The sequence below is a fragment of the Nicotiana tomentosiformis genome, chromosome 3 (assembly GCF_000390325.3).
Source record: "Nicotiana tomentosiformis chromosome 3, ASM39032v3, whole genome shotgun sequence".
Lineage (NCBI taxonomy): Eukaryota > Viridiplantae > Streptophyta > Magnoliopsida > Solanales > Solanaceae > Nicotiana > Nicotiana tomentosiformis.
The window spans coordinates 39,480,253-39,552,341 of record NC_090814.1 but is presented as its reverse complement, the minus strand read 5'-3'; positions in this window follow the sequence as shown (position 1 = coordinate 39,552,341).

Genomic DNA, 72,089 nt, shown 5'->3' with positions numbered 1-72,089 from the left:
TTCCAATGATTTACTTCATTTCTCGGAAAAAAATCTACTGTGCTTAAATTGTTCATTTCTAATGAACTTAAAGTTGTGATTTCCAGAATATTATATGTATATTGATATTTATGATGACGATACATGAGAGGGAAGAAATGAAAGTGTGGAATATCAAATATGACCACTGTTCCCTGAATAAAGAGTCTTGTGAATGGCCAAAAAAGCCAAGGAAATATTGTCGTTGTGAATGACTAAAATACTAATGGAGATTTATACAATGTGAGAGATGATGAGGTAAATACACTTGCACCTATGTTATTTTTGTGAATTATTCACAATATTTGGGATGAGATTGATGTGATAAAATTATTCCTCTTAATTGAAATTGAGATTTTGGTTGATGTTTTCAAATGAGTCAGCCTAGCCGATTGGGTCGTGATCGGACTCCGTGCTAAAATTACGGTGGTATTGGTATTGATAGTAATTGTGGTTGATTCTCTAATGAGATAGCCTAGTCGATCGGGTCGTGATCGGACTTCGTGTTAAAATTACGGTGGTATTGGTTTTGATAGTAATTGTGTTTGATTCTCTAATGAGATAGCCTAGACAATCGGGTCGTGATCGGACTCCGTGCTAAAATTACGGTGGTATTGGTATTGATAGTAATTGTGGTTGACTCTCTAAGGAGATTGCCTAGCCGATCGGGTCGTGATCGGACTCTGTGGTAAAATTACGGTGGTATTGGTATTGATAGTAATTGTGGTTTATTCTCTAAGGAGATAGCCTAGCCGATCGGGTTGTGATCGGACTCCATGCTAATATTACTGTGGTATTAGTAATGATAGTAATTGTGGTTGATGTCTCTAATGAGATAGCCTAGCAGGTCGGGTCGTGATCAGACTCCGTTCTAAAGGTACGGTGGCATTGGTATTGTGAACATCGGTATTGTACACATTGGTATTGTGAACATTGTTATTGTGAACAGTGGTATATCGGTGCTAAAGATCTCCCAACCAAAAAATGTATATGAAGTTCGTATTTTGAAAATTATTATGTTTTTAACTAGGCATTTGAATATCATTGATTGCGACTTGTTGTTTCTATGGATTTCCATTTCTTACATTGACATTCTATTTTGAAAGAGGACAATTAGATTTACATACAAGTACTATTCCATATATACTAACGTCCCTTTTGACGTGGGCGCTACATCTTCAATGGATGCAGGTGATTCATCAGCGGTGCAGCTTTGGTCTTCGTTAGCAGTTACACCCTATTAAACAGGTTTTGGTGAGCCCTACTCTATTCAGGGGCCGATGTCACTAGATGTTACACTTTGTGTGTTGAGGTATAGCCGGAGCCTTGTTGCCGGCACTTCCATACTATTCTTCTGTCATATTTAGAGGCTCCTTATACAGGTTGTGGGTGGTGTGTGATATTGGGAATTGAACTAGAAATGTTGCTATTTGGCAAACATGTTTTTTATTATATCTATAAACATGTAATATTTTGGAAATTATGAATGAAGCTGCTAATGGGAATGAAATGGAAGTTATTAATGAAATCTTTTCAGTGTTTGAATAATGGAGTACATCTCCTCCTTAATCATGGATGAGTTTGGGTAGAAGGAAATCTAACAGGCTTGCTCGGCCGGGCGCGCTCCCCGAGTTTGGGGCGTGGCACATACACTATCCAAAAGCATGTTGGTACGAGTACATGCTTTACCTGCTTCCATGTCTACTTCTATGCTCTATTAGATAGCATGCCTATAGGAATCGAATGTCAATAATTGACTTCGGGGCCCATTTTTGGAAATTTTCATATCCGATCCAATTTTGATATAAGGCCTTAGGGGGGTCATTTTAGAAGGTAAAATGTGATTTTGTAGAGAGATGAGAGAGCTATCTTAGAGAGAGAAAGATAAGACCTAGCTATTTTGTTCATCAATTCTTGCTCAAGGCTTGAAGATTTTACAAGATCTTCATCTAATTGGTAAGATTCTACTCCCTAGCCCTAAATTTCAGGGTTTTGATTAAAAGTAGGTCATAAGAAGTATGATTCTTGGGTGTGAGAGTATTATGTATACATATATGTACCAATAAGGTTTGTGGGAAGATTGGTGAGCTTAAATAAGTAAAGATTGAGTTGTGGAATGAATGAAATATTGTAGAAGAACCTTGTAGTTAAAATTTGCACACCTAGTGTTTGATAAAATGCTCAAATGAGCTGAGATCATGAATATCTTCCTAATAATGGTTCAATTTTGTTATGTCTCAAAATAGATTGGGATTGCTAGAATTTTCGGAACATTGTAGTAATTTAAGGAAAGCTCAGAGCAAGGTATGTTGGCTAAACTACTTTCTTAGAATTGAATTCAATGATGTTCTCATAAGTTTTACGTATGGTTGTCTCAAGTTCCTTATTCTATGTTCCGAGTTGTTCCCAATAAATTTGATTGTACCGAATAAGCAAAGTGTCGAGAATTAAGTATTCAAAACATGTTCCGAATGTTCCTAACATATTATGTTATCCTTTGGGAATGTGTTCAAGAATGATATGTGTATTAAAATGCTATGTCTTTGAGTTGTGTTTCAAATGAAGGTTACAATTCCAAATTGTGTGACAAAACTCAATATGCTTAAGACTCTTAATTGCTCATATGCGTACCTAAAGCCTTGATTGTAAATGTATTACTTTAGATAACTTTTAAAGATGTGAAAGAAGTATGAAATGTGATGATTCATATAAGTGAAAGTTATACTTGCGGCCAATGGTGCCAATGGAATTAAAGGATGTAATAGAAGTATGAAATGCGATGATTGATATAAGTGAAAGTTATACTTGTGGACAATTGAGTCAATGAAATGAAATGATGCGAGAAAGGTTATGAAATAAGCCTTGATTAAACTATTCTGAATTGACTTCGAAAATAGAATTGCCTAAAATCTTATAAACTAGAGTCATGCTCATATGTGGATATTTTAATAGACGTTATGATCTGTGAGTATTTTCAATGTGTTTTGCGTTCTTACATATTCGTGAGTGGAAATTGTGTATTTCCCTTTGTGGGGAAAAATGTGTCAAGAATAAATGATGTGTTATATGCTGATCATTTTAACTTGCACATCAATTGCCAATCATTTTACTCCATTTCTCGGAAAGAAATCTATTGTGCTTAAATTGTTCATTTCTAAAGAACATAAAGTTGTGATTTCCGAAATATTTTATGTATGTTGATATTTATGATGATGATACACGAGAGGGAAGAAATGAAAGTGTGGAATATCAAATATGACCACTGTTCCTTGAATAAAGAGTCTTGTGAATGGTCAAAAAAGCCAAGGAAATATTGTCGTTGTGAATTACTGAAAATACTAGTGGAGATTTATACAATGTGAAAGATGATGAGGTAAATACATTTCCACCTATGTTATTTTTGTGAATTATTCCCCATATTTGGGATGAGATTGATATGATAAAAGTATTCCTCTTAATTGAAATTGAGATTTTGGTTGATGTCTTCAAATTAGACAGCCTAGCCGATCGGGTCGTGATCGGACTCCGTGCTAAATTTACTGTGGTATTGGTATTGATAGTAATTGTGGTTGATTCTCTAATGAGATAGCCTAGCCGATCGGGTTGTGATTGGACTCCGTGCTAAAATTACGGTGGTATTGGTATTGATAGTAATCGTGGTTGATTCTCTAATGAGATAGCCTAGCCGATCGGGTGGTGATCGGACTCCGTGCTAAACTTACGGTGGTATTGGTATTGATAGTAATTATGGTTAATTCTCTAAGGAGATAGCCTAGACGATCGCGTCATGATCGGACTCCGTGCTAAAATTACGGTGGTATTGGTAATGATATTAATTGTGGTTGATGTCTCTAATGAGATAGCCTAGCCGGTCGGGTCGTGCTCGGACTCCGTGCTAAAAGTACGGTGGCATTGGTATTGTGAATACTGGTATTGTGATCATTGGTATTGTGAACATTGGTATTGTGAACAGTGGTATATCGGTGCTAAAGATCTCCCAACCAAAAATTGTATATGAAGTTCGTATTTTGAAAATTATTATGTTTTTAACTGGGCATTTGAATATCATTGATTGCGAGTTTTTGTTTCTATGGATTTCCCTTTCTTACATTGGCATTCTATTTTGAAAGAGGACAATTAGCTTTACATACTAGTACTATTAAATATATACTAACGTCCCTTTTGCCGGGGGCGCTGCATCTTCAATGGATGCAGGTGATTCATCAGCGGTGCAGCTTTGGTCCTCGTTAGCAGTTACTCCCTATTAAGCAGGTTTTGGTGAGACCTACACTATTCCGGGCCCAATGTCACTTGATGTTACACTTTGTGTGTTGAGGTATAGCCGGCGCCTTGTTACCGGCACTTCCATACTATTCTATTGTCATATTTAGAGGCTCCTTATACAGGTTGTAGGTGCTGTGTGATGTTGGGAATTGAACTAGAAATGTTGCTATTTGGCAAACATGTTTTTCAATATATCTATAAACTTGTAATACTTTGGAAATTATGAATGAAGCTGCTAATGGGAATGAAATGGAAGTTATTAGTGAAATCTTTTCAGTGTTTGATTAATGGAGTACATCTCCTCTTTATTCATTGATGAGTTTGGGTAGAAGGAAATCTAATAGGCTTGCTCGGCCGGTCGCGCTCCCCGAGTTTGGGGCGTGACACGTACACTATCTAAAAGCATGTTGGTATGAGTACATGCTTTACCAGCTTCCATGTCTATTTCTATGCTCTATTAGATAGCATGCCTATAGGAATCGAATGTCAATAATTGACTTCGGGGGTCATTTTTAGAAATTTTCATATCCGATCCAATTTTGATATAAGGCCTTAGGGGGTCATTTTCGAAGGTAAAATGTGATTTTGTAGAGAGATGAGAGAGCTATCTTAGAGAGTGAAAGAGAATACCTAGCTATTTTGTTCATCAATTCTTGCTCAAGGCTTGAAGATTTCACAAGATCTTCATCTAATAGGTAAGATTCTACTCCCTAGCCCTAAATTTCAGGATTTTGATTAAAAGTAAGTCATGAGAACTATGATTCTTGGGTGTGAGAGTATTATGTATACATATATGTACCAATAAGGTTTATGGGCAGATTGTTTAGCTCAAATAAGTAAAGATTGAGTTGTGGAATGAAGGAAATCTTGTAGAAGAACCTTGTAGTTAAATTTGCACACCTAGTGTTTGATAAAATGCTCAAATGAGCTGAGATCATGAATATCTTCCTAATAATGGTTCAATTTTGTTATGTCTCAAAATAGATTGCGATTGCAAGAATTTCTGGAACGTTGTAGCAATTTAAGGTAAGCTCAAAGCAAGGTATGTTGGTATTGTTAACATTGGTATTGTGAACACTGGTATTATGAACATTGGTATTGTGAACATCGGTATTGTGAACAGTGGTATATCGGTGCTAAAGATCTCCTAAACCAAAAATTGTATATGAAGTTCGTATTTTGAATATTATTATATTTTTAATTTGAATATCATTGATTGCAACTTTTTGTTTTTATGGAGTTCCATTTCTTACATTGGAATTCTATTTTGAAAGAGGACAGTTAGCTTTACATACTAGTACTATTCCATATATACTAACGTCCTTTTTGCCGGGGGCGCTGCATCTTCAATGGATGCAGGTGATTCATCAGCGGTGTAGCTTTGGTCCTCGTTAGAAGTTACTCCCTATTAAGCAGGTTTTGGTGATCCCTACTCTATTCCGAGCCCAATGTCACTTGATGTTACACTTTGTGTATTGAGGTATAGCCGGGGCCTTGTTGCTGGCACTTCCATACTATTCTTCTGTCATATTTAGAGGCTCCTTATACAGGTTGTGGGTGGTGTGTGATGTTGGGAATTGAACTAAAAATGTTGCTATTTGGCAAACATGTTTTTCTTTATATCTATAAACTTGTAATATTTTGGAAATTATGAATGAAGCTGCTAATGGGAATGAAATGGAAGTTATTAATGAAATATTTTCAGTGTTTGATTAATGGAGTACATCTCCTCTTTATTTATGGATGAGTTTGGGTATAAGGAAATCTAATAGGCTTGCTCGGCCGGTCACGCTCCGCGAGTTTGGGGCGTGACACGCACACTATCCAAAAGCATGTTGGTACGAGTACATGCTTTACCGGCTTCCATGGACCAGACCCAACCCAGAATTTGAAATCATTTTGTGGCCATTCTGATGGTCGCATGTCTATTCGGCTGGCCACATATCTATTATGTTGGACACATATCCATTTTGCTACCACAGAATTGCATCACATAATTGACGTCGAGGGTCATTTTTGGAATTTTTCTTACCTGACCCCAATTTGATTAAAAGCCATTGGGGCTCATTTTGGATCAAAAGTCTGACAATTTTAGAGAGAATTGTGAGTATTTTAGAGAGAGAGAGAGTGAAAAGGCCTAGCCATTCTAATCATCCATTATTTCTCCAATCTTCAAGAATTATGGAAGCCACTCACTAGACCATCATCTATCCGGGTAAGTCCTTCTCCTAAGCTTTCATGCAAGAGGTTATGGGTTTAAGTATGTTATGGGGTTATAGATACGCCATGCATGTGCTAATAGGTGGTAGTATGTGGGTTTATTGAACTCTTTCGAGTAGTTTCTTGTTGAAATTGGTTGACGGAGGAAGGGATTACCATTGTAGAGCTTTGTAGTCGATTTTGCATAATAGGTGTTTGACAAAATTCCCAAGAGAGTTATATCATGAGAATCCTTCTAATTATTATCCGATTTTTGCTATCTTTCTATAGATTGATATTGCTAGAAGTGTTGGGACATTATAGTAACCTAAGGAAACCTCAAGAAAGGTATGTTGGCTAAACTTCTCTTAGAATCGAATTCCATGATATTCCCATAAGTTTCTAGTATGGTTGGCCCAGGTTCCTAATTTCCATGTTCCGAGTTATTCCTAATAATTTCGATTATCCCAAGTAAGCGTTATGTTGAAAGATGTACCTAATCAAAACGTGTCCCAATTATCCCTATCTTATTAGGATCTCTTTCGAGAATGTGTTCAAGTATGGTTTAGGTGTTAAAATGTTATATCTTCAATTCATGTTTCAAATGAAAGTTCACTTTGCGCAATTTGGAAAGAAAACTCAACGTGCTTAAGACTCAAATAGCTCATATACATATTTGAGGTCTTGTTTCCAAATGCCCTTAATTGTTGATAACCTATGATGATGTTTAGGAAGTGAAAGAAGTGAGAATGAGATGTGAAACGTGGCCATGGTTGCTGTAACTAGTGCATTTGATTTGTATTCTTGTTTCAATCGTAAATCACCATGCTCCCCTTTATGAGTATTTCCAATGTGATTTGACTTGTTACATACTCATGAGTTGAAATTATGTATTGCCCTTTTGGGAAAAAGATATTTCAAGAATAAGTGGAGTATCACTCGTTTATGGTTTTTACCCGTGCTTCAATTGCTAGTAATTTGGCTCCATTCTTTGAAACGAAATCTATTGTGTTTAAAAGCCTTCATTACTAATGAACCTAAAGTTGTGATTTCCGGAATATTCTATATGTTGATGTTTATGATGATGATTCTTGGAAAGGAAAGAAATAAAAATGTGGAATATGAGATACGACCATCGTGCCATGAAATAAGAACCATATGTATGGCCGAGGGAGCCATTCCGATAATGATGATGAGAGTAGTTGAAAGTACTAACCAAGCTATACATGGTGTGAAAGGTTATGAGGTTAATGTATTTGTACTTCTGTTTCCCTTGTGTGCAAAATAAAAAAATATTTTTGGGAGTATCATTAGCCAACCGAGGAAGAGTAGGCAGAAACGGTCCACACCCGAAACTACACGTGCCGTGTAGGAGTGGATTGTGATTATTCCCCTTATTTAGGATGAGATTGAATATTGATATGATGAGATTATTCCCTTTAATTAGGATGAGATTGATGATAGTTGTGAATTGAAAATGATGAAGTCGACCCACACGGTATATGTGGGAAGGCGGCCTAGTTGATCGGCTGGAGATCGGACGCCATGTCGCGCGCATGGTGGTTCCTACTCTTGGTAACACCTTTCTTTTGTATCACATGTAAATAAACATTGTTCATAGAGAGATGGCCTAGCCGATCGGGGGTGATCGGACTCCGTGCTAAAAAGATGGTGGTATATCGGTGCTAATGATCTCCTAACCAAAAATAATATTATTTTTGTATTTTGAAAATTATTATGTTTTAACTTGGCATTTGGATATTATTGATTGTTACTTGTTGCTTCCATGGTTTTCCCTTTCTTATATTATCATTCTATTTCTAAAGAGGACATTTAGCTTCACATACTAGTACTATTCCACATGTACTAACGTCCCTTTGGCCGGGGGCGCTGCATCTTCAATGGATGCAGGTGGTTCATCAGTGGGAAACTTTGATCATCTTTAGAAGTTACTCTCTACTTTGTAGGTTATGGTGAGCCCTACTCTATTCCGGGACTTATGAATATCCTTTGAGTAAGGGAAAAAGAATGTGGAACATTTTACCCTTCTGATGCTTATCTCTTGTTAATGGTTCTTTTATTGTTATTGGGTAAGGTTGGGTAGAAGGCATCAAGTTGGCTTTCTTGACCGGGGTATCTCGGTTGAGCGCCGGTCGCGCTCCCCGAGGTTGGGGCGTGACAAACTTGGTATCAAAACCATAAGGTTTTAAAGTGTCCTAGGATGTCTCGCAGCCATGTCTAGTATAGTCCTTCTTATCGGTGTGTTGTCGGCTACATCTATAATTAGGAGGCTACTTGGACATTTAGGAATGTCACCCTTCTTTGGTACTCCAGATCGTGCAATAGAACTCAAGGTAGAAAGCTAATTTCCTCGTCACGTCTCCTTTTCCATATGAGTAACCCACGAGTTCGAGGAAGCAGGGATGGATTGAAAGAACCAGTTGCTAGGGGAAGTGTCCTTGTTACTATTAATGCTGCCATGCCACCGGATCATGTGGCAAGAGCACCTAAGAAATGAAAGAGGGTTGTTGGTACCAATAACCTGGAATGTTTGATTTGTAAGAAGCTCCAATTAGGTTTATGTTGGATGACTTTTGAAATATGTTATGGTTGTGGAAAGAGGGGGCACAAGAAGAACAAATGTCCTAGGTTGGGTACTCCTAGCCCGGTTGCCCGATATGGGGGCGGGAACATTTGACGACATGTTGTGAGTATGCTTAGGAGTGTGTTAGGGGTGGTAGGCTTGGAAAGTTCCAAAGGCCCATACCGAAAACCGGTAAAGAGATTGTTACTCCCGCCATAAACGCCTGGAGGAAGGATAGAGGGAATTCTTATGATGTATGCAAAAAGGTAAAAATCAGGTCGGTGGAACGAGTCAGTTTAGTGGAAATCATTCTCTTTGCGAGAAGTGTAGGAGATATCATTCGGTGGTATGTCACCATGGTACCAATGTATGTTATGGATGTGGAGTCGAGGGGCATTAGTTAAGGTACTGCCCTGCCAACATAAAATCACCAAGTAAGTCACTCCTTAGTACCTCATTATGAACACCGCATAATTTTCCTTGTTGTATATGTACATCAATATTGAAGGGCCTACATAAACATGGTCTTAACAAGAAACTGAATCACAAAATATTGCATGTATCTACTCTTTGTACGAGGCGTATTATTCGTGAAGCCTCTTTATCACAATTCACTCACTTAAAACCTCTTGAAGAGTTGAGTTATGTAATGATTTCCTTGAAATGAGTTATAACCCTATGTTAACACTTACCACTTGCTTCCACATATTCTCAACAAGGGACTATACCTGATGAATTCCTTATAGAACCTTCTGATTCAAATGGATAACATTTTCTCACTTATGCACGCACCATCATAACATTTACCTACATGGCATCAAATCTAATGTAAAGTGGCCTAGCGTGAGATCTTTGTTATGCCACACTCTCTCTCCCTCTTCTGTGTATGCGGATCATAGGATTTAAGAAATCACTTTACTCCATTTGGGAACGTTATCATGAAACCTTTATACTGTCTAGTAACATAAAAGCATGTATCAACACCTATCATATGTGTACATGGCAATTGAAATGGTCAGTTGTCTGCATAAAGTCTTTCTGAAGCTTGGGATCCTCACAAATTTGTCGTAGGAATATCTATTGTTCGCCCATCTTAGTATAACTTTCATGTGCACCTAGATCATTCCGCAGTAAGTAACTCACCTTGTTCCTAATATTGTAGTTGCCCATGACGTGGCCTGGTATTGCAGTTTGAGAGTTATTATGGCAAAAACATGTCCAGCCCACAACAAGTGCCCACTCTCTTTTTACACCTCTACCACATGTTCTGATTGTGATCCCTAGTTAGTGAACTTATTATGCTAGTCTCCCGACACTTGTTGGATAGCCATATGAGATCTCGTCCTTCCAAGAGTCTCTTTAACACTTCCTTTCTCATAGGATCCTTAATAGGCTCTCCGTCAAGACCGAATGCACCTCTGGGGTTATCATAGCATCATGTCTGCTTCTCATGTTTTTCTCATCCTTCGGTAGCATATGGGTACTTTTCAAGTCATAAAATCCATGTAGAACTCATTATAAACATTCACAAACCTTCCATGATTATTTTATAGTGTCTCCCTGGGTTCCGTTACCTTTAACACTCTGCTGCTAGACTCATTTATTATGCCATTATCATGTGCAGAGAGTTTACTATCCTTAATATTCCACATCCCTGTGTGGATAGGAGTTTTATTTGCCTCTCTCCACGGAGCATCATATTAACCATTAGAACGTCTCTAACCAATGCATGATTTAATCCCAATATTAAGATGTCCTAGCTACATGGTTTCACTTATGTGTGGTTGAAGTTAAGTAGACTTACCATGACCTTTCCCTCCACACTTCAGGTGGATGTTTCAGATTTTGGCACATATCACGAGCATATCAATTTGAAAGTCAAGTTTATTGCATATCTAGTCCTCTCGTATAGGATCAACTATTGGGAAAGGGTTAAGCTGCCAGAATAAGAGCCTCACAAGTGCTAAGCCTTCGTTTCAACCTGGTAGGCTTGGGGCGTAGTTTCCTTGAGTCAAATACTTTTAAGAGCGTAATGCAACTTCATGTATTTTTTGAACATCTATCACATTCATAGTTCAAGACTCTTCTTATTTCGAGTTAAACTGATTTTACCTACACTTAGGAAGGCAACTAGTGTTACTGTCCCTTTCATAACTCATCGTCCTCCAAGGGTAACTGATGCTAACGTCTTTATCCTCCCGATCATTCCTCCCATATATCACATGTCTAAAACGACTCACTTCGTTTACATCTTAGGATCGTGTAGGTGGTTCCCACATTATACATGTGTACTAGTTAACTCTATGCGTCATTTGTCGAATCAAGGATGTCATCATAATGATTAACCATGTCAGCGCTATGGTTAGTAACCTTCATGTCTCTTAGGATATAACCTCCCGAAATGCCATTCTCAGCACATTGATGGATTCTTGAATAATTCTAGCCTAATCTCGAACCTCGTTGTTCCCATTTGTAGTAAATCTATTGAGAGTTGTAGGTTCAAACATGTCAAAAAAATAAGAAGCATCGTTCTATGATCAAACATGGTGGATAGGAAACTTTATAGTCATATTCATTCTAGTACATCGTAGAATAATTGTTGAAGGTTTCCAAACGTTTAATTTAAGTGTTTAACGTAGAGATTTAGAGTAGAAGAAAGTGTGTCACGACCCAAACCGATGGGCCGCGACGGGCACCCCATACCTTACTCAACCGAGTACCAACATAACGTATCTTTTCGTATCATATTATCATAGATAACTGAGCCAGAGGGGCTGCAGTGACATAAGTAGAATACAACATGAAGTACCAACTTATACTTAAGAAATACGGGCCTATAAGACAAAAATAACCACCCGTACACTGAATATAGACCGACAAGGCCATATAATCTTTTACGTACATGACATCTGTCTACAAGCCTCTAAGAATATATAATTTTCATAAACGTCGGGATAGAGTCCCGCCATACCAAACAATACACGTCTAAATCATACTGACCAAACAAGCAACTCCGGAGCAAATGGAGCACCCCAGCATCTTCCGCTGAGCTGATAGCCTACTTGGAGGGCTCTCGACCTGTCTATCGGGACCTTCAGGCATGAAACGCAGCATCCCCGGGCAAAAGGGACGTCCGTACAAATAATGTACCGAGTATGTAAGGAATAAAAATCAGTAAATAATAAACATAGGAAAACATGGAGTAAAAGACTTGACATGTATGTCTGAATAACTTTGTGAATCATTTCATTTTTATAATGCCATGCATATACGTATAAATTTCATACCATGCATAGGTATATGCGTTCATAACATCATCAAGCCTCTGAGGGCATCCCATCGTATCATTTCGGCCATTGTGGAAAAATCATCAATATATACCAACTGATCAGGTGGTGGTGTGTATATAACGCCGTAACCTTTTCCCCTATCCCATATACATATAATATACACGTATATAACGCCTTTTGGTCATGGGTCAATGTACATGTATAAATGCATGAAGTGCATAAGAAATACGTTAATAAGATTTCTCAAATATCATAAAATCAATATGCCTTTCGGGCAACTTTATCAAATACTTATTTTTCTGAGACCCATGAACAGAGGATATAATAATAATTCACATGGGGAATCAAGAATATAGACACTCCTAGTATTTCTATGAATAGAGTTGCGTATTTTGCTCGTTTTGTTTGTATCATTTGGATCATGCCAAAAAGAAAGAAGGGATAACCTTAACATACCTAAACCGATTCTCTTAGAATTTGGTATGGAATTGTTTTGCTTTCTTACTTACTCAGGATCGGCCCACTCTACTTACACAAGAGATTCCATTTGTTGTCTCAAGATTTAGTCCCTTTTTGATATGCTACGTAGTGTTTTGCTGAAATTTCTATGAACGTGAAGTTGGAATTTTCTTTGCTATAGGGGTTGGATAAGTGATGAATGTGAAATGGTAAAAGAGACATGAAAATGGCACAATCCACGTGCTGTTAAAAATAGTAGCCTTTGCAAGATTATATATCTTACTTGAATTGTCTTTATCAAAATGAATATGGGCCCCACTTAGGTATGACTTGGCCTACTATTATCTCCTAAGGATGCCACCTTTCACATGTATTAGGAGTCATTATATGGGCTTTAACTCAAAGACCCCTTGGGCTGCCACATTAAGTGGCTAATCAAATTTATCCAAATAATCTAATTAATTAGTTAAACCCCCACTAAAATCACTAGTTATCCAATTATCCATATAATTAAGAATTATCTCAAATGACATAAAATACCACTCACTTTTAATACACTTTATACACCTTACTATCATGGCCATGTGATACCTACTACGGTAGTAGTCCATAAATACCGGGTATTTTAGCTCGGGCCCTATTTTATTCTTAAATGTCAAACTAACACAAACAATCCATTCACCATTTTGAGCTACTCTTACCCCAGCCGGTACCTGATATCCGTCCTTCTCTTATACTATTTTTGTTAGCCCCCATAAGGCATAAATGAGATGGGTGTGGCCAATTGTACATACCTCTGTTACTGTTGAAGGTAACTAAAAATGCTTATATCTCTCTTCCTGAATTGTAGATAATGTTCATCTTTACTTACTGGGTACCTCGTACCCTTCTTCACCTAGCTTTTTTTACTTGTTGAAACTTGTATCTACCTTCTGATTCTCTCGTTGCTTTTTTTTACCATAGGGGTAGATAGATATTCATGCCTTAGGGCTCCTTATCAAGAGGCTCACATGTCGTAGTACACACATATCTACTGAAGACCTTACATTTACTCATCATAAGCATGACGCAAAATCATGTTTTTCTAACTCAACTCTTCCACAGCTACATTCAATCTCTTATCAACTGTCTTTTTGGATGTAGATGTCGAAGGCCCAAACGTCATCCTTTATCTATCACATATACACCTTTATTCTACTATCAGGGCAGCATTCCATCTCTTCGAAATGTTACTAGCCTTAGACTCCTTTGAGTTCATTCGGGCTATACTGAGCTTTCGATAACTTAGAGAAACCATTAGCTCTCTTGTTTTCATAGGCTTCATCCTAAGGACTTATTCATTCTTGTCACCTTCTCACTCTCCCTTTCTTATCCTTACTCCTGTCTTTCTAAAACCTTGTCGCATTACCATACTTTAGCTTGCGACCTACACATATATATTTATTAATACTACTCGCAACCTTCCTTCAACTTGCTTGCCCCATAGATTTCCTTATGTTATTCTAGAACACCAAGTGAGGCATCACATCTCTAACTCTTCTTTACTTTCTTAATTAGACTTCTCGATACCTAAAAACCATAAGCTGGAAGACATGCCACTAACGATGCCGCTATCATTCCTGGATACAGAATCCTCGTGCTTCTAGCTCTTTATCCGAAGTATGGACTATTCACAACCTTCTACACTGGAGTATCTCGTACGTTGTTCACCTTTACCTTACTTATCTTAAAATCTCTCATCACATCTTCTATTCCTTTCCTAACCTCCTTTCCACATAGATATAATTCACCTCCACAACTTGAAGCTATATTATAATACTTGCACCTCTGGTGTATACACAATCTGGTGGGTGCTTCATACTGACTTCTTATGAGGCTGGTACTCTTCTAACTAGCTTTCTCGTAGAGCCGTTATAGAATATGGTCGTTGTACTATCTCTCATGTACCTCTCATATTAAGAGTGATTTTGTAATGTTCGAAATCACGATTTCTGTAATTTTCTTGGTCCAATAATCAGACTCATAATTTACTTAGTTGCTGTAACTCTTTAGTTTCCTCTTCCTTCTGATCAGCCTTTATGTAGGCTTAAGCTATCTTCCGATCTGCGGCTCATGGTGTTAGTCATTACTTTATCCTTTCATGGATGCTATGGAATATCCATGATACAAGCTTCTAACAATTCAATCCTTTATCTATGACCAAGGCTCAATTCTTTCTTTTAACTTATACCGGAGTCTTCTACGGCTATATGATTGTCAACATATATGCTGCATGGATAATACTCCGAAATCTTAAGTGCATTTATAACGTAACTAACTCTAGATCATTGATCGAATAATTCCTTTCGTTTCTTCTCAACTTTCTTTAAATGTAAGAAATCACTTTTCATGGTAGTTCTGCCGCTTGTTGCATGAATACTTGGCTTATCTTAGTGCCCACACATATTGGAATTCCATACAACCCATATGATATTGAATATCACCTTTTGATTTTTTTTCTTCTTCCCGTTCATTAGCCACGATAGGTGACACTTTCTTATGGGGTGCATACAATGTTGTTGTGAGACTGTTGTTACAAGACTATTTCCTTTTTAGGTCACTGTGCTTAGGTTGAAGCCTTCTTCCTTATTTCCTCAGCTAGTCTTTTATTGTAGTACTTTGGGAGGATACTTTGACTCTTGTAAAGCAGTGAGCTTATTACATTGTATATTCGACGGACCTTTTGATGTCCTTCCTTGCGTATAATTGTCTGTAGTTACTTACTTCCACGCCTTTGTGCTTGTAGGGTTGCTTCTAAAGTTGATATTTTGACAGTCTTCCCGGTTGCATTTTATTTTATATCCGTAATACTCATACGGTACCTTTAACTACCTCAACTCTTATATAAATATTTCTCAAGGATTCACAATGTCACATCTGCGAGACTGAATTCCCCATGTTGGGGTTCACTATTGTTTATCTTGCACGATCTATTAATTTGTCTGTATCCTCTTATCTAGCCATAACTAGGCTCTTCATGAATTAACTACTAACTAATTGTTTGCCTATTCTCATATCAATCTTCTGTATAATCTTTCTTGGGTTATTTCCTTTGTCTTAACTTACGTCTCTCATTGGCTCCTTATTTATCAAATATATCCCGGAATGGAACCCTTACTTCCTTTCCTTGACGTCGTGCTTGCATAATGTTCTGAAATCGTAGCATATCTGCAGGATTTGGATAAGTGCAATCCCATTCCTATCCAAATCCTACAGATATGCTACGATTCTAGAACATTATGCAAGCACGACATCAACAAAAGGAAGTAAGGGTTCCGACCCGGGATATTTTTGATAAATAAGGAGCCAATGCGAGACGTAAGTTAAGACAAAGGAATTAACCCAAGAAAGATTATACGGAATATTGATATGGGAATAGGTCAACGATTAGTTAGTAGTTGATTAAGAAAGAGCCTAGTTATGGCTAGATAAGAGGACACAGACAAATCGATAGATCGTGCAAGATAAACAAGAGTGAACCCCAACATGGGGAATTTAGTCTGGCAGATATGACATCATGAATCCTTGAGAAATATTCAGAAAGGAGTTGGGGTAGTTAAAGGTACCGTATGGGTATTACGGAAATAAAATAAAATGCCACCGGGAAGACTGTCAAAATATCAACTTTAGAAGCAACCCTACAAGCACAAAGGCATGGAAGTAAGTAACTATAGACAATTATAGGAAAGGAAGGACATCAAAAGGTCCGTCGAATATACAATGTAATAAGCTCACAGCTTTACAAGAGTCAGAGTATCCTCCCTAAGTACTACGATGAAAGACTAGCTGAGGAAATAAGAAAGAAGGCTTCAACCTAAGCACAGTGACCTAAATAGGAAATGGTCTTATAACAACAGTCTCACAACAACATTGTATGCACCCCATAAGAAAGTGGCACCTATCGTGGCTAATGAATTGGAAGAAGAAAAAAAAAATCAAAAGGTGATATTCGAAATCATATGGGTTGTATGGAATTCCAATATGTGCGGGCACTAAGATAAGCCAAGTATTCATGCAACAATTGGCAGAACGACCATGTAAAGTAATTTCTTACATTTAAAGAATGTTGAGAAGGAAAGAAAGGAATTATTCGATCAATGATCTAGAGTTAGTTACGCTATGAATGCACTTAAGATTTCGGAGTATTATCCATGCAGCATATATGTTGACAATCATATAGCCGTAGAAGACTCCGGTATAAGTTAAAAGAAAGAATAGAGCCTAGGTCATAGATAAAGGATTGAATTGTTAGAAGATTGTATCATGGATATTCCATAGCTTCCATGAAAGGCTGAAGTAATGACTAATACCATGAGCCGCAGATCGGAAGATAGCTTAAGCCTACATAAAGGCTGATTAGAAGGAAGAGGAAACTAAAGAGTTACATCAACTAAGTAAATTAAGAGTCTAATTATTGGACCCAGAAAATTACAGAAATTGTGATTTAGAACATTACAGAATCACTCTTAATATCAGAGGTACAAGAGAGATAGTACAACAACCATATTCTATAACGGCTCTACAAGAAAGCCAGTTAGAAGAGTACCAGCCTTATAAGAAGTCAGTACGAAGCTCCCACCGGATTGTGTATGCACCATAGGTGCAAGTATTATAATAGAGCTTCAAGTTGTGGAGATGAATTACACCTATGTGGAAGGGAGGTTAGGAAAGGAATAGAAGATGTGATGCGAGATTTTAAGATAAGTAAGGTAAAGGTGAACAACGTACGAGATACTCAAGTGCAGAAGGTTGTGAATAGTCCATACTTCGGATAAAAAGCTAGAAGCAAGGGGATTCAGTATCCAGGAATGATAGCGGAGTCATCACTGGCATGTCTTCCATCTTATGGTTTCTAGGTATCGAGAAGTCTAATTAAGAGAGTAAAGAAGAGTAAGAGACGATGTGATGCCTCACTTGGTATTCTAGAATAACATAAGCAAATATATGGTGCAAGCAAGTTGAAGGAAGGTTGCGAGTAGTATTAATAAATATATATGTGTAGGTCGCAAGCTAAAGTATGGTAACGCAACAAGGTTTTAGAAAGACGAGAGTAAGGATAAGAAAGGGCGAGTGAGAAGGTGACGAGAATGAATAAGTCCTTAGGATGAAGCCCATGAAAACAAGAGAGTTAATGGTTTCTCTAAGTTATCGAAAGCTCAGTACAGCCTGAATGAACTCAAAGGAGTCTAAGGCTAGTAACATTTAGAAGAGATGGAATGCTGCCCTGATAGTAGGTGTAATTATGATAGATGAAGGATGACGTTTGGGCCTTCGACATTTACATCCCAAAAGACACTTGGTAAGAGATTGAATGTGGCTGTGGAAGAGTTGAGTCAGAGAAACTCGATTTTGCGTCATGCTTATGATGAGTAAATATAAGGTCTTCAGTAGATATGTGTGTACTATGACATGTGAGCCTCTTGATAAGGAGTCCTAAGGCATGAATATTTATCTACCCATATGGTAAAAAAATGCAAAGAGAGAATCAGAAGGTAGATACAAGTTTCAACAAGTAAAAAATGCTAGGTGAAGAAGGGTACGGGGTACCCAGTTAGTAAAGATGAACATTATCTACAATTCAGGAAGAGAGATATAAGAATTTTGAGTTACCTTCAACAGTAATAGAGGTATGTACAATTGGCCACACCCATCTCATTTATGCCTTATGGGGGCTAACAAAAGTAGTGTAAGAGAAGGACGGATATCAGGATCCGACTAGGGTTAGAATAGCCCAATGGTGAATGGATTGTTTGTGTTAGTTGACATTTCTGAATGATATAGAAAATTTTCTAATAGATCTCCTTGTGATATACCCAGATGGTGCACTCTAGAATAGTACAGCTAGATATGAATACTAGAATATTCAAAGACATGCACTGGAATCCTGGAAGGAATAAATATTACTTTCGTATGGCTCCCGTCCCTAGTAGAGTGAGAATCTGAAGAGCCAATGGTTGAAGCAAGGGGAGCTAAAAGCAAAAGAATGTCTTGTTGAAGTTTTCAAAAGAAAGTGATAAGTAGAAATATTAGCGGCGAAATAATGAGAGAGGTAAGGAAGCATTATGAGTAAGGTGTGATACATGGATGACAATGGTAGATAAAAAAATATGACAGTATTACAGAGTCTATAGTCAGGTGAAGGAAGAAACGAGAGGTGATAGGCCTTGAGACAACAAAAGAGTATAGTCCATAAAGTCATATCTTTATTTCGAGAAATAAGTTCGTGACTCTAACGTGATTACCAGAGGGTAAAGATATACCTTTAGAGTAATATAAATTAGTATGGGTTGGAGAACAAGATAAACTAAACATGGATTAGGGACTGAGTGGTTTGATAATGGTCGACATCATGAGAATTTTAGATTTCGTTCTTGCGATAATAGAATAGACAACAGAATAAGATTCATGAAAAATTCAGAGAATGGTCATTCAGGAAGACACTTCCCTAAAGCAAGCAATGTGAGCAAAGTTAAGTTTAAGGGACTGTATGTGCCAGTTACACTAAGTGTCACCCTCACGAGTAAGGAAATTACATTATCCTTGATACGAAAAGATACGTTATGCTGGTACTCGGTTGAGTAAGGTATCGGGTGCCCGTCACGGCCCATCAGTTTGGGTCGTGACAAAGTGAACGGGTTATTCTCCAGATTTTCTCCATAAAGATATTATGTGAATGGTTAATAAAGGTAAAGTTAATGGATAATTGGCTTATGAGAGGCACCTAATTGTCATCCTTGTTAGATAAGCCCGGAAGTTGAGATTGCCTCCGTCAAAGTAAAGAAAATATTCTCAATTATTTGTATATCTAAATGGGTGTGATTCGAAAGGTACTTTCTATGTATTAGGACTTTAATATGTACAGTTCATGTCAAGGTACCACTTTTGTTAATGTAGTTCCTGTAACGTTGAGGTTGGTATTGTTGGTATATATATTTTGATGCTTTATTGAGTTATGGAGGTGTTGTTAGGGTGGTTTTGGTGTTACGCTGGCAGGTAGATAGGCCCAATTATAGGGCAGACTCTACCGTAATTTCTGAACAATTTGGGAGTTAGTCAAATTTTGGGGCTTGAGATGTTTAAAAGAAGAGTTGAATTATGTTATGTGTTTGGGGAGGACTCTACTCCTCATTCGAGAACGAATGATCCTAAGCGTGGGAGGATGTAAGGCTCCAAAAAATTTTACCAAGGAATTTAAGGTTTTGTGGTGCCGAGTTAGGCTAATGTGTTTGAAGATTGTAGAAAACGAGTTGCGGTACAAAACCTTTGGGTTGTACAATGCATTGGGGAGTTGGAGGAATATTGTTGCACAGCATGGCATTTCTATGGTCCATTATGCGACCGCAGAGTTACTCCGCGGACCGTAGATCCGCCGCGGAGTGGAACAGAAAAGGGGCAAATTTTAAAAACTATTTTTGCTGGCCACATAATGATTCTGCTGGCCGCATAATTGCATTGCGGAATGGACCAGACCCAACCCAAAATTTAAAAATTATTTTGTGGCTATTCTGCTGACCGCATAACAATTATGCTGGCCACACATCTATTCAGCTGGCCATATATCTATTCTGCTAGGCACATATCTTTTATGCTGGACACATATCCGTTCTGCTAGCCACATATACGTTCTGTTGGCCCCATATACGTTCTGCTACCACAGAATTGCACCACATAATTGACTTCGAGGGTCATTTTTGAAAATTATCTTACCCGAGCCATATTTGATTAAAAGCCCTTGGGGCTCATTTTAGAGCAGAAATCTGACAATTTTAGAGAGAAGTGTGAGTATTTTATAGAGAGAGAGAGAGAGAGAAGGCCTAGCCATTCTAATCATCTATTCTTTCCCCAATCTTCAAGAATTATTGAAGCCACTCACTAGACCATCATCTATCCGGGTAAGTCCTTCTCCTAAGCTTTTATGCAAGAGGTTATGGGTTTAAGTATGTTGTCGGGTTAGAGATACGCCATGCATGTGCTAATAGGTGGTAGTATGTGGGTTTATTGAACTACTCCGGGTAGTTTCTTGTTGAAATTGTTTGACGGAGAAAGGGATTACCATTGTAGAGCTTTGTAGTCGATTTTGCGTAATAGGTATTTGACAAAATTCCCAAGAGAGATATATTATGAGAATCCTTCTAATTATTATCCGATTTTTGCTATCTTTCTATAGATTAATATTGCTAGAAATGTTGGGACTTTGTAGTAACCTAAAGAAAGCTCAAGAAAGGTATGTTGGCTAAACTTCTCTCTTACAATCGAATTCCATGATATTCCCGTAAGTTTCTATTATGGTTGGCCCAGGTTCCTAATTCCCATGTTCCGAGTTGTTCCAAAAAATTTCGATTATCCAAAGTAAGCGTTATTTTGAAAGATATACATACTCAAAACTTATCCCAATTATCCCTATCTCATAGTGATCTCCTTCGGGAATGTGCTCGAGTATAGTTTAGGTGTTAAAATGTTATAACTTCAATTCATATTTCAAATGAAAGTTCACTATGCTCCATTTGGAAAGAAAACTCAACATGCTTAAGACTCATATCGCTTATATACATATTGGAGGTCTTGATTCCAAATGCCCTTAATTGTTGATAACCTATGATGATGTTTGGGAAGTGAAAGAAGTGAGAATGAGATATAAAATGTGTCCATGCTTGTTGTAACTAGTGCATTTGATTTGTATTCGTGTTTCAATCGTAAATCACCATGCTCCCCTTTATGAGTATTTCCAATGTGATTTGAATTCTTACATACTCATGAGTTGAAATTGGGTATTGACATTTTGGGAAAAGGTATTTCAAGAATAAGTGGAGTATCACTCGTTTATGATTTTAACTTGTGCTTCAATTGCTAGTTATTTGGCTCCATTCTTTGGAAAGAAATCTATTGTGTCTAAAAGCCCTCATTACTAATGAACCTAAAGTTGTGATTTCTAGAATATTCTATATGTTGATATTTATGATGATCATTCTTGGAAAGTAGAGAAATGAAAATGTGGAATATGAGATACAACCATCGTGCCATGAAAGAAGAATCGCATGTATGGCCGAGGGAGCCAATAAGATAATGATGTTGTGAGTAGTTGAAAGTACTAACAAAGCTATACATGGTATGAAAGGTTATGAGGTGAATGTATTTGTACTTCTGTTTCCCTTGAGTGCAAAACAAATAAAACAAATTTGGGAGTATCATTAGTGAACGAATGAAGGGTGAGTCGAAACGACCCACACCTGAAACTACACGTGCCGATGTAGGAGTGGATTGTGATTTTTCTCCATATTTGGGGTAATATTCAAATATCAATATGATGAGATTATTCCACTTAATTGGGATGAGATTGATGATAGCTCTAAATTGGAAATGATGAAGTCGACCCACACGACATATGTGGGAAGGCGTCCAAGCCGATCGGGTGGAGATCGGACGCCATGTCGCGCGCATGGTGGTTCCTACTCTTGGTAACACCTTTCTTTCGCATCACATGTCATTCCACATCATTCGTGAATAGATTTCCTAGTCGATCGGGCGTGATCGGACTCCATGCTAAAAGGACGGTGGTATGTCGGTGCTAATGATCTCCCAACAAAACATAATATTATTTTTTTATTTTGAAAATTATTGTGTTTTACCTTGGCATTTGGATATCATTGATTGTTAATTGTCGCTACCATGGTTTTCCCTTTCTTATATTGGCATTCTATTTCTAAAGAGGACATTTAGCTTCACATACTAGTACTATTCCACAAGTACTAACGTCCCTTTTTGCCTGGGGCACAGCATCTTCAATGGATGCAGGTGGTTCATTAGCGGGCAACTTTGATCCTCATTAGCAGTTACTATCTACTCAGCAGATTATGGTGAGCCGTACTCTATTCCGAGCCTTATGTTACTTCACGTAGTATTTGTGCTTTGAGGTATAGCTAGGGACTTGTCACCGGCACTTCCATACTACTCTTCTGTTATACTTAGAGGTTGCGTAGACATGTCGTGGGTGGTGTACGATGTTGGTTAATGAGTTAGAAGTATTGGTATTTGGCAAATATGTTTTTCCCTCGTAATTATGAACTTGTAATATTTTTGAAATTGTGAAATGAATTTCCTTTGAGTAATGAAAAAAGAATGTGGAACATTTTACCCTTCTCATGCTTATCTTTTGTTAATGGTTCTTTTATTGTTATTAGGTAAGGTTGGGTAGAAGGCATCAAATAGGCTTGCTTGATCAGGGTATCTTAGTTGAGCATCGGTCGCGTTCCCCGAGGTCGGGGAGTGACACTCGCTTAAAAAGCATGCCTATAAAATCAAAGGCTGGTAATTCAGAATTTTCAAATGGTTTTACTACCCCATTGAGAAAACAATTTACAGATCATACCTATTGGTTTTATAATACCTCTAATCTGCAAATTCGGTAGTCAGAAACAAAGGCCTTGCCTGTAGGACGCTTGAAATTAGAATCACATAGAAGCCATGTATATAGAACTTAACAACTCTATTATATCTTAATTCTGAAACTGTACACAGTCCAATGCAAAAATTTGCCCGCGTGCTTTTGATGCTTATGTGTGGAGGCTAACTGAGCCATTTATTGATCTTATGTATAGCCCTACATGTTTTGAATAAGCGCCTAGTTTTATCTTTTCAGCACCCTAAGTAATGCCTAGAACCACCTAAATAGTAGGTCCAAAGCCTCCTGGCTCATAGGCATGGGATGCGTAGTGCATACATAGGACACAATTTAGAATTGAATTAGAGCACTTTAGGAAAACAACTCTAACATGGTAATTGGGTAGCAGAAGATGATAGTCTGCGCCTGCTGAATAATACGAGAAACCCCTACACTAAGGGACTTGCGAAGTATTATTTATGTTGCACAGGGCGATTCTTTAGGTTATAAAAGATAGGACACCCCCTCCTTTATATGTTTATTGTTTTCGCTTTGTTTCTTTGAACATAGAATGATTAGGTTGTGTCATGTAACCTCTAAAGATTTGTATTGATCATTTATAAACATATTTTAATTACTTCACATGTGTAATTTGCTTTACGCTTGTTAACATTGTAGTTGAACTTTTAAATTCCCTGTCTTCCTTCACTTACATGATTACATAAGACAATCCAATAACCCAACATAGTGTGAATTTTGGCCGGGAACCACAGTTGTCGACCTCGAAGAATGCCTAACACCTTCTCTTCAAGGTAATCTGAGCCCTTACCCGATCTATGGTGACATAGACTAGTTAAACGGAGGTATTTGCAATAGGTTCCCTAAAGTATCTCAAAATCGTTAGGTGGAAACTCTTCTCTTTTAATACCTCCTTTAAAAGAGTTGTCACACATCTAAATCCGTTTTTGCGAGAAAACTGGGTGCGACACCGAACACCCATTCCAATACGAGTCTAAATATATAAGTTTCACCCAAAACTGACTCCAAATCGGGGTTCAAATCTCCATTTTCACTATAGAAATTTTTTGCCAAAAGGCCTAATTTACCTCTTAGATTCACCAATCAAATGCGAGAATCATGACAAGACAAAATATGCTCTCTAGGGATAACCCGCTGCTACAGTAATGCAGTGGTGGTATTATGGCCACTGTTGCTCCGTCCGCTGGTGGAAAACCGCCAGACCTATCCCAAAAGATGCGCCTCAATAAGGCGAACACACCCCAACAAGTTTCACTCCAAAATTCCAACCCAGCTGTTACAGATCTTAAAAATACCGAAGCAATTACTGTAGCAACAAATCGCCTGGGATACTCTAACATGTCCCAGATTGTTTCTGGTTGAAATCTTCCAATTCCAAGCATTAATAAACCTACTCAAAATCCTAACAATATCATCTCATATGCAGCAAGTTTGAATTACAATCAATATGCCGCACCTCTCACAAAAACGAGTTTGATACCTTTCGAACTTGTTCATGGAATTCCTACTCTTCAATTCTCCATGGATGAACGTGAAGAATTTTCAAAGCAAGAAGGTTTACACCAAGCCGTGACAATTAAACTGTCCAGCGGCGCACCAAATTTACAAATTTTAAGGAGTATTCTGTCGAAAATCATTGGCATCAAAGGTAACTGCTTGGTAGGTTTATTGCCCCAACGATAATTTTTAATTCGTTGTGATCAATATGAAGATTATGTGGTTTGCTTGGCAAGAGCTGGAAACTACTTTCAACGCAATGGAAGAGAGAACCAATACAGAGTTGTCCCCTGGAGTGTTGGATTCAATCCAAATGAGGAAACTTCAAAAGCAGCTGTTTGGATTTCTCTGCCGAATTTGTCGCCTGAACTGTTCACGCACAAGCCTTTATTGTCCAATGTGGTTGTGGTTGGAAAACCAATTGCAATTGATAAGGCGACGCAAGTTAGATCTCGTCCAAGCACGGCAAGAGTCAAGGTTGTCATTGATTTACTCGACAAACTTCCTCAGAAGGTTAGGCTTCAATATCTTGACGCTACAATTGGTAAACTTATAGAGGATTACCAGGAAATTATCTATGATAATTTGCCTTCGTACTGTTTCCATTGTAAGCATCAAGGACATGAAGAAAATCAATGCCGACGCTTAAAAGGAAAGGCAGTTCAAGCTACTCGTGTTGATGAAACAGTTGAGAATGAGCATCTATTTGTTGAAAAATTACAGGGTGATGCAAGAGATTTTTTGAATGCTAATAGGGCTGGGCAGCAACTTATAAAAGTATCAGAAAGTGATAAGAACACTAGGCAACATGTGAACGATATAGTTGATGATCAGGCAACTGCTGGTGTGCAAGCAACTCATTTGAGAGTTGAACCAACTGTAATCTAACATATGATATTCCTGCTATCAATGCTTTGGCGTGTTCAGCTTTACAACCTAATACTACATTGATGGTGGGTGATGATCGAACTAAACCAGGGATTCAAATTGTTATTGATCAAGGCGTAGTGGATGTACATGATAGAAGAAATGTTGTGATTGAGGAAGAAATACCAGCAGGGTCTAAACATACAACTGAGAAGAATTTTCCTCAGGTCTTGGAGGGGGAAAACAGGTTGTTAAGGGGCCTGGTTTTGATCGAGTTCAAGCTAGGATTCCTTCTGTTGCTGGGCACATTTATGCTTAGGATCAGCAACTATCATGTGAGAAGGAGAAGGAAAATGGGACACCAGAATCTGCTAAGTAGGAGCACAAGACTTCAGTGAAATATGGGCAATCTCCTAGTCCTAATGCTGCTGCTTTAACAACTAGTGCTAATCTCTCTGTCACATCAAACAGGCATGTTGTGATTCAACAAGTCGCTGGGACATCTGGTTTTCAAATTGGTAATGAACGAGGAATGTTTCATGAGCAACCAACTGCTGAAAATGCATGTTCTAAATCTACAGCATAGAAACAGAGTTCTTTGCTTTATGAGGGGGAAAGAACTGGACCTAGAGCTGCTCGTTTTACAGCAGATACATCAGGTGCTCATGTAGATACTATGGAATTGGAGTATGCAGCTTCTTGAGGCATGTCTATTGCAACTAACACTGATGCATCATATATAATAGCATCAAAGTCCCAACCTGTGCAACGGGTTTCTAGTAGTACTAAGGCTGCTGGTGCATTGAATACAACTGGGAAATCTGATGAGCAGAGAATAGTCACTACTGCTGCTCTAGATATGGACACTGCAAGGGTTAATGCAATGGAAAAACATGGGCATCTTCAGCAGAAGAAGGATGATAGTGCATCAGCTGCAGCTGATCAAGCAATCAAAAATAATACAGCAGTAGCAGGTGCACAATTTGATACATCTGCCAATATTGAGTCAGCTGTGCAAGCAACTCATTTAGATATTGCTGTTGTTATTGCATCAGGTGTTGATGGTATTGGGCAAACTCATAACAACCAAGGAAAAGCCAAGGATCAACAGGTTACTAAAATAACTTCTAAACCTACTGCTGTTAACAGCAAAAGACAGGAACTTGGCAAGGGGATGGTGTTACTGGAAATCTTGGCAAGGGAGATGCTAGTGCAATTGGTGGAACATCTGCTAACAAGAAGGCTGTTGATACGTTAGAAGTAGGTTTTCAACATGGGCAACAATCACATGCTAAGGGTTGGTCAGTAGTGCATCGATCACCTAGCAAGAAAATGTCTTCAGATCATATAAATCTGGAGTCAGCACCAGAAACTTTTAGGTGTTCTAACTCGTTTGATGGCTTGGTCTGTGCACATGAACATGGTGAGAAAGATTTGCAACATAAGGAGATAAGTGCAAATTTATAAAATATGCAAGAGAGGTCTCCAAGCAGCACAAAAACCCAACAGAATTCTGGTGTTCCAGTAAATGCATCAAAAGACATTGTTCCAGTTATGGAGGAGCTAACGGGCAATCAGGCACATAGCTCCAATACTCCGACCTTGCAATTTTCTGGTCCTCACGTGGAACAAATCATCAAAGATGCCAAGAACACAATGATGTTGCATACTACTATGGTTAAACAACCATTGGTAACGTTGAACACCTCTGTGCTTGAAGTGCCATCACGGTCTTTGGAACCTTTTGGTGAATATGGAGGCGAGCCAAGGCAATTGACGTTGTCCACTGGAAATAACAACGAAGTTATACAAGCAAATATGAGGGCGATGATTATTAAATCCAAACTTTGGGCTGACCAATGTGAGGAGGATGAAGAAGCGGACTGGGCTAATGAAATTGCTGTGGATTCGACTAATGAAGCTGATCAAAATAGTGAAGATGAAGGGGTGCTATGAGTTGGCTCTCCATCATTGACAAACATTGGCAGCTCTTCAATGTTAATTTCAAGCAGCAAACTTAATGCTAAGGCCCCGGTTTTTGTCCCTAAAACTGGGCAAAAACATGTTGGAACAAGCACATCTGGTGCTATTTTGATGAAAAATGCAGTAACAAAGAGGGCTGTGCAGCAGCAGATTATCGCGACCACTCCAACTGCTGCTTGTGTGGATGATCAATATGCAGCAACATTGTCAATTGTTGGACAACAGCAGCAAAGTGCAAGCACCCCAGATACAGTAATAAAAGCTCCAGATGATGGACAGCAGCGACAGAATTTAAATGTACTAGTTATTACGTTGGATGACAGAAATCTACTGACACCGACCGATATCCTCCATGCACTTGTTTCTCACGATTTAGACAAATTGACAGCGTTTAATAATCCAAGAAATGATCAAGGTGCACTAGTCAACGGCTACAATCATATTGACGATTTTTTGTTGCATATGGGCCAAGACTTTTATGAAGAAGGAGAAGAGGATGAACTACTGGATGCCACCTTTAACATAATAGCTAGGGAGGGAGATCTTTCACCTAGAAATGTACAAAGTGGATCAAACAAAAATAAAAAGAAGGCACATGGAAGGCAACATAGTTGGGACGGCAATGTAAAACAAGAGTTTGTCATTAGGAAACCTCCAATGAGAAGTGCAAAACAAAAGGCGGTTGTCCCAACCACCTCCACAAGGTCCAATAGATCAAAAAATAAATAATAAAGTTTGAAAAATATTTGAAGATAGTGGAAGAAGAAACCAATGAAATACAAATTGAAGAGTGCACAAGGTTGAAGAAAGAGGTGCAAGACACAATTTTTTACCTTGTTTTATTTTATCATTTTGTAAGCATCATCATTTGTAATATCATCACAGAGTATGTTATAAACTCTGTGATGATCATAGAGTACTTAGTTATTTCCAGCTCATATTTTCTTCATGCTTGCTAGTAGATGAGGTTTATTATGCCTCAATAAGATTTGTAAGGTAAGTTCTAGTACAATATATGTGTGCTATATTCCTATGCCTTTGGGAAGATCCAAGCGGCTATGAGATTATATGCCCTCGTGAGATATCTGCCGGCAGCTACACCATGATCCTCTACATGAGGCTGCCATATTAAGGCAATGGAGGTGCAAAGGAGTGAGTATATAGCAAGGCATAGAGGCAACACTATTGTAGCTAGCACCCATACTTGTACTTTTTCATTGTGGTTACTTGTTTTCTCTTTTATTATTAATAATATAATTATTAGGAATGCCTAGTGGGTGAAAATCACCTAAATAATTACCTCAATCCGAGCTCCCAATCTCAAATATGATAAAATAAGCTCAAATTCCCAAAAATAACATCTTATAACACTATCCAGTTATACCTTTCGTGAACACGGGATGTGCCTCACGTTCGCGAAGCATAAAAGTCACTGCCCCGAAAAAACCTACTGCGTGAACGCGACAGGGGTCTCACGAACGTGAAGACCAAAGGCTCCCTCTCTTTCGCGAAAGTGCCCAAGAGCCTCGGGAACGCGAAGGCCTACTGCCCATCACCACTTCCTTCTTCACGAACGCGACTACCCCTCCTCAAACGCGAAGAGCAAAACTCACAGACGAACACGATGCTCTCATGCAAACGTGAAGGACATCAGATACCAACAAAAGTCTGATGTCCAAAACTCATGGAAATGGTCTAAAGAACATAAAAGGCCCCCTGGACCTCATCCAATCACAATAATAAGTCCCAACACTTTATCAAAACTTTTCCAAATACTCAAAACACAACAAATAACATCTAAACCAAGAATCAACGGCCAACTCAAGCATAATGAACTAATCAACTTTTAACTTTCAAAATTCAAGCCAACCCACGTCTAACTACTATTGCAACCAAACACACTCACGCAAGTATACGTGGTCGTCAAGTAATAGAGTAGTGAGTAGATTTCTTGTTGTGTTCTTGCGTTAAAATGACTAATTGATTTATCTGGATCGTTGATTGACAAGGTTGATATTGCTCATAAGAATCTGTCGAGTTCTTACTAGCCTATTCAAGCTAACTTAATGCCTATATGTCTATGGAATTAAGATTAACAATAATGCATTTACACTTTCTGTATTTCAACCAATCAAGGCAATTAGGTATATTTCTATCCTAATTGCGAATCCGTTCCCCGATACCCGAGTTCAAGAACTTGCTCCATTTAATTCTATATGCAATCTAGAATTTCCACTTTCGAGTTCAACTCTTTATTCGTAGATAGTATTTCACTGTTAGCTACTTAGTAAAATAATTAAGAATAGAATTAAATAAACAGTCCAATATGATAAAATCAAACTCGTCAATTTAAACTTCAAACGTCAACATTCATGTAGCACCCATGACCCTAGAATAATAGAGTTCCTAGCCACTCATGTTCATACAATCATCAAAAATAATGTTTTCAAACATAAAATCAATGAATACTAGAAGAAGAATGGAAGAATTGATCAATCTCGTGCTCCCGGGTGTTTCGTACTATTGTTTCTCACAAAGATAACGTCCCCCCCCCCCCCCCAAAGTGAGTTTAAAGACTATTTATATGGGATAGGGTTAGCATGGGGAGAAATAATACAAGCCCACTTCGAAACAACCTTTTTAGGTTAGCTCGTTCACCCTCTCGTACGCACGCGGAAGTGAACGAGCAAAGTTCTTCTCTTTTTCTTTTTCTTCTAGGTCTCTCGTGCACTTCCATGCCTTTTGCTATACTTCGCTGTTTGTTTTCCAAGTTTTTCCTCAATAACTCGTTCACTCTCTCATGTGCACGCAAGAGTGAACGAGCAAAGTACTTCTTGTGTCTTTTGGTCACAAATCAACTTCTTTTGCTCACATTTCGTCCAACTTGCTCATACACATAATAATGCACGGAATGAGCGTAATTCACTATAAAAACTCATGTAACCTACCGTAACCATACAAGTTATGAGATGAAAGTACACCGAAAAATATGCATTTTTAGCCGTTTATCAACACCCCACACTTAAACTCTTGCTCATCCTCGAGCAACTTTCAAAATTAAGCACGATGGCAAGAGACACATTTTCAAAATATACTCAAGCATCATACCAATGACAATGGCTTATACCAACACTTAGAACTTAACATAAAAACTATTGACATCTTTCTTCAAAAGTAGAGCCATGCCAAGACTATTTAAAATATTTGTGTGACTTCTTCTAACATCCTAACCTCAAGAGATGACTCCAATACATTCCTTGCTATGACTCATTTCTTGTGTCAACTAAAAATGCTTGGACTTTACCAATCCTTTGTAAATCATGTGCTCTCACCACAATTAAAGAGAAAAATTAGCCCACACACTCAAATATGTATTCAAGTATAATTTAAGAACTTACACATGGAAAAAAAATTCTCTCACTCTCACAAAGAAATTCATGTGCATCCCGAGATCGTATCATAGGCTTGCCCGTAGTGTATATCTCTACTAATCTAAGCTTGCGATGTCCAGGATCAATTAGGTCTTTCTAGATTGTAATGTAGGCTAAGGGATGGGTAGGATATTTTTGGTTATAGTGATTAACCTTCCTAAGCACTTTAATACACTACACTTAACTTTCAAATACATACTCTTCATGACCAATTCAAGCAATGCCACAAAATCTTATACAATTTGGCCCTTCTTCTTTAAAAAGAACTATGCATTTACTAGCTCTGATTAAGAGGAGTAGGAGGTGTATTTTCTATTTTTTTTTCAACACTTTCCATACTTGGGTTGCCCGGCTAATGATCTTTCAAAACATACGTGCACCTTTTGGCCTTTTTGTGGTTCCACACAAAAGCTACCTCAACTCTCACCTTATTCTTCTAGCGACTTAAGTGCTTTCGGAGGCAAAGGTTCAAAATATCTGATTAAGAATAAAAAGGGAATCGGCTTGTAATGTGGGTGCCAAAGAAAAGGTTTATAGGCTCAAATGGGCTATCTAAGGATCAATTTTATTTATGGTGGCATACTAGCTCAATGGACAATCAAAGAAACGCCTACATTATCTCCAAGGCTCACAAAGTTTACTTATTTCACTTTGATTAACACACAGGGCAAGTTCTAGACTAACACAGGATAGCACACAATGTAACCAAGTCTTACATCACACAATACACATGATTCACTCCGGACGGTTCAGACCCGACACTCAAGTTAAACAACTTAGCATAGTCATCATATTAATTTAACACATGAAAGTAATCACATGATTCCACAGATGAACTTAAGTGTCAAAAGAAAGTCACATATATTCTCAAGGCATGTGGGCACCTAGAACACGAAAACGATAATCAGCTCAAATGTTACAGCTGTAACGACCCGGCCGGTCGTTTTGAGAGTAATAGTCCCAATCCCCTATTTACTGCTTCTCACATATCTATTTCTTCTATTTTGACTTGCATGGAGGTTTCGTTTTGGTTTTTGGAGTGATCTGGGACACTTAGTCCCTAAACGAAAGCTTAAGTCTTAGGATTTTGACCGTAGTCAAAATTGTATGAAGACGACTTCGGAATGGGGTTTTGTCAGTTCTGTTATCTCCGTTGGGTGATTTTGGTCTTAGGAGCGTGTCCGGATTTTGTTTTGGAGGTCCGTAGAACATTTAGGCTTGAAATGGCGAAAGTCGAATTTTTGGAGTTTTGGGCCGGTAGTGGAATTTTTGATATCGGGGTCGGTTTCCGATTTCGGAAGTTGGAGTAGGTCCGTAATGTTGAATATGACTTGTGTGCAAAAATTTGGGGTCAATCGGACGTGGTTTTGTTGGTTTTGGCATCGGTTGTCGAATTCTGAAGTTTCAAGTTCTTTAAGTTTGAATCAGAGGATGATTTGTGATTTTAGCTTTAGTTGATGTGATTTGAGGGATCAACTAAGTGTGTATGGTGTTTTAGGATTGGTTGGTATGTTTGGTTGAGGTCCCGGGGGCCTCGGGTGAGTTGCGAGTGCTTAACAGATCAAAAGTTGGATTTGTGTTGCTGCTGAAGTCTTCAAGCTTCTGGTATTTTTGCACCTGCGGTGGAGAGACTGCAGGTGCGGGATCGCACGTGTGGAGAGGAAAGCGCAGAAGTGGAAAAGTGGAGGAGTTCTAGGGGTCGCAGGTGCGAGTTGAATTCCGCATCTGCGATGCCCGCAGATGCGTTAGGGTCATCGTAGGTGCGCAAGGTCCGCAGAAGCGGAAGGGGTTTCTGCAGGCGCGCACGCACAGGTGCGACCCTTTCATCTCACGTGCGGAGGAAGAGGTAAGTAATTTGCGTAGATGTGCACATTTTGCCGCACAAGCTCACCCGCAGGTGCGAACCCAGGCTCTGCAGGTGCGGAAATACCTGGGTAGTGGTTAAAACCGAAGGGCTTCACAGGTTTTGTCATTTTGGACGTGGCAAACTCGGTTTAGGGCTATTTTTTAGAGCATGTTCGATAGATTTTTTGAGGTAAGTCCCTTGTGCTTATTTTTGATCAATAACTTGCTTCCCCATTTATTTTCCCACCTAGTTAGTGTGTATTTAAGGTGAAAATTGGGAGTTGGAGGCTATGGATTTGGAAACTTTGAATTATGGATTTAAAGGACCATTTGGTGTCGGATTTTAATAAATATTATATGGTTAAACTCGTGAGTGAATGGGCTTTCGGATTTTTTGACCTTTACCTGATTTTGAGACGTGGGCCCGGGTCGACCTTTTAGGGCGAATTTTGGAATTTTTGTTAAAGTATTGATATAATCAATAAAATGAGTCTATTATGGTTGTATTTATGATATGTAATTTCTTTTGGTTAGATTTGGGCCATTCGGAGCCGGATATTCGTGGGAAAGGCATTCTTACTGATTGATTGAGCTTGGTTCGAGATAAGTGGCTTGACTAACTTTGTGTGGGGGAAATCACCTTAAGATTTGGAAATATTGTGACATGTGAGTGCCGTGTACGTGAGGTGACGAGTACGTACACGTGCTAGTTGTGGAAAAAACCCGATTTTCTTACTGAGCAACAACCTGTTTTCCTTTTATTTTGAGTTATACTATTTTAATGAGTATTAATCTATTTTTCATTCTTAATTGAGTTATTCCAATGTGTGTAGCTATCCTGTTTAGTCTAATATAACATGTCTACGTGTCTTAATTGCTTATGTGAACTCTGTGCAACATGCTTAATGAATTTCTTACTTCTTCCTTTACTGGTACTTAGTCTAAATCGTAAGATTTCGTGATGTAGTTGCATTTCTATTGTTCGCGCTGCATATTTACTTTGGGACTACGGAACGGTATTCCGGGAGATCCCCCTGTACCGCATATTTACTTTGGGACTACGGAACGGTATTCCGGGAGATCCCCCTGTACTGCATATTTACTTTGGGACTACGAAACGGTATTCCAGGAGATCCCCCTGCACATTTACATTTGGGACTACGAGACAGTATCTCGGGAGATCCCCTGTTGTGTTTCTGTGTACTGAGCTGTTACCTTCTACGATTTCATTGTTGTTAAATTTCAGCCTTTATTTTATTGCGGTATTACACTCTATATTGTTTTATTATATATTTACCAGTAGGGCCCTGACCTGGCCTCGTCACTACTCGACCGAGGTTAGGTTTGGCACTTATTGGGTACCGATTGTGGTGTACTCATGCTACTCTCTGTACATGTTTTTCATGTGCAGATCTAGGTACTCCTTATCAGCCGCACTATCAGTGAGCCAGAACAGCTTTGGAGACTTCAAGGTATATCTACCGCATCCGCAGACCTCGGAGTCCCCTTCTACTCTTTCTCATGTCCATTATCTTATGTATTTTTCCTTTGTTAGATTCTGATGTATAGAGACACTAGATTTTACTTCTGTAGTTTGTGATTCACGATGTTCGGGGTTTTAGGATTTGTTGTGTATTTTTGAATAGTTGGTTAAATTTATATTTTTATTTTATTATTCCGCAAAATGTTAGGCTTACCTAGTTGTAGAGACTAGGTGTCGTCACGACGTCACACGGAGGGGAAATTGGGTCATGACAGCAACTTTAAGTACCGGCATAAAACATGTCAAAAAGCATAGATACTCAAGTTCTTCTCATTCCATTATCGGTTCTAAAAATAAAAGGAAAATCTTTTTATATCTTTTTTCGTTAGACTTTACTCCCTCAAGAAAACTGTCTAAGAAATCCATTGTCGGGAAAAGTCCATTTTTTTTAAATTCTACTTACAAGAAAAAACTACTACCCGCTTTAAATGTCATCCCTTGGAAAAGAACTGTGGCCATAAGAATTACCAAGAAAAATTATTTCTACCTAATTTATTTTTTTAACATACATAACTTAGCACAAGAAATCACTCAAATAGTATTCTCCCACCCCACAATTAAAATTGTGCATTGTCCCTAATGCACAAATAAAGTAAAAATAACAAGGGTGAACAGGAAACCCCCTGAAAAGCCAAAGGCCGAAGCAATAGCAGCTCACGAGATACTCAGACTTCTCCCAAGCATAGTCCTTTGTGCGGGTACCCTACACTTAGTTCCAACCATATTGCTTTCTTTTGCTTCCTTCCAATGAATTTTCTTCTCATGCTCTGAGAAAATCAAAAGCTATACAAAAAAATAACACAATAAAAATAATTTTTAAAAAAATAAAAAATCAACAAAAGCATTAAAAATTGGGTTGCCTCCCAACAAGCGCCTGATTTAATGTCGCAGCACGACTCAACATATTTTTTCAAGCTTCGGCCAAGTCCACCGAGGTCTTGTGACGTGCAATGTCACCACCCCAATAATGTTTCACTCGCTGCTCATTTACCAAGAAAGTACTACTTGAGTTCATATCATGCAATTCCACCGCTCCATGAGGCCTCACTTACCACCACGAAAGGACCTCCACATCGAGACTTAAGCTTTCCAAGGAAAAGCTTCAACCTTGAGTTGAACAAGAGAACTTCTTGACCTGACTCAAACTCGCGATGTTGGATGTGCTTATCATGCCACCTCTTAGTCTTTTCTTTATACAATTTGGCATTTTCGTACGCGTGCAACCGAAACTCATCAAGCTCGTTAAGTTGTAGCAACCTCTTCTGGTCGGCTAAGTCCATATCAATATTTAGATTTTTAATCGCCCAATAGGCTTTGTGCTCATGTTCGATTGGCAAGTGGCATGCCTTCCCATAAACCAACTTATACGGAGAAGTACCTATGGGGTTCTTGTATGCAGTTCGATATGCCCATAATGCGTTGTCCAACTTTCCAGCCCAGTCCTTCCTACTTCCACTTACCGTTTTATCCAGAATCTGCTTCACCTCTTTGTTTGACACTTCCACATGACCACTCGCTTGGGGGTGTTAGGCGGTGGCAACCTTGTGCTTAACTCCATACTTTGCTAGAATATTATTCAACAATTCGTTACAAAAGTGAGTTCCTCCGTCACTTATCAGCACCTTTGGAGTCCCATAGCGTGTGAAGATCTGCTTCTTTACAAATTTTACCACTACCTTTGCATCATTAGTAGGAAATGCAATGGCCTCCACCCACTTAGACACATAGTCGACCGCCACCAAGATGTACCTGTGACCATTAGAGTATGGGAATGGTCCCATGAAATCAATCCCCCAAATATCAAAGAGCTCTACTGCCAGAATATTTTGCAAAGGCATCTCGTGCTTCTTCGTGATTGTTCTGGTTCTTTGGCACCTGTCACACGTTTTTACAAAGGTGTGTGCATCCTTAAATAATTTTGGCCAATAAAAACCCGATTGCAGCACTTTTTAGGCAGTTATGTCCCCACCATGATGACCTCCATATGGAGAAGCATGACAGTCATGCAATATTGCATTCATCTCCTCCTTAGGAACACACCTTCGTACCAACTGATCTGCGCACTACTTATATAGGAATGGCTCATCCCACATGTAGAGCCTCACATCATGTAGAAACCTTCTTCTATTAACGGGTGTCAATTCTGGTGGTGTCACCCCACTTGCAATAAAATTCACATAATCTGCATACCACGGGGCTTCACTCGAGGTGATTGCTAATAGCTGCTCATCAGGAAATATTTCTTTGATCGACCCCCCCTTCATCTACATGGCTCCGATTTTCTAATCTGGACAAGTGATCAGCCACTTGATTCTCTGTCCCTTTTCGATCTTGGACCTCTAAGTCAAATTCTTGCAAGAGAAGGACCCATCGAATTAGCCTTGGCTTGGCGTCTCTCTTTTCAAACAAGTACCTTATAGCTGGATGATCTATCTAGACGATGACATTGGTTCCCACTAGATAGGATCTGAACTTGTCAAACGCTCTCACCACTGCAAACAACTCTTTTTCGGTGACACTGTATTTCATCTAGGCTGGATTCAGAGTTTTACTCACGTAATAAATGGAGTGAAAAGTTTTATCCCTCCTTTTGCCCCAAAACAGCTCCGATTGCTATGACACTCGCATCGCACATCAACTCAAATGGCTTCGCCCAATCCGGGGCAATGATAATTGGTGTAGCATCAAATGCTTTCAGACAAGCATCATCAAACTTGAAGGGGATATCTTTCTCAAGAAGCCTGCACAAAGGACAAGAAATTTTTGAAAAATCTTTAATGAAACGACGATAAAAACCTGCATGGCCCAAGAAACTACAAATGCTTTTGACGGATATCAGTGGGTGCAGTTTTTCAATCGCTTCCACCTTTGCTTTGTCCACCTACAAACCAGTTTTGTATACCTTGTGCCCCAAGACTATACCTTCACGTACCATGAAATGGCACTTTTCCCAGTTTAGCACCAAGTTTTTCTCTTCACACCTAGCAAGCACTTTATCAAGGTTCATTAAACAATTATCAAAAGAACACCCAAACATAGAAAAATCATCCATGAACACATCTACAAATCTTTCAACCATGTCAGTAAAAATAGCCATCATACACCTTTGAAAAGTCGCAGGTGCATTATAGAGACCAAAGGGTATTCTCTTAAGCGCATACGTGCCGGAGGGACACATAAATGTAGTTTTCTCTTGGTCCTATGGGGCTATAGCAATCTGATTATATCGGGAATAGCCATCTATTAAATAGTAGTATTCCTGTCCAACTAATCTATCAAGCATTTGATCAATAAAGGGGAGGGGAAAGTGGTCCTTTCTGGTGGCATTGTTTAATTTTCTATAATCTATGCAAAATCTCCACCCAGTCACTGTTCTTATGAGAATCAGGTCATTATTTTCATTAACCACTACAGTCATCCCCCCTTTCTTAGGCATACATTGCATGGGGCTTGCCCATTTGCTATTAGAGATTGGAAATACAATACTTGCATCAAGCCACTTAATCACTTCTTTTCTTACCACCTCTTTCATGATTGGTTTTAGGCTGCATTGTTGCTCTACACTTGGCTTGTGCCCTTACACCATGAGGATTTTATGCATGTAGAAGGCTGGACTAATGTCTCTAATGTCAAACATCGTCCACCTAATTGCTCGCTTGTGCTCACGTAGCACTCTCAACAGCTTTTCTTCCTGCAATTTAGACAAGTCAGAGGAAACCATAACAAGTAAAGTGTTAGAACTACCCAAATAAGAATATTGAAGGTGAGGGGGCAGGTGTTTAAGTTCCAATTTTGGAGCTTCTTCAATCGACGGCTTTGGAGGAGGCCCACTTGGCCTATTTAGCGGCTCAAAGGGGTTTAATCCCTGCATGTTAGCACAAGATGCATCTAGGATATGCAGCATCTCCTCAACCTCATAATCAATCTCCAAGCTATCGAACAACATGAGTGCTTTCTTTTGAGAATCGTCTAGATATACACTTGTGTCAATAAGTTGCTCATCCACCTCCACAACAGATATCATAGAGAGATCCTCATAATGGCGTCGAAGTGGATCGCCTTGTAGACATTAAAGACTGTTTTCTCGTTATCCACCCTCATAATCATTTTTCCGTCTCTCACTTTAATAATCGCATCACCTGTAGCCAAGAGAGGTCGTCCCAATATGATTGGAACTTGTTCATCTGCCTCATAATCTAGGATAATGAAGTCCGCTGGGAAGATGAATTTTTCAATTTACAGCAACACATCTTCAATCACTCCTTCTGGGTAGGCTATGGACCTATTAGCTAGTTGCAACATCACAGCGGTTGGTCTTGGGACTCCCAGACCCAATTGCTTGAACAATTACAAGGACATCAGATTTATGCTCGCCCCTAAATCACAATAAGCTCGACCCGCATCAATATTACCAATTCGCACATGGATGGTAAAGCTGCTAGGATCCTTAAGCTTTTGAGGAAGCTTGTTTTGGACCCTTGAAGTGCACTCTTTAGTAAGTGCGACTATCTCGAATTCAGTCAGTCTCCTCTTTTGAGCCACTATATCTTTTATGTACTTAGCATACTTTGGAATCTCGAGCAGTATGTCCACTAATGGAATATTCAATTGAACCTGGCTCAACATAGAGAAAAATTTGTTGAACATGCGATCATCATTCTTCTTCTGCAATCTCTGGGGGAAGGGTGGTGATGGCCTTGTAGCATTCACTGGCTATGAACTTGCGTCATCTTTCATTGACTCATGTGTTGCCTTAGGAATCAACTCCCCCCTGAGGTACAATCTTGTCCTCTCTTTTCTTTGGCACTTCTTCTAATTCCCTCCCGTTTCTTAGTGTAACTGCGTTAACTTGAGTGTTCTTCTCTGTATCACTAGGAAGAGCGCCTGCAAGCCTACTATTTTGATTTTATGCTAGCTGCCCCATTTGTTTCTCAAGATTTCTGAAATCGGTCCGGATTTGTTGATTGTCAAGCAACAACTTCTTCAACAAGTCATTCGTACTCTTTTCTATTTGCTGGGGTGGCTTCTGAGGTTGGTTAAAATTTCCTTCGGGACTATAATGATTCTGAGTCGGCTGATTTCTGCCCCAAGAGAAGTTAGGATGACTCTTCCAATTTGGATTGTAAGTGTTCCAATATTGTGGATGTTGAATCATCAGACCTCTGCTCTGTTGCCCCACATAGTAGATAGATTCAAGATTAGCGGGGCACATGTCACTCGTGTGACTGTCACCATATAATTCACAGCAAGCAGACATCTGTTGTACATGTTGCATCTGTTGTGTCTGGTGCATTGCCATTCTATTCGTCTGATTTGCCAATTTTGCTATATCTGCTCTCATGGCTGATAAGTCATCAAGCTTAATTACACCGACTACTTTCTATTTAATTGCTCTTCGTGGTTCCCCATCTCCTTGACAATTATGATCATTAGCAGTGAAGTTGTTTAGCAGGAGATGGATTTCACTATAGGACCTTGCCATGCATCTACCTCCACAAGCTGAGTCAAGATTCATCTTTGATGTCTCATCTAGCCCATCAACGAAAGTATGACCTATTACCTCATCAATGTGACAATGATACAGGCAGTCTCTGAGTTGCTTCTTGTATCTTTCCAAATCTTGACGAAGAGTCTCGATATCCCGTTGTTGGAACCCAAGAATCTGGAAAGCTGCATGATGCGATAATTCAGTGAATCTTGCCTCCTACTCAGTCACTGACATACGACCTTCTTTTAGATGCTTGAATTGGCCCCTCAACTCTTCCCTCGTCATGAGTGGAATGTACCTCTCAAAGAATAGATGTGTAAATTGAGCCCGTGTAAGAGGAGTTGAACCAGCTGGCCTGTCCAGCTTATATGTCTACCAACATATCCTAGCCGCTCCTTTGAACTGGAAAGTAGTGATGTCCACACCGTTAGACTCTACCAAGACCAAATTACATAACATATGATGGCAGCTGTCTAGAAAGTCCTGGTCACCCTCTGAAGCGCTACCCTCAAAGTGTGGAGGAAACAATTTCTGGAACCCTAAACTTTTTTGCTCCTCTACAAGCATGTACAATCTCAAATCTAGCTACTATCATAGGCTTTTCTAGAGTACAAGCCACAAGGGTCTGAGCTACCCCTCCGACCTGAGATGTGGATGGAGCCACTAGGACCACCCGGCTAGGGTAAAAGCCTTGATGAAACTGACCATTTTGGCCATAGCCTCCTGGAACAGGGGTGCAACAATGAAACCCTCCCATTGCTGAGTGTGCACTGGAGCATCAATATGCTCGTCTATGATATGCTCATCCACTTGCTCCACAAGTAGGTCCACTGTAACTGCCTTGGTCTGGCTCTGAGCCCCGGTGGATGCCCCACCCTTAGCTGTAGTAGTACAGCCTCTGGTAGGGGCTCTGGCCCTACCCTGACCTATGCCTCTCCCAGTCACAACCAATGGTACTAATCCTGCATCCCCTATTGCTCCAGACGTGCGATTCCTTACCATCTATGAGAGAATAGAATAGAAGGATTTAGATTCAAGTCAATAATTAACCACAATAAGGAATCAAGAAAATGATGTTTCCTATAGCCTATAGCTTCTCGAGGATGAGTACAGATGACTTTGTACTGATCCGCAAAATTCCTTACCATCTACTAGGCATGCTTGCGATTTGTGATACCCTTAGGCCGTAGTGCACTGATACCAACTTATCCTGACCCGAAATCCCACCAAAGGTCATGATGGCACCTAACCCGCCTGCTAGGTGAGCCAACACAATAACAATCAAAACCTAAAGCAAATTAGTCAACTCTTAACCAAATGCTCAATAAGATAAGAAGAACAAGATAATATCAAGGCTAATGATATAGCTAACTATCCAGGTAGGGTCTAAACACGACCACAATGGCCAATATCGCCTCAAAACCAAATGTCACAATAATCACAAGCATCTAATGAGTGTATGAGAAATCATCTAAATACACAATCTACCTGAATAAAAATAGATAGACATAAGAGGAAAGTAGGGAGAGGGACTCCATGTGCTTCGAATCGATCAAGTAGAGCAGCTCACCACGAAGTCTGCACGAATCCACTTATTGTCCCAAATGAAAACCACTTGTACTAGACTCAGAACCTGCACAAAATGTGCAAAAGTGTAGTATGAGTACAAACAACGGTACCCAGTAAGTATCAAGTCTAGGCTCGAAAAAGTAGTGGCGAGGGATCGACTCCGACACTCACTAGTAGTCAAATAAACAAGTGAGAGAATAATCAAATAGGAATTTAAACATGATGTCATCAACAAGTATAAAAGCACAAAATACAACTCATACTGAATTTAGACATGCTTTTCCAGTAATCGGAATAAAATAAAATAATAATTATATCAATTCTGGAGTAAAACTCATACTAGTCAACAATAATTCTTCAATTCATAGCATGAATCTAAACAAATATACATATGCATGCTCGAAGATTCTTTTCTCAACAACTCACATCACAATCCATGTGCCTGACATATGCCACATATCCAACAAGCACCAAAATAATTTCACCTAAAATTCGGGGTTTCATGGTGCCGGGGTAGGCTAATGTATTGGAGGGTTGCAGGATTGAAGAAAAATTGTTGCAGAACAGGGCATTTTTGTGGTCCATTATGCGACCGCAGAACTGATATGCGGACCGTAGATCCGCCACAGAGTGAAACAAAGAAATGGGCCAATTTTAGAGTTCGTTTTGCGGTCAACTATGCGACCGCATAATAATTTTGTGTGCCGCACATCCATCGCATAACTAGCATGAAGATTTTCAGAGGGAGATTATGCGGCAGCACAATTGATATATGGGCCGCAGACCTTGCCGCAGACTGGACCAGACCAGCCCAATTTTTGGGACCATTTCTGCAGTCCATTTTGCGGGCCGCAGACCTGATCTCCGGTCCACTCTGCTACCGCAGAGTTATGTTTGGAGGGTCCATTTTTTAGCTTTTATAACCCGGCCCTGACATTTTAGAGTGAGAAAATGCTATAGAGTGAGAGGGGAGTTCCTAAGCTAATTAGTCATCAATCCTTGCTCCAAAGTTGGAGAATCCACAAGGAAAACACACAGGTTCTTCATCCAAGATGTAAGGTTCCATATCTTAATTTCAATTTCGAATTTTTGGGAGAAGATGGTTAATAGGGAGTGTGATTCTTGGGTGTGAGAGTGTTATTTATGCATGCATGTACTATCAAGGTTTGTGGTAAGGTTGTTGAGCTCAAATGGGTAGACTTTGGGTTGTGGGAGGAAGGAATCCACCATATGAAGGCTTTGCAATCATAATGCCCACCTAGTGTTTGATAAAATGCTCAAATGAGCTATAACCACGAATACCCTCCTAATTTGTGTTCAATTTTGTTATATTTCTAAATAGATCGAAGTTGCTAAGTTTTTCGGAACATTATAGGAATTTAAGAAGCTCAAAGCGAGGTATGTTGGCTAAACTGCTACCTTAGAATTGAACCCCACGATGTCCTTGTAAGTCCCGAGTTGTTCATTATAAATTGACTATTCCGAATAAGCCTTGTGTCAAAAGATATATGTTCAATATGTATTCCAAATACTCTTGTCATGTTATGTTACCATTTGAGAATGTTTTCAAAGTATGGGGTGCGTATCTAAATGTTATGACTTCAAGTGTTTAAGACCCTTATTTGTTCACATGTGTACTTAAAGTCTTGAGTAGAAATGCTTTATTGTTGATGATCCATGACGATGTTTGAAAGTCAAAGAGGTGAGCATGAAATAATGATATTACAAGTGTGGCCACTAGTGCCAATGAAATTGAAAGATAGGTGAAAGATTATGAAATGAGTTGTAAATCCTTTAAATAATAAATTCTTTGGGAGTATCGTTTAGTCACCGAGGAAGGGTACGTCGAAAACACCTAACCCTAAAACTACACGTGCCCGTGTTAATGCGATGCGGTTGTTTCCCATTATATGGGATAAGAATGATGTGTTCAGATGTTTCCCTTTGAATGGGATAATATTATTGCTAGAGAGATATGATTTGATGTCGAACCACACGACATTATGGTGAGACGGCTTAGCCGATTGGGCTGAGATCGGACGCCATGCCGCGCACATGGTGGTATTATGAATGGATGTCTCGGGGTGAGACAGCTTAGCCGATCGAGCTGATCCCGGACTCCGTGTTAAAAGCACGGTGGTATATCGGTACTAAAGATCTCCCAATTTTAAAATATTGAAACTTACTTGAAATTTACTTTTCTCCTAACTTGACCTCTAGATACTATTTGCGGCTCTTGTTGTTTCATGTTTCCTTCTCCTTTTACTGTTACCCGTTCTATTGAGAGGGTGTTTAGGATTACATACTAGTACTATTCCATATGTACCAACGTCCCCTTTGTCGGGGGCGCTGCATCTTTAATGGATGCAGGTGGTTCCATAGCAGGTGGTCTTGATTAGTGATAGCAGCACACCCTCTACTCAGCTGACTTGGTGAGCCCCATTTCATTTTGCGGTCTTGTATATCTTGTCCTTTGTGTATATTGTTTTGAGGTATAGCCGGAACCTTGTTGTCGGCACCATCATGTTACTTTTTTGTATCTATTATAGGCTCCATAGACATAGTGTGGGTGCTACATTTATTTTGGGAAGTCAAATTAGAAATGTTGTATTTGTATCATATGTTTCCACTTCTAAACTATGAATGTGTAACGTATTATTTTGGGGAAATCTTGAACGAAGTTCTAACGGTAATGAAATTTGGATTGTTCATGTAATCTTCTTATTGTATAATGAATGAAATATACCTTCTCTTTATTCATGGGTGAGTCTGGGTAGAAGCCATTGAGAAGGCCTGCTTAGCCGAGTTATCTCGGTTGAGCGCCGGCCGCACTCTCTGAGGTCGGGGCGTGACAAGCTTGGTATTAGAGGCTAAGGTTTTAAAGTGTCCTAGGGTGTCTCAGAGCAGTGTCTAGTATGGTCCTTCTTATTGGTTTCATGTCGACCACATCTATAATTAGAAGGCTACTTGGGTATTTAGGAATAAGACCCTTATTTGATGTTCTAGATCGTGCGATAAAGCTGATTGTAAGATTGTTCCTCCTTTAACTCGTGCATTGCTCTAACTTTTAGTACATAGAGCCTAGTAAGAAGGCAAGAACTGGACAATGAACCAATTCCACCCCAGGAGTGGCAGTTGATTCTGTACTCGATGATGCGGGTGAGAACCCGAGGGGTGAGGATGTTCTCCCAACTACTACACCGCCTGATTCTACTACTCCTTCTCCGACTTCACCAATCCCTACACCTACTGAGGGTGTAGCTATTCTACCTCCAGCCCCAGCTTCCGATCCCGGTGTTTCTGATGGAGATCTTAGGGGATCCATACAAATGCTGGCTCATATAGTGGCTTCCCAAACCCAGAGATCGAATGTTGCACCTGCTTCTGTCAGCCAACAAGGGGATTCTACTAGTTCCAGGGTGAACAGATTTCTTCAATTGGATCCTCCGGTGTTCATAGGTACTGATCCTGAGGAGTACCCCCAAGACATTATTAATGAGATACACAAGACCCTCCGAGTAATTCGTGCTACTGAAACAGAGGGAGTGGAGTTGGCCTCCTACTTCCTGAAAGGGGTGGCCTATTCTTTGTTTGAGATGTAGGAGGACTCCCATGAGGAGGGGAGCCCTCCGGCGAGGTGGAGTGAATTTGCCGACGCCTTCACTGGCAATTTCTTGCATGCCAAGACTAAGGCAGCCCATGCCGCTAAGTTTTAGAGCCTGAAGCAAGGTAGCATGAGTGTGTGGGAGTACCATATGAAGTTCGCGCGCCTGTCCAAGTATGTCATCTACATGTTGCCCGTTATGGAGGCAAGAGTGCGCCTGTTTGTGCAGGGCCTCAGCGCCTTGGTTGTTAATGGGGCTGCTACAGCTTCCTTGAATACTGATATGAACTATGGGTAGATGGTGGCATTTTCTCAAGCCACGGAGACCCGCAAATTGAAGAACAGAATGAAGCGAGAGGGTAGCAACAAGGCCCGATCTGCGGGCAATTTTGGTGGTTCTTCCGGTGGTGGTGGTGATAGGACAACATTAAGGGGAGGGTTGTCAAGGTCATCCCAGTACTTTTCTCAGTCTTCAGTTAATGCACCGCCATCATTAGCAGTGGAGTCGTTTCAGGCATAGTCAGGGCAATAGGGGATCCAACCAGTAGGGTCGTCCTGGAGGGAGATTCTAGCAGCAAAAGAGGCCCCACATGCCCTAGGTGTGGGAAGATGCATTTTGGGGCCTGCTTCATGGACCAGCCCATATGCTACGGGTGAGGTATCAGGAGTCACATTCTAAGGGATTGCCATTCGTTCCGCCAAATTGTGGGCAGGGGTACGGCACACCAACTAGGGATGGTACATAGTGTTCGCCAGAGTTCAGAGGCTTCTCCAGATGTTGTCATAGGTATACTGACTATCCAATCTCATGATAAATATGCTCTTATTGATCCCGGTTCCACTTTATCCTATGTCACTCCTTATGTTTCTATGGAATTTGGGATAGAACCGAAACAGCTTCATGAGTCGTTCTATGTATCTACTCGAGTTGGTGAGTCTATTGTGGCCGCACAGGTTTATATTGATTGTGTTGTCACAGTGCGTGGTTGAGATACCATGTCCGATCTCATTGAGTTGGGGATGGTTGATTTTGAAGTAATAATGGGGATAGACTGGCTTTATTCATGTTTTTCCAAGCTTGATTTCCGAACCAAAACCGTTAGGTTTGAATTTTCGAATGAGCCAGTTATCGAATGGAAGGGGATGTTGTGGTGTCGAAGGGTAGGTTTATTTCTTACCTTAAGGCCACGAAGATGATCAACAAGGGGTGTATTTACCATTTGGTCCGGGTAACTGACACCGATGCTGAGGTGCCCACACTTGAGTCTGTACCAGTTGTAAATGAATTTCCGGAGGTCTTTCTGGTTGAGCTCCCTAAGATCCCACCGGAAATGGAGATTGATTTCGGGATTGATGTGATGCCAAGCACGCAACCTATATCTATTCCACCCTACAGAATGGCACCGGTAGAATTGAGAGAGATGAAGGAACAATTTGAGGATTTGCTAGAGAAGGGTTTTATCCGGTCTAGTGTGTCACCCTGGGGCACGCTAGTCCTCTTTGTAAGGAGGAAGGATGGGTCACTGAGAATGTGTATTGACTATCGGCAGCTCAACAAGGTTACAATCAAGAATAAGTACCCATTGCCAAGGATAGATGACTTGATTGACCAATTATAGGGTGCTAGGTACTTCTCCAAAATTGACTTAAGATGTGGGTATCACCAATTGAAGATCATGGAGCAGGATATTCCTAAAACAACTTTCAGAACCCGGTATGGGCACTTCGGATTTTTGGTAATGTCCTTTGGGCTAACAAATGCCCTATCAGTTTTCATGGATCATATGAATCTAGTCTTCAAGCCTTTTCTTGACTCTTTTGTGATAGTGTTCCTTGACGATATTCTTGTATATTCACGAAGTCAAGAGGACCATGCCGATAGGTAGTGCTGCAGACTCTATATCAACACAAGTTGTATGCGAAGTTTTCGAAGTGTGAATTTTGGTTTGAATCTGTCACATTCTTGGGTCATGTCGTCTCCAGAGATGGAATTAAGGTTGATACTCAGAAGGTTGCAGCTGTGAAGAATTGGCCTAGACCTACAACTCCAAAAGAGATTCGTAGTTTCTTGGGCTTAGCTGAGTATTTCAGGAAATTTGTGAAGGTGTTCTCCACTCTTGCCTCTCCGTTGATTAAATTGATGCAGAAGGAGGTTAAGTTCCAATAGTCAAATGCTTGTGAAAAGAGCTTCCAAGAATTGAAATCAAATTGACTACGGCACCGGTGTTGACCCTACCAGAGAGTATAGATGGGTTTGTAGTATATTGTGATGCTTTAAGGATCAGACTTGGGTGTGTATTAATGCAACATGGAAAGTTGATAACTTATGCTTCTAGGCAACTCAAGAATCTTGAGAAGAACTATCCAACACATGACTTAGAACTTGTGGCGGTAGTGTTTGTGTTGAAGATTTGGCATCATTATTTGTATGGGGTCCATGTGGATATATTCACGGACCATAAGAGCCTTCAATATATTTTCAAATAGAAGGAATTTAATATGAGGTAGAGAAGATGTCTTGAGTCACTCAAGGACTACGACATCGATATTCTCTATCATCCGGGAAAGGCTAATGTTGTGGCGGATGCTCTTAGCCAAAAATCTATGAGTAGTTTGGCTAACTTGGAGGCATATCAAAGGCCGTTGGCCAAGGAGGTTTATTGATTCGCTAGTTTGGGATTTCTTCTTGCGGACTCTAGTGAAGGAGGGGTGGTCATGCAAAATAGGGCTGAATCATCGCTTATTGTGAAAGTCAAGGAGAAGTAATACGACGATCCATTGTTGGTACAATTGAAGGTGGGTATTCATAAACATAAGACCACGGCTTTTTCTCTTGGCATGGATGATGGTACGCTAAGGTACCAAGGGCGATTATGTGTTCGAAATGTAGATGAGTCTCCGGGAAAGAATCATGACCAAGGCTCACACTTCCAGGTATACCATGCACCCAGACTCTATGAAGATGTACCATGATCTTATGGAAGTCTACTGGTGGAATGAAATGAAGAGATATATATCGGACTTTGTGGCAAGATATCCAAATTGTCAACAAGTGAAGGCCGAACATCAAAGGCCCGGTGGGTTGGCACAGAACATAGAAATTCAGACGTGGAAATGGGAGATGATTAATATGGACTTTGTGGTAGGACTACCTCGCACTCCTCGAAAGTTCGACTCGATTTGGGTGATTGTGAATCAACTCACGATATTAGCGCATTTCTTATCTGTTAAGGCTACCGACACGGCAGAACATCATGATCAGTTGTATATCAGTGAAATAGTCAGATTACATGGCACTCCAGTTTCTATTATCTCCGATCGAGGGGCACAATTCACAGCTAAATTTTGGAAGAAATTTAAGCAAGGATTGGGTACCCATGTGAATCTTAGTACAACTTTTCATCCATAGACCAATGAGCAAGCAGAGCGAACCATTCAGACGCTTGAGGATATGTTGTGCACTTGTGTTCTTGACTTCAAGGGTAGCTGGGATGATCATTTGCCACTCATAAAATTTTTCTGCAACAATAGTTATCATGCTAGCATTCAGATGGCACCGTTCGCAGCTCTATATGGCAGGAGATGTAGATCACATATTGGGTCATTCGAGATTGGGGAAGCGGGGTAGATAGGGCCAGACTTCGTGCATCAGGTTATGGTGAAGGTTCAGATCATTAAGTAACGGTTAAAAACTACCAAGAGTCGTCTGAAGTCCTATTTGGATGTACATCATAGAGATTTGTAGTTCCAAGAGGATGATTGGATATTCTTGAAGGTTTCAACCATGAAGGGTATAATGAGGTTTGGTAAAAAAGAAAAATTGAGTTCGAGGTATGTTGGACCATACAGAATCATTCAGAGGATTGGTCGGGTGGCTTACAAGCTTCAACTACCTCTAGAGATGTCTTTAGTGCACCTTGTGTTTCATGTATCCATGTTGAAGAAGGTGGTTGGAGATCCGTCGCTTATTGTTCCATCGCTTATTTTTCCATGTTAAAGACTTGAATAGAAATGCTCTGTTGTTGATGATCTGTGATAAGGTTTTAAAGAGAAAGAGATAAATATGAAGTATGAAATACGGCCAACGTGCCAAGAATGACATTTTGTTATGGCCATCGGTGCCAATGAACTGAATGATATATAAAAGATAATGAAATGAGTTGTCAACCCTTTAAATAAATAAACACCCTAGGAGTATCGTTGGTCACCGAGGAAGGGTAGGTTGATATAACCTAACCCCAAAATTATACGTGTCGGTGTAGGAGTGAATTGTGATCGTACCCCTTTATTGGAATGAGATTGTTGTCACAACAATATTCCCCTTTATTGGGATGAGAAGATTGCTAGAAAAGGGTGATGTCGATCTACACGGCATTGTGGTGAGACCTAGCCGATCAGATCGTGATCGGATGCCATGCCGCACATATGCTGGTGATTGTGCTTGAAATTGTTATTGAGATATTGATTGAAATCATGATAATCATTATGATTGCGAATTATGTTTTTGGATGAGACAGCCTAGCCGATCGGACCGTGATCGGACTCCGTGCTAAAACCACGGTGGTATATCGGTGCTAAGATCTCCCAACCTAAAATAATGATTTTTTCTTGACACTTATCTTGCTCCTAATTTGATGTTTTAGTATTGTTTGAGGCTTCCATTTATTTATGAATGTCTTTCCTTGTGTTATCATTCATTCTAATGAGAGGTGTTTAGTCTTACATACTGGTACTATTCCATATGTACTAACGTCCCCTTTGCCGGGGGCGCTGCATCTTTAATGGATGCAGGTGGTTCGGCAGTATATGGCATTGATCATTGATAGCAGTACACCCTATTCTGAGCAGATTTGGTGAGCCCCATTTCATTCGGGGTCATGTATCATTTGTCCCACGTGTATTATATTTTGAGGTATAGTAAAATATCAGATTTTTACTTACAAATGGTATTCAACGACTATGTATCAAAATAGGATCGGGTTAAAAATGAAGGCCCAATGCAGATCTGCGATCGCATGTGCGACTGCATAACGCTTCTGCGGTCCACAAAATGGACCGCATAATGGCCATCCGGAATTGGCATTTCTGCCTCACTCTGCGATCGGTCTACCGGTCCGTAGACTAATTCTGCGATCGCATAATGCGCCGCAGAACATCCCTCTGGAAATTCTTATGTTAGATCTGCGATGGATTGTGCGGCCCGCGAAATGATTATGCGGCCGCATAATGGTCCAAAAATTTTCTCAAGTTTCTACCTCTATCTGTGTCAGATCTGAAGTCTGCAGATTAGTTCTGTGATCGCAGAATGGACCGCAGAAACACCCTGCACTTCCAAATATTTTCTTCAACTCCCAACGCATTATTCAACCCAAAAAGTCCAAACCGCGGATCATCAACGCATAAGTCTACCTCGGCATCACGAAACCCCGAATTTTAGGTAAAATTTTACGGGGCCTTACAATGTGAGCCAAACTATCCATATATTTCCGGCTAAGAGAATCCTCCACAACATTAGACTTCCCCGGATGATATAGAATATCGATGTCATAATCCTTGAGTAACTCACAAGTCATCTTCTCTGCCTCAGATTCAATTCTTTCTGTTTGAAAATATATTGAAGGCTCTTATGGTCCGTGAATATATCCATATGTACCTCGTACAAATAATGATGCCAAATCATCAATGCAAATACCACCGCTGAAAGTTCTAAGTCATGTGTTGGATAGTTCTTATCATGATTCTTGAGTTGCCTAGAAGCATAAGCGACCACCTTGCCATGTTGCATCAATACACACCTAAGTCTTATCCTTGAAGCATCACAGTACACCACAAACCCATTTGTACCCTCTGGTAGGGTCAACACCGGTGTTGTAGTCAATCTTGAATTCAAATCCTAGAAGATCCTTTCACAAGCATCTGACCTTTGGAACTTAACCGCCTTCTGCGTCAATTTAGTCAATGGAGAGGCAAGGGTAAAGAACCCCTCCACAAATTTCCTGTAATATCCAGCTAAGCCCAACAAACTGCGAATCTCTGTTAGGGTTGTAGGTCTAGGCCAATTCTTCACCGCTGCAATCTTCTGAGGGTCACCCTTAATTCCTTCTCTAGAGATAACATGACCCAAGAATGTGACTAATTCAAGCTAAAATTCACATTTTGAAAACTTCGCATACAAGTGGTACTGATACAGAGTTTGCAAAATTGCCCTGAGATGATCGGCATGATCCTCTCGACTTCGTGAATATACCGGAATATTGTCAATGAACACTATCACAAAAGAGTCGAGGAATGGTTTGAAAACTCGGTTCATAAGATCCATGAAAGCTGTTGGGGCATTTGTTAGCCCAAAAGACATTACCAGAAACTCAAAGTTCTCACACCGGGTTCTGAAAGCTGTTTTCGGAATATCCCGCTCCCTGATCTTCAAATGGTGATACCCGGATCTGAAAAAAAATTTGGAGAAATACTTAGCACCATGCAATTGATCAAACAAGTCATTTATCCTTGGCAGTGGGTACTTATTCTTGATCGTGACCTTGTTGAGCTACCGATAGTCAATACACAATCTCAGTGACCCATCTTTCTTCCTTACAAAAAGAACTAGTGTACCCCAAGGCGACACACTCGACCGGATGAAACCCTTCTCGAGCAAGACCTTCAATTTTTCCTTTAGTTCCTTCAATTCTGTCGGTGCCATTCTGTAGGGTTGAATAGATATAGGCTGCGTGCCTGACATCACATCAATCCCAAAATCAATCTCCTTGTCTGGTGGGATCCCAGGGAGCTCATCCATAAAAGCCTTCAAAAATTCATTCACAACAAGTTAATACACCCCTTGTTGATCATCTTCGTTGCCTCAAGGGAAAAAAATAAACCTACCCTTCGGCACCACACCATCCCCCTTCCATTCCATAACTGGCTCATTTGGAAACTGAAACCTAACAGTTCTGGTTCGGCAATCAAGCTTGGCAAAACATGAATAAAGCCAATCTATCCCCATTATTACAGCAAAATCAACCATCCCCAACTCAATGAGATAGGCCATGGTGTCCTGACCACGCAAAGTGACAACACAATCCCTATAAACCCGCACGACCACAATAGACTCACCTACTGGAATAGATACAGAGAACGGCTCATGAAGCTGCTCCAGTTCTATCCCAAATTCCACAGCAACATAAGGAGTGACATATGACAATGTGGAACTGGGATCAATAAGGGCATATACATCATGAGATTGGACAATCAATATATCTGTGACAACATCTGGAGTACCCACTAAACTCTGGCGACAACTCATAGCATAGAAATAGTTGGTTCCTCCCGAACTCTGTACTCCATCCCTAGCTGCACCACGCCCTGCGGGTGCTGGAGTTCCTCGAGCTGGAGGAGGTGCGATGGATTGTTCGTCCCCCGAAGGTATTATGCGTTCGCATATTGGACCGCAAAACGATCCTCCAATATTGGCCATTTTTCTGTTGCACTCTGCGGTCGCATAGTGGACCGCAAAAATGCCTTGCTCTGCCAACAATTTTCTTCAAATTTTACGGGGCCTTACAATAGGTGTGGACATCATCATACACTTGCTCATGACTCGTAGAACCTATGAACCTAGTGCTCTGATACTAACTTGTCACGATCCAAAATCTCACTTGATCGTGATGGAACTTAACCCTAATGCTCGGTTAGCCAAACATAGAACAATATAACTAAAATAATAAATTATTCATAGCAAGAAATAAATGGTTGAATTCTATACAACCTCCCAAGGACTGGTAATACAAATCATGAGCTACGACGAATAAGATTTCAAGTTCGGTTTGAGAAAAGATACATCATCTATTTGAAATTTACATAAACAAAAATATAAATCCTAAACTACCGCGAACAAATGGTAGTCTGTATCTAGAATGTTGATATGCCTCAAATTCCAGGCTCCATCCTCCACGGCTACGCAACTCCAAGATCTGCACGCAAGGTACAAAATTGTAGCTTGAATACAACCGACCCCATGTACTCAGTAAGTATCTTAACTAACCTAGGTGAAGTAGTGGCGATATTTTTAAGTCAAAAAATACTCACTAATATAACATGTTCAGTTAGATTTGTAATAAATACAATACTAGAAATACATAGAAGAGTACAAGACAGATATTCAAAGCAATAAATTATTACCAAAATAAATCACAGTCAGCTTCCTCCATGTCACAACCATTCATCTCCGTAAAGTGATAACCATATGTGCGTAGAATTTAGGCACTTTTGTTACTAATTGCATAGACTTTAGCTCATCTTTTAAAGCATTTTAGTTATTTCTTATGAAGTTTTGGTGTTTTGCAGTGTACCAGACTTGAAGAACTAAGAACACGAAAAAGAAGACAAAAACCCATAGAAGGGTAGAAATGCGGCAGGTCTGCAACTGCAGAAGTGATGTGCCTGCCACAAACCAACCACACAATGAAGCAGGTGGTCCAGCTCTTGAAAAGAGAAATATGCGGTCTATTATGCAGTCACATAACGCTTCTGTGGACCGCATACATGATCTGCGACACATTCTGCGGTCGCAGATGTCTTCTGCAGGGGCATTTTTGTCTAAATTTGACCCCGACTTTTGGCCCATTATAAATAGATTTACTAGGGTTTTTGTGGGACAACTTGTTTGAAGAAGAGGCTACTTTTAGAGTATTGAATACACCATTGTTTTAGAAGCTTTTGAAGAAAGAATCTTGTATCTTTGTAAGCTTTATTACATCATTTATTGCTTTGTTCTAGGATTCTAGTATGAGTAGCTAGTTTTAAATATTAAGGTTGTGGGCCCTAAATAGGTGTAATGTTAATGGGTGTTTACCATTGAATGTATATATATAATGGTTGGTTGGTATTTTTTCATTTCTCATGCTTCATTTAATGCCCCTGCAGAAGTGAATAGCAAACATTGACTAATTCCATTTCATTCTATCCTTACTTGGAAAAGTGGGTTAGGGTTTGGTAGAAGTGAATAGCAAAAACTCAAAGCTTTAAACCTTGTTTAATAGAATAGCTTAGGAATAAGTGGGTTCTATTTGGCATAAATTCGTTGTTCTTAATTGTAACTCTTTTATATTTGGGAAAATCATAAAGAGAAAATACTACCCAACTATTGGGAAATATTGGGTAGTCATTTACAAATCATTTGCATATAAAAGGACCTTCCATTAGGAATATATCATATTAACACCGATAGCATTACATTCCATTGATGGAGACACAACCTTGGTTTCCTTAATCAAATTAATTACATTCTCAAAACAAAATAGTTTTCTCGATAACTCATAATTACAACACTCGCTTTTAAGCTAACATCATTAGATTGTTGGCGAGCAGCTGGACCCTTAGTAATAGCAGTCGAATCGCGATCGTAAACTGAAGCTGAATCATTCCAAATCCTTAGTAATCCCACTAAGAGCTACTGTAATTAGAACTATTACATCACCAGTAACAGCTATTTTTTGTTCAGCAGAACCTTCAACAGCAACTCCATTTTGTTTAGTCATATTAGTATTGTTTGGTGTATTAGCTCGATCAGCAGCAACCTTTAATGCACCAGCAGTAGTTGTGTACAACCTCGCGTAAACCGTAGCAGCAGGGATATCCTTCAATCTTGTATCAATAATGGCTTGCATTTTCTGAACCTGCTCCAGCATCAATACCACCACGACCTAATGTAACACCTGTATTAGGCTTAATCTTCTCATCACCAACAGCTCCGACTGGAACTGTTACAACACGAGTGACAACTGGTATATATTGGTCTTTAGTAGCATCTGGTCCTCGACCTTCGCCGTGTGCTTTTTCCATAGATTCCACACCATTGCCATTAGCCAACTACTGCAATGTTTTGATTGTGTCCAGCTTATCATTAACATTGGATACACCAGCTCTTTGATCACCAGTAACCAAGCCTCTTTTTTCATTCATAAATTGCCTTAAGTCTCCTTGAAACTTATCTCCCGCAGATTAAACTTCATGTGCCTCCATCTGTTTTTCTTTTGGATAGTTTTTCAAATATAGACGACAAACCTCCTCTTCATGACCTTGGTGCTTGAAAACATTGCAATATGCAGGTAAGTTATCATATATAATCTCCTCGAAAACCTTCAAAACCTTACCAGTTGAATTATCAACATGCTGTAAACGTACCCTCTTCGGCAACTTATCAGAGAGGTCAAGAATTACCTTTACTCTAGCAGTGCTAGGTCTTGATCTTATTCGAGTAGCTTTATCAATTGAAATAGGGATGCCAACCGCTGAAGCTATAGATAATAGAGGCCTTTTCGCAAACAGATCCGGTGCAAGGTTTGGCAGTGATATCCACACAACTGCCTTTGTTGTTTCTTCCTTGGGATTAAATACAACAGACCATGGGAAGATTCTACACTGATGCTCCTCTCCCTTGTGAGAAAAATAAGTTACTTATCGTGTCAAGGACAATACAAATTCGTCAAACTGATCAAACCTTATTATAACTTGTCTTGGCGCTAATAATGCAATCAAACAATGCCCTTTAACTCCAAGTTGTTTGTGTAGTAGAGTTCGAATCTTCTCTTGCAAATTGTTTCCGTTCCTCCATATCAAAAATCAGAGTTGGTTCTTTGTGAACTAACTCTACTGTTTTTAGTTGTGTTTGAGTCAACATACCTGTTGGTTTAGATTGAACAAGACGTCCAGCATATGTAGTTGTATTTGCAAGATTTTACCTAGAATCAAGCTGGGAAATTTCAGAATTTTCATTGTGATTTTTTTCTACAGTAGTCACGTCTCCAAAATTGAGATGTGCAGCACCGGACGACGGCACAGTCGCCGTTACTGCGCTGCCTGCAACTATTCACAGAAATCGCAGGAAAGAGAAGAGAGCATTGTGTGTTTTTTAAAATTACTGAATTACTTGGTCTTACTATTCAACTCAAGGCTCAACTTATTTCTCGGCAAACTCAAATCCAAATGGTCTGGCCCGTTCAAAGCTGTGAATGTATCCCCCTATGGCGCTATTGAATTGGGGTCGAAGGACGGGACTCGAACTTTCAAAGTAAATGGCCTATGGGTCAAGCATTACCTCGGAACCATGGGAGAAAGCCACTTGGTAGAACAATTCGCACTCAAGGATAGTCCTACACCAGCCCCCACCACTGATTAGCCCAAATGGGGTCAACATCGTCGTGCCGTGACGTTAAATCAAGCGCTTCTTGGTAGGCAACCTATGTGTGGTAACATTATTTTGTTAGATTTTAATTTTTGAATGTTTAGTTACTAGTGTTGAGCAGTTTGACATGTGTGTTACAATCCAGGTAGCGCAAAATACAATGAGACAAGGTGCAGGGACTGAGAAGAATTAAGGAAAGCAGGACCTGTGGTCTGCAGCAACTATGCGGTCGCATAATGGCTTTGCGGACCACATAGTGGTCGCAGACACACTCAGAAGACAATACAATATTGGCCCTCATAATTGCGGTGAGATTTCTATTTCTACGGCTCGCATAACGATTATGTGACCGCATAATGTGTTATGCGATCTACCTTTCCACCGTAGAACTCCCAGGTACTAAACCCTAACCCCATTCGCATTTTAGTCGCACACCCTCACTCTCACATACACACAAACACCGCACAACACAAAAGAGATCTAAAACAAAAAAAGAAAAAAAATCACAAGGAATTGCGAAGAAAGAGCTCACCTGGTTCGTATCTAAGGATGAGTGCTTCAACTGCTCAGATATCTGGTATGGAAATTTCCTCCCTCTCTTGCTTAATCACATTAAAGAAGATCATCTGTTTGCATCTCCTTTCCCCCTTCTTCTTAATCCCTTGCTGTAGGTATCAATGTCTGCATAATTGATTCGAAAATCATTGTTTGGGGGAAATATTGATGCTGGGGGTAAACTGGGTTGTAAAGATTTAATCCACATAATAGGAGTAAAGAATAGGGGTTGTGAAATTTTTCTATGTCATAGGTGTGCAATGTCTGAATTTGGGTGTTAGAAGCTCTGTAAGTTGAGTGTGTCGACCATTTGACTAAGGACGATGATCTTTGCGGTCCGCATAACTAGTTTGCAGTCCGCAGAGTCGTCGTATTTTGGTGCCCTAGGTATCTTTTTAAGAAGAACTTTTGCGGTTGGGTTCGCGATCGCAAAATCATTTCACGGACCGCGAAAGTGCCGCAGACTGAGGTAGAAAATTTGCCACATCTGGTGAGCAAAACGCGTCCAATCTGCGGTCGCATAATTTGTTATGCGGCCCCTTTTGCGATAGCATTCTTGCTTTGGCTTATGAGTGATGTTATTGTGTGATGGGTTTACGGCTCGCAGAGTTGTTATGTGATCGCATAATGCATCACAGATGCTTCTTGCTTCCTTTATACTCTCTCAATATGTCTCCCATGCTTTATCAACTACTCACCTATTAATTCATTGACAGGAATGGCACTCGCCCGAGGAAACAAATGGGTTGTTGCCCTGAGCCAACAAGCACAACAATCCAAACGCTCAAGGCCTAAAATAGCCAGAAAAACATCTGAGCACTCCTTGCAGTCTGAAGAGGAGGAGGCACAGACTGATCTTATGCCATCCCTTGATCTCCATGCTGAAACATGTCGGAAAAGTGGTGAAGATCTCCGGTTTGGGTTTCCCAGCTCTTGGAACATGTGCAAAGATGGCTTAGCAAAGAGACATATCATTGAAGAGAAGTAGCTAGGCCTGAACAGTTTAAAAGAACATTACCCTCATGTGCATGAAAATATTAAAAAGAGGCAATGGGAGTTCTTCACTCAAGTCCCGGGGGAGTATAACGAGACGCTAGTTAGGGGTCCAATTACTCTGTGATATTGCGTCAATCAACGACATATATTTTGCGGATTGGTCATCAGGCACGACTGAATATGATGCAAAACTTGCCAATAAGGAATCCGAGCGTGTTTGGGTTGCTTCCGTCATAGCCAAACGAACGTCCTCCTGGATAGCTCCGTGCCAAAAGATTCACAAGAGTGATCTAACTTAGAAAGGCCGGTATTGGCTCAGTTTTTTGTGCTCTCGTCTAATGCCTACTAGAAATGAAACCGACATAAGCATCGAGAAGGCAATCCTCATTGCATGCAGCATGACGGGCATCAAAATTAATGTGGGAGAAATTAAAAAGAAACATCACTCCCCTTCCCATGTTTAATCAGTGCTTTGTGCAAAGCTGGGGAAGTGCCTCCTATCCCCAAACATGACCGCATCAAAAAGACTGTTCAAGATATTGACATCAGCAGGATCAGTGATGCCGTAGAAAAGGTGATAGACAACCCACCAGAGACTTCACTCACTCCTCCATCAGACTCAGTAGCACCTACTGCTCTCTCAGTGCCTGACACTCCTTCTGCACCAGCCACCTCCACATCTATTCCCAGATCTACCACTACACAGCCACTTGCTTCCCTGCCTGCTCTCTCGAAGCTTAGTGCACTAGCACCACATATGAATGCCAAAGTAGACAGACTGACCACAGAACTGCCAGCTCTCATCCGTAAAGCACTGGCCCCTATCCAAATCTCAGTGAGCGTTCTTCAAAAACAACATCAATCTTAGGAAGATCGACTGAAAAACATTGAAGTGCGTCTAGAGAGGGTCGAGCGAGGCGGAGCTGGGGATATGCCTCAACTCCAAATGGAAGTTGCTGAGTTGAAATCAGAGCTGCACAAGATAGAAAATTTGGAGTTTGATTTGACCTCCCTTCTTCCAGAGGATGGGAAGCAGGGCAGTGGTACCTCCCAAATTCCGAGCTTGGACCTTGATTTCACGAAACTTATGACAGCTCCCGGAGGCCCATGGTACTGAGGTTTCAAAAGCTCTGTATTCCGTTGTGCACATTGACACTGAGGGGGAGACTGATGAGGGAGACACTTAGGAGGAGGAGACTGATGAGGAGGCATTGCTTGAGGAGAATGAAGATCAACGGGACAACAGAGGCAAACAAATTGTTGTCTCCACAGATACCCAAGTTGAAGAGGAAGCAGATGTGCAGACAGCAATTGCACATTCCATTGCAAACATGGTCGCCAAGGCCACGCAGCCATCACTGGGAGAGGCTAGCAGCTCCCAGGCCCCAGACCCAGCTTCACAGCAGGTGGATCTTCCTATTCTAGCCTCAGACACCACCACACAATCCGAGGTTCCACCTGTTGTTTCCAAAGTACCAACATCCGACCCCATAACTGCCACGGATGTTCCTACCCCTCATAGCGCCTAGTGCGCACTAGGAAGCACCTAAACTTTGCTCTTACTTTCTCAATGCATTGGGGACAATGCATGCTTTTTGGTTGGGGGTGGGGTAGTCAATATTTTGTGTGAAACTTGTATATAAACTCTTTACTTTAATAGCGTAGATTTGTAGATAACAATGAATTTCCCTTGATTTTTCTTCGCCGGATTCTTTTCCAAGGGTGTAATAGTAGAACCATGGTGGTAGCACAAACTGTTTTGTATTGTTTCATGTTGTTGATCTAGCTTCAAGCATGTGATAAGTTTTTTGTTGAATTAAATTGCACCCTTCTAATTTTGTAAATAAACGGTTAGTCATTCTTGTGAACTCGAGGCTCGCTATTTGACTTTATGCTTACTCAGAATCTCAAATAACATGTGATGAAGCTTTGAGTTGCCTTGCATTCACTTGAAGGCTGAAATTATGCTGAGTCGAACAGTTCATGCCTTGTGAGTGAGTGAAGATTTGTATAAATAATGCATATGCTTAACTTGTAATGTCTAGAACTCGCCCGATTGGTTTCTTAATGAAACTCTCAAGTTAATGATTGGGTGCTGAAGTGATCTTAGCCTCTCTTTGTGATTGCTAGCTAATTTTGACCAAATTGACCGCCCTGGTACATCAATTACCCTAGTTACCCCCGTTGAGCCTTTAGCCTTTTAGTTGGCTACCAAATTACAAACCTTTACCCCTTTGTGAAATAATTCCCTCTTTTGAATCCATCCCTCCTTGAACGATTAAGAATGAGGCTATAAGCCTAAGTTGGGGGTGTCGGCGTTAAGTGAAAATTGGTAAGGTTGCCTACTGTGTGTAGAAGAAAAAAAACAAAAGCCTCAAAGTTGTATATATGAAGATACACAATATCCAAAGGAAAAACAAAATGAAAAAGAAAAACATTTATATATATATATATATATATATATATATATATATATATATATATATATATATATATAATAAATAAAATAAAAAAGAGATGGAGTGGAGTCTTGTGAAAACTGAAGAAATACTTTGAGGTGGTTCTATGTCGGTAACTCGAGGTCAGTAAGTGCTATGTGGTAAATAAGCAAAGTGTATGTAGAGTTCAAGAAGGGCATAGCCACTACATTCCCAAATGTTCGTCCAACCCGTCGCGAAGCCTACACTACAACCCGTGAAAAGTCCATGTTGATCTACAACAAACTATTCCTGAGATAGCAGTAAGTTAAAATAAGGGCAAGCATATGGACTAATACTTGTAGCATAGCCACTACATTCCCAAGAGTGTTTCATTGTATCCCCTGTACATATTTGTGAGTTGGGGATTTTCTTTGTTGTGAGCACTCATGAATTGCAAGATCGAGCAGAAGTTAGGTTCTTGAAGTAAGATACAAGTGCACACTTAGATGTGGGTAACATTCTGTCATTTTTCTTGAGGCTCGAAGTTTACAAGATGATTGGTCGAATTGCTAAATGATCATTGTCTTCCACGAAGGTGAATAAAAGAAGTTACATGCTTCTTAGCTGACAGCTAGCACCATCTACAGTCATTGCTGTTTTGTGATCTATCGGAAATAGAGTACGTATGATAGGATGATTTTGTTTTAGTTGCTTGAGGACAAGCAAAAGTCTAAGTTGGGGGTGTTGATGTGCCGTAGAATTTTGGCACTTTTGATACTAATTGCATACACGTTAGCTCGTCTTTTAAAGCATTTTTAGTCATTTCTTATGAAGTTTTGGTGTTTTGCAGCATACCAGACTTGAAGAACCAAGAACACGGAAAAGAAGACAAAAACCCATAGAAGGGCAGAAATGCGGCAGGTTTGCGACCGCATAAGTGATGTGCGAGCCGCAAACCAACCGCAGACTGAAGCAGGTGGTCTAGCTCTTGAAGAGAGAAATATGTGGTCTATTATGCAGTCGCATAATGCTTCTGTGGACCGCATAATGACCGCATAAGTGCAAAAGGAGATTCTGCAAGAGCACTTTTGCGACGCAGTCTGCGGTCGCATAATCAATATGCAGACCGCATAATGTTTCTGCGATGGGGAACTGGGCAACTGGGCGTGCAATTATGTGGCGACTTTGTATTTCTGCAGACCGCATACATGATCTGCGACCCATTCTACAGTCGCAGATGTATTCTGCAGGGGAATTTTCATCTAAATTTGACCCCGACTTTTAGACCATTATAAATAGATTTACTAGGATTTTCGTGGGACATCTTGTCTGAAAAAAGAGACTACTTTTAGAGTATTGAATACACCATTGTTTTGGAAGCTTTTGAAGAAAGAATCTTATATCTTTGTAATCTTTATGACTTCATTTATTGCGTTGTTCTTAGATTCTAGTATGAGTAGCTAGTTTTAAATACTAAGGTTGTGGGCCCTAAATAGGTGTACTGTTAATGGGCGTTTACCATTGAATATATATATAATGGTTGGTTGGTATTTATTCATTTCTCATGCTTCATTTAATGTTGGTGGTTGCAAACATTGACTAATGCCATTTCATTCTATCTTTACTTGGAAATGTGGGTTAGGGTTTGGTAAAAGTGAATAGCAAAAACTCAAGGCTTTAAACCTTGTTCAATAGAATCGCTTAGGAATAAGTATGTTCTATTTGGCATAAATTGGTTGTTCTTAATTGTAACTCTTTTATATTTGGGAAAATCATAAAGAGAAAATACTACCTAACTATTTGAAAATATTGGATAGTCATTTAGAAACCATTTGCATATCAAAGGACCTTCCATTAGGAATATATCATATTAATACCAATAGCATTACATTCCATTGATGGGGACACAACCTTGGTTTCCTTAATCAAATTAATTACATTCTCATAACAAAATAGTTTTCTCGATAACTCATAATTAAAACACTGTCTTTTAAGCTAACGGAGTAGGATTACGACTTACGACAAGTTTCACACTATTCAAGTAACTTTTTGTCACCTATTCCCTGTGGGATTCGACCCCAACCTAGTTGGGTTATTATATTTGACATCGACCGCCTTACACCATTTATTTAGGTATAATTTGAGCATATTATCAAACAACATACTAAATCCACGAACTCTGATAGTATGAGGGATATACTCAAGATATCAAATCAAATCGCATGGCAACACTCTTCATGCATTTATTTTATCCTCACCAAATATATGAATGTATGTCAAATCAAATAGCAAGGCAACACCCTTCATGCATTTATCTCTTTCTCACCAAACATACGTATAATAGTACCAACTAGGTGAAAGAAATGCCAATAAGAGTAACAACGAAGTGGGAAATACACAGATAGCAATAATGAACAAGGTAGAATATATGGACAACGGTAACAGACTAGGTGGGAGGCACATAAGTAATGATAGCAATTAAGATAGGAGAACATAAATTTCACTAACTAACATGGTAGAAGGCTTAGACGAAATTGCAACAAACGAGAAAAGGCATAGATGTAGATATAACAAACAAGAAGGAAAGCATGATTTTGACAATCTAAACAGATAGAAGGCATGATTGGTACAACACCAATTAAGGTAGAGGACAAAGACAGAATAATGACGACAAGTCACATAGATTGCACAGGTGCAAGAGTAACAACTCAAGATAAAGGAATAAATGTATACACAAGGAAAAGATATCATAATACATGTCTCTCGTCCTCGCCTTTATGGAAACACCCTTTGTGACATGAACACATGATAATATAAAAATAATGGCACGGCATCACCCTTCGTGCTTTTATTCTAGTCCTCACATGCTAATGTAAATGTAATGGCACGGCATCACCCTTCGTGCTTTTACTCTCTTCCTTAAATGATAATGTATATGAAATGGAATGGCATTATACTTCGTGCAAAATGATGTATATGAAAAGGCACGGCATCACCCTTCATGATTTACACTCTTCCTCACATGATAATGTATATGCAAATGCACGATATCACCCTTCATTCTTTACACTCTTCCTCACCAAGAACATGTATATCAATGACATGCAAGGTAGGAAGCATGGATTAAATCATGAAGAGTCATTAAGCAAATACCCCAAGTGAACAATCAATCACATCTCTCAAGCTAATAATAATTCAATAAACCTCAAGAACCTTATTGTTCAAGTATCTCAACAGATCTCAAAAGTGATCTTACACTCAAGTATGGAACCCAAATATCTCAAGAATAACAGTCATAGCGATGTATTTATGATTAGGTATAGTGATGACCAAATTTAGCGCGGCAACAGTTTTACAAAAAGCCCGTCAAATTTAATCAAGTTATAATAAGCTGAAGCATGGTTTCTAGCATTGAAATTCATATTCATATTATCATATAAGTCAAGTAAAACATGAGGCAAGAAATTCACATCGTCCAACAAGGAACAAAAAATCATATAATCTACCCCGAGCATGGATAACCCTAGCATATTCATATACGCTCGTCACTTTGCATATGCATCATCCCCCCCCTACATCACCCCGCATATAGAAAACAATATCAATTAGTAGGAAAAATTCCACCAACAATGTTAGGCAAGTGACTTACCACAAACAAGCCTAATCGATACACTAGAAGCTCCATCCCACACAAGTTGATCTCCAAACAGCTCGAAACAAGCCAAAATCAACTCAAATCATCAAATAATGCCATGGGAATCAAGCCCAAATGATAAAGATAGAATCTTTAATCAAATACTAAAGTCAACCAAAACGTTAACCCGGGCCCGCACTTTGGAACCCAACAGAACTCAAAAATGCTGATAACCCATTCAAATACGAGCCCAATCATACTAATTTCACTCAAATCTGACTCTGAACCGATGTTCAAAAGTCAATTATTAACTTTTAAAAATTTTAGACAAAAATCCTCAATTTCTCTTTTAGAATCATAAATCAAATGCCAAAATCGAAGATGGAATCATGGAATATAATCAAAACCGAGTCAAAAATACTTAGCCCAATCTATATGATGCAAATATTCTCCAAAATCGCCCAAATCTGAGCTCCAAGAACTCAAAATGTGAAATAAATAAACTCAAAATCCCGAAATTAGATGTTTTAATGCACTAACAATCATCCTTCTTCGTGATCACGGTTCACAAAATGCCCATAACTTTTTTGTACAAAATTCCAAATGCTAAATGGTTTGATTTTATAAAAACTAGACACAAAAGGCTACAACTTTCTTTTTCTGATCAACTCAAAATTCCATATAAAGTCAGCTTAGTGACAACATAATTTCTTCTTCGGGAACGTCATTCACGGGTCCAATTTTTCCATTTTACTCTTCGCGATCGCGTCTCCATCTCCGCGATCGTGATGTACACCCCTGTAGTGAAAAACCAACAGCTGAAAAATGCCTAAAAATTGTCTGAAACTCACTCGAGCCCCTCGGAACCCCAAAACATAACACGGACTTACTGGAGGCCTCAAATCACACATAATAACATCAAAAATATGAATCATTGATCAAGATCAATCTATTAAGTTCATAAACTTTAAACATCAAACCAAGCATTCGAAATCCAACAAAACTTAGCACACGAGTTGTAATGACCCGACTGATCGTTTCAAGCATTTTCTCTTCACTCGGTAGTTTAAGGGCATGAGTACCGTCGTATGATGTATTATGACTTGTGTGAATCGTCGGTTTTGGTTTTCAGGTTAATGAATTTCATGATTTAAGCTTTAAGTTGGAAGAGTTAACCAAGTTTGACTTTTGTGAATTTGACCTCGGAACGAAGTTTTGAGGTCTCCGTTAGGTCCGTATGGTGATTTTGGAGTTGGGCATATGCCCGGATTTGCATTTGGATATTTCTAGAAGGATTCGACGCTAATTGGCGAAAGTTGGAAATTTGAATATTTGGAAAGTTAATAAGTTTTACCGGGAGCACTTTGATGAAATTGGGTTCAGATTGTGGTTCCGAGAATTGGAATAGTTTCATTATGTCATTTGGGACTTGTGTGCAAAATTTGAGTTTATTCCGAGTTGATTTGATATGTTTCGGCGCGAGTTTTGGAAGTTGAAAGTTCAAAGTTCTTCAAGTTTGAATTGAGGTGCGATTCATTATTTCTACATTGTTTGATTTAATTTGAGACCTCGAGTAAGTACGTGTTATGTTACAGGACTTATTGCTATATTCGGATGAGGTCCCGAGTGGCTCGGGTGCGTTTCGAACAAGATTCGGATTGATTGAAGCCTTGTTGAAGCTGCTAGAATTTTTAGGTTGCTGGTGCAACCGCTTCTGCGGAAGCTTGGTCATAGAAGTGACTCCGCAGAAGCAAGCAACCCATCGTAGAAGCAGACTGGGCCGCTGGGTGTGAAGGCCACAGAAGCGGCATTTTTTCTGCACCCGCGACAACGCATAAGCGAAAATTTTTCCGCAGGTGCGAGGGTATCAACTGGGCAGTGGACTCCGCAGATGTGAGGTTCCAATCGCAAATGCGATGCCACAGAAGCGGCTAGTGGGATCGCAAGTGCAAACAGACGTGAGCAGAAGCTATAATTGAGGTTTTGGTCGTTTTATACACATTTTCGGATTTTGGAGCTCAGTTTGGACGACTTTGGAGGGGAAGTTTTCCACAAAACTTGGGGTAAGTATTCTTGACTCACTTGTGATTATATTTCATGAATTAATCTTCGTTTTTGGCATTGGATTATTGATTTTTAAAGAGAAATCGGAGGAATTATCTATAGTTTCATAAAACGAATTTTTGAGATTTGAATATCGTTTCGGAGTCGGATTTGAGTGAAACTAGTATGGTATGACTCGTAATTGAATGGGTTGTCGGATTTTATAAGTTTCGTCGAGTTCCAAGGTATGGGCCCGAGTTTGATTTTTGGTTGATTATGGGCTTTTGAGTAAAGATTCGACCTCTATCAATTGGAAATGTTTCCTTAGACTCTATTTGATGTATTTGAGTTGCCTTTGGCTAGTTTCGAGCCGTTCGGCGGTCGGTACGCGCGAGATTGCATTTTTGGAGCATCGCTTGGCTTGTTTAGTATTGGATTTGGCTTGTTCGAGGTAAGTAACACTTCTAAACTTGGAGCCTCGGGTATGAACCCTAATTATACATGTTATGTGATTTGCTTGGAGGTGACGCATATGCTAGATGAGGGGCGTCTGGGCGTGCACCGTAGTAATTGTTGCCCAATCGATTCCGTAGAGTTGTGTAGTCAATTAACTTGTATTTTCCATGTATTTTCCATGTGTTAGAGAAACCGAGCCATGATTCATGTTAGAAATCATGCTTAGGAAAATGCTGGTATTATTGGTACCCACTGAGGTCCTTTCTGTTGTCGAATTATATGTTTAACTTGTGATTTCGTACTTCGCCATGTTCATTCGTTGCATATCATATCTCAGTCTCTGTTGCTATTTATTGATACATCATATCATTATTTTGGGCTAGTTTCATGGCGCTGTGATCCCGAGAGACTGGAGATTGATGACTGAGTGAGGCCGGGGGCCTGATTGTGAGTGATGTTTATGGGATCGGGTTGCACGCCGCACCATGTTTTATGGATTTATGACTGGATTTGGCTCATTATAGCGCTTGGGCTGAAAGAGGCCCTCGGGAGTCTGCACACCCACAGTGAGCGTAGTTGATATTTATATTGAGGGATGGATCTTCCCTAGGCAAGATCCATGCCTAATTATTTATATTGAGGGATGGATCTTCCCTAGGCATAGATCTTGCATAGTTATTTATATTGAGAGATTGATCTTCCCTGGGCATGGATCTTGCCTAATTATTTATATTGAGGGATGGATCTTTCATGGGCATGGATCTTGCATAATTATTTATAATGAGGGATGGATCTTCCCTAGGCATGGATCTTGCCTAATTATTTATATTGAGGGATGGATCTTCCCTAGCCGTGTACAGTACTGAGTGACTGAATGTTAGTTATTATTTTATATATATATATATATTTGGGATGAATTTTTCTTGGGCCGGATTGGCCATATACAGTACTGAGTGACTGTGCGCGAGTTGCCATTTATATTTGGGATGTGGATCTGCCATGTACAGTGCCGAGTGACTGAGTGTGCTGAGTATTGAGCATGATGAGTGAAAATACGAGACAGTGAGATTCGGCACTCTACGAGTGTGAGTACATGAGTTCATTATTGAGATGCATTGCATTTGACATGCGTACTTGAGATACAGGCATAGCGATGCATTTCCTCATGCTACCCGATTTTGGTGACATTCATGATTTCACCTGTTTAATGACATGTAGGCATAGATATGTATTTTCCTCATGCTATCTAAAAATGAAACATCTTGTTTATTGTTGAAAGGTTTTTTGGAAAAATCTCAGTTTACAAACTTATTCATATGCTTTTGGTGTTTTCGGCGAAAGATTTGGGATTTAGTATTATACTTGAAAAGAATGCCTATCTTTCCATAACTATGAACGAGTTGAGAATCTTACCTCTGAGTTATTTTCATATAGTATTTTATTATTATTGTTATGGTTGTTGCTGGTTATTGGAGTTGGACTCTGACCCTTGTCCCAACTCATCACTACTTTCAACCTAAGGTTAGGTTTGTTATTTATTGAGTACTTGGGGTCGGTTTTACTCATACTACATTTCTGCACATTGCGTGCAGATGTTGGATGTTGATGCATTACCTGAATTCAACTTGTTAATTTTATTACCTAAAAATTATAATTGAAATTTGATTAGAGATCGTGTTAGGTCGAACCTCATTACCTTTAGTTGATTGGCGGGATATTTGATTTGTTGGTAACAATTATGCTTACTTTGTGTTCCTATTTATTTATTGCAAATACGTGGACTGTAATTCGATAAATTTATTCTCTTCATGGGGATCGAGTCGAACCCCTCAGCAGTATATTTGTAATGCATCCATGGATCAGGCCACCTCGGTAGTGTTTGTACACGACTTTATGGATCGAGTTGTACGACCTCCACATAACTCGTTCCTAATATCGTTAGGGGTCTGAATATTCATGATATTCTTCCCATTTGATTGAGACTTGGCATTATATGATATTCTTTATCTGTGGATGTACTTGATATTTCTTATTTGGCTAAGATGGCATATGATATTTGAGGAATTCACATTTGTCATTATGTTGGAGGATTATGTTAGTTACAGCTCTTACCTTATTATTACTGTTGTGTTTAATTTTTATTTATATTTTATTTTAATGATTTATCGGATCACTAGTAAGTGTCGATATCGACCTCTCGTCACTATTTCTCCGGGGTTAGACTAGATATTTACTGGGTACGCATTGATTTATGTACTCATGCTACACTTCTAAACTGATTGTGCATGTATATTTTGGTGGTCATTTGGGCGTAAGGGCGCATCTATTGAGGGGATATTACGATGAGTTGCATCCCGTACTACGATCCATAGCACACAGAGTTTCCATTATATTCATTTATGTTATCCTGTCTATTTTACATTTCAAATAGATATTGTATTAGTATTATACTTCCTAGTAAAGGTTCATGCACTTGTGACACCGGATTTTGGGAGATTCCAGTAGACGTTCATGGTTTTGTTTAATATTGTCACCTTTTTATTTTATATCTTACCAATATTATAGGTATCCATGAGTTTCTATGCATTAATTTCTTTATTTAATAAAAATTCATGATTTAAAAAGTAATAAAATGAATAAGTAAGTTGATAGTTCACCGTTGGCTTGCCTAACAGCAAGGTAGGGCACCATCATGACCTATAGCGGGAATTGGGTTGTGACAGCTTGATATCAGAGCCCTAGATTCACTTTGGTCTCATGAGTCACGAGCAAGTCTAGTAGAGTCTTGAGGATCGGTACGTAGACGTACTTATATTCGAGAGGCTATAGGTCTCTTAAGAGAATTTCTCTTCTTGATTCCTTGTCGTGCGATTTCATTTCATTGAAGCTTATGTCATCATTTCCTTCCTATTCATTCGAATGCGATGTCGAGCACCTATTATCAATTGGGAATCGAGGACTCGTGAAAGATGCTACAGACGTGGTGCAAGATATTTTTCCTTGTGGATGCGGGCAGACTGGTATCACCCCTTGTGAAGGGGTGTTCTGTCATTTTAGCCCAATGTTAGTATTGCTTATGGTTTCGAGGCAATGCATAGTGCATTGTGGTGTTCATGCATTGTTATCGCGCAGTGCTGGTATAAATGGTAGGGTGATTAGTTATGTATCACGGCAGTGAATGACTCAACAGGAGGAATTTTTGGTTCATGGGTTAGAGATTCGGCATTTAATCCCAGCGGAGGAGAGGAAATTTGACTATAAATGTTCAGGTTTTGGTTGAAGGAGTAGCTATTTGATATTTTCGAACTTGGTGGGATTCCTATTTGTGTTTTGGTGTTGTCCTTCTTGTTTGAACACGTTATGGCTCGTTAGTATGTAGGTCTATATTTGTTTGCCTTGGGGGCACGGTGTGGTGAAAGGGTATCTAATCGATGTTTCTAGTGTTGATGGTTTGAGAGAGATGATCCTTGGGGAGGCTTAGAGTTGGTAGAATTATATTTGTTCGGGGGATACAGAGATGGATCTTTATATGGGACAGCATTATTGGTGGTGAAGATGGGGCATTACTGACATATTGCGGTGGTTGAATTGTTAGCTGGTCAAGTACGAGTAGTATTGATCGGGTAGTTTGCTTATGAAGATGGGTTAACACGAAAGGAGTGGAAGCGTATCATTTGAATTTTGTGGTAGGGTAGCCACATGATTTGGGGAAGCTTACAACGCTTTTGGGTCAGGATGGACAAATGACTAAGTCTGTGTACTTTGTTTGGGGTAGTGGTTTCGGTACTTAGGAAATGGAATGTGATAGGAGGAGCTTGCTTAGAATGAAGAGGGATAGGAATGCTTGATTGTCATTTCGAGATGCTATGTAGCTTTGAGCTTCAAACGTATTGTTGGACCTTTAGTTGATGCTAATGGGATGAACGGACTCTTGTAACTGGTGGATTAGTGTGGGTCTCGGAGAATTAACTGATTTCATAATGGATGTGGTTATGGCTACACCATTAGAGGGTGCCGGTATGAGGTTACACATGTGGGCTATCTCTTTTGAAAAGGTTAGGGGTTGCATGACTTCTAATGAAGTTCCTATAAAGAGTTCTTCCTTCTATCCAATGGGACACATGTACTGCGAAGTGGGCTTGGATTGCTTGAAAAAGATGGTACAACTCAATGTTGCAAGATCAGGGTAACTTAGAAGGAGGAGTGATGTTGGATTCTTGATTTATGTGACTGTGGCTTAAAGCTAAGTGGGGGAGCCTACCATCTATGATTGGATCATGTGGTAATATGCTTATGTAGTGTTTGGTTATCAGTACATTGCTGGATTAATTATGACTAAGGGAAGAAAACATCAGGGTAATTCAAGCAAGGGATTTGATGGATGTGTGATATGTATAACCTTAATGATATATGAAGGTTGTTGAATGATTCATATTTTATACATCCTATGGATGTAGTGAACAAGGGAAAGGATTCATTCTATTGCTTCTTTAGATTGCTGGTGTGCTAATGGAGCACCAGTTGTTAGTTGTATAATCGGGACTGGATTAGAGTGGGTGACTCTCAATAATGGTTCTAGTGGATCTGAGATTTAAGGTGTGTTTCTTAAGGATCTTTGGGTTCATTATGTGGCAAAGGATTGGGTTTTACAGTAGAGTGTGAAGTGCACTTGGAGTATTTCTATCTTATCATCATGTATGTGGTGTAGTATTAGAGAAATGGGAGAAACAGCTTCATATTCCCAAAAGATCTAATCAGCGCATGTGTATCAGTTGGGGGTACTATTGAGTGCATGAGGAGGATATAAAAATAGCTTATGAGTATTGTGACAACGTGGTCTCGTGATTTAGGTCACTCGGGATGATGTTGATGGAGGTCTGTTATGTGTTTGAATAGAGGTATTATTTCGAAGGCAAGTCAAGAGTAAATCAGAAGAAGCTGATTCAGTCTAGTCGTGGTTTGAATCGGCATGGTTAAGGAAATGATCAGTTCCTTTGGTGTGGTAAGTCTATACAGGTGATTAGTGGTTGTACGTGTTGGCTTGATAGCCTCCAAAATTTTATTGATTATGAGGTATTTTATTTTGATAGTTTTATTATGTGTAAATGGGTCCCAGAAGAGTCCTGGAATTTTAGAACACGACACAATTTTTGTGTCTTTTGCGGTTATGGGAAGTTGGTTATGTGTTGCGATTCTTCTTCTCAAATGAGATAAGTAAAAGGTTTCTAGTCGACGAAGTATTTATTGTACTGGTGGTTCAGGAGCTATGATGAAATTCTTATGCTCTCACGTAGCAGCATGATATGTGCAGGGAGAGGTACGGAATTGGAACTTAAGGATCAACGTTGCGATCCAGTTTTGATAGGAATGTCACGAGCTCGGAACAGCTTGGGAGAGATTTCAGGTGTTCGAAGTATGCTGGTAGTATTTTTGTGTTGCCTAAGAATGGTATTCCGTTGAAGAGGCATTGTGTATTCATTTATGGATTCTTGATTTGCATTACAACAATAGTATGGTTAGTAGCCATGGATGTGCAGATTTTGGTACATGGTGTGGAAGGTCGTGGGAGTATCTCCCGCGAGATAATCGTATAAGTGTGGCGTGTTAGCCATTTATATGGTAGAGATTGAAACCAGACATGGAGATTCTAGTACTGTTACTAATGGGAGAGTTTATGTCTGAGAGGCAC